This window comes from Equus asinus, chromosome 24, assembly GCF_041296235.1.
Source record: "Equus asinus isolate D_3611 breed Donkey chromosome 24, EquAss-T2T_v2, whole genome shotgun sequence".
Classification (NCBI taxonomy): domain Eukaryota; kingdom Metazoa; phylum Chordata; class Mammalia; order Perissodactyla; family Equidae; genus Equus; species Equus asinus.
In genome coordinates, this window is record NC_091813.1 from 47,122,921 (window position 1) to 47,190,982 (window position 68,062).

General features: G+C 44.3%; 1 long non-coding RNA gene across 1 annotated transcript; it reads right to left on the bottom strand.

Moving 5' to 3' along the window:
* Window positions 1–29,540: 29,540 nt before the first annotated feature.
* LOC139041789 (uncharacterized) lies at window positions 29,541–34,611 on the bottom strand. The gene is made up of 3 exons (XR_011497718.1): window positions 34,456–34,611; window positions 33,926–34,035; window positions 29,541–30,557 (listed from the first exon to the last, which is right to left on the bottom strand). It is a non-coding gene; the product is annotated as an uncharacterized lncRNA (long non-coding RNA).
* Window positions 34,612–68,062: the final 33,451 nt, after the last annotated feature.

Consider the following 68,062-nt stretch of genomic DNA (forward strand, 5'->3'; position numbering starts at 1 on the left):
AAATAAATTTTAGGTGTGTTGTTGTATTAGATGTATATTTAAAAGATTTTTTTTGACAACTTCTAGAGGATACTTTGGAGTAAATAAAGATTTTTAAAAACCTTTGATAGTTTTTCTGTGTGTGTGTATGAGGAAGATTGCCCTGAACTAACATCTATTGCCAATCTTCCCCTTTTAGTCGTGGAAGATTGGCCCTGAGCTAACATCTGTGCCAATCTTCTTCTATTTTTTGTGGGATGCCACCACAGTGTGGCCTGATGAGCAGTGGTAGGTCCGTGCCTGGGATCCGAACCTGCAAACCTTGGTCTGCCGAAGCAGAGCACATGAAGTTAACCACTATGCCACCAGACGGCCCCAAACATTTGATAGTTTGTAATAACGGAAATATTGTAAGAATCTGAATCATAAAACAGTATTTTGAATATTTAATGTATACTTATACATTTAAGATTTTAATAACAAAAATAAAACAAAATGACAATTTGTTTTGCTTAACCATTTTTACTCAAAAGTGTAGTTATTCTGTATTCTTTATTCTCTGCTTATTCCAGGAAGTTTAGATTTGGTTGTAAAAATAAATGAGTATAAACCATTGATGTCTAAAGTCTCATCTTCTGAGATTGTCTAGAACACACACTTATTTTTGAGATCATTGGATATACTTTAAATAAGAAATTTTATAATCAATAGTAAACAACTTGGGATATTTATGGATTGAAAAATTTTAAGCAAATAATTTTTTGTTATTTAAAAAAATAGAATGATCATGTGATGTCTGAGAAGTTACTGCAGTTACTGTGGATTTAAAGTTCTATCTCTTAGAGTATGGTGGGCTGGATATTTTTACACACTCATTAAAAGCAATGAGAAAATTCTCATTAAATGTATATAAACATATTTTTGAAATCATAGAAGGATTAAAAATCTTGTAAAAAATGATCTGGGCCAGCCTCAGTGGCCTAGTGGTTAGGTTCAGTGTGCTCCACTTCAGTGGCCCTGGTTCAGTTCCTGGGAGCAGACCTACACCACTCATCTGTCAGTGGCTGTGCTGTGGCAGTGGCTTGCATACAAAAAGAGGAAGATTGGCAATGGGTATTAGCTCAGGTGACTTTTCCTCAGCAAAAAAATAAATAAATAAAATAAAAAAATAAGGCCAATCTTAGTGAAGACAAAAAAATCTGAGAGGAAAACCGTTTTTGCCCTAAAGTCATTTGCTAAACTGCTAATCCCAGAAAACTTGGATTTGCTTTAGTGGTCCAAGGAGCTAAGGGGACAGAAAACAAAGCGTAGGGCCTGAACTAGGTAGGGGTCTAATGGGAGACCCCACTCATAAAACTGGGACCCCCAAAGGGCTAGATCCTCAGGGGAAGTGTCAACCAGAAATTCACATGTCATTCGTACCCCCACCTCCAGTGAACTGGAAGGAAGTGGTTTTGGTCCTGAGTAGAGCCAGTATTAGAGGGACTGGCTCTGACACATCTCAGCCAGAAAAATCTGCTCTTGTGCATTTTTTTTTTTAGCACAAATTTCATATCATTTGAGTAGTTAAAAAACTTCAAGCCTAAATTTAGATTAAAGTGGTCTGGGACTGGCAGCGGCCTCAGGCAACTGGGTAGAAGCAACAGCAAATTCTCTCTGGATGAAAGCATCTTTATAACAGGCCACAAAGAAGTCCCACAAATAAGTTTCCATGAAAGATGAGCAGCTCACAGTAAAAAAAATAACTAAGCACACAAGGAAATGGGCACCGTGAAGGAAAACAGACAGGAGAAACAGCTCCACAAAGGCTTCAAGTAATGGATTATTATTCAAGGAATATAAAATCACCATGCTTACTCTGTTTAAAGAAATAAAAGACAAACTTGAAAATATCTACATAGAATAAGAAATTTTAAAAAATAGCCAAACAAGTTTGAAAAAGAACTAAGTAGAACTTTTAGAAAAACATAATTGAAATTTAAAGCTCATATGTGGGTTAAAAATAATAGATGAAGATAAAGAGAGATTTAGTAAATTGGAAGATATGTCAGAAGAAATTACCCAGGATGACGTTTCTTGGTATTTATAGCATTAGACACAGTGTTCTAGGTCTTGTATGGAAGGAATAAGTGATAACAATAGGCTTCTCTGCATTACAAATTGAATGTGGCACTTATGGGTGCAGTGTCTCCCTCAATATGTGTAATCCTGGTGAATTTGTAGTGTTACATGAAAAGCTTACCTTTATTTGAGATTAGATTAGAATAGTGTTTGTTTTTAAACTTTTACTGATTGTCTTAGAAGACACCACATGTCCAGATTTCACTCATTCTACAAGCCTTTCTCCTTTAAGTTTTCCAGTCACTTTATAACTTTCTTACATTTGGTCCACCTTGCACTATAACTACATATGTTACGTACCTGTTTCTTACTAGACTGAGGTCAGGAACTCTACTCGCACACTGTTTGGCCTAGCAGGTGCTCCAAAACATCTCTCTCATGTGAAAGAAGGAAAAACAGGAGGAGTCGGGGGAGAAAGAGAGAAAAAGGGAGAGAGAGAGGGAGGAAGGAAATTTCCTAACTAAATATAGGGTGGCTATAAATGAATTCCTTGAAAGAAGATGTTTCTGGAAGAGGATAAGGAGACTATGAAATAAACTCAAGACTATAAATTTTGCAATGATATGGAAGAAATACTGTTTAAATGAAGTTTGCAGATACTGCAGATTGGGAGAGGGTGCAAACACCAAGAAGAAAAGTCAATTAGATCAAAAGGATCTAAATTAAAAAAGAGGGTAGAAAGAGCAAAATGACTTTTCACTTTGGAGAAACACAAAATTATGCATCTGTAAAAAATAATTTAGGAGATGAAAATTATCTAAGGATGGGTAAAACCTGCAACGAAATGTAAGCATGAAAAAAAATGACATTAATAATGCTAATAATGATTACCAGTTAGTTGAGCACTTCCTATATGCCAGGTAGTGAGCCGGTCATTTTACAGATATCATTCCTTGAATACACACAGCCACCCTATATGTCAGGGATCAGAATACTTTTTTTTTAAATTGAGGAAATCAAGGCTCAGAGAGGTAGGATAACTTGCCCAAGCTTGCACAGCTGTTAAGCAAGGCCAGGATTCAGTCTAAATCTGTGTGGCTTTCAAGCCTGCACTTTCCCGTTCAGCACATACTTCCGTCACATATAACTACAGACAATCACAAATGGGTGACAGTCAAGAACAGTTTCCCATTAAAAGTTAATTCAATTTGGGGAAATGACTTAGGATGCTTAAAAAAGAGAAAGTCCAGATCAAATACAAAGACTAAAAAGCTCACTTCTATGACCGATTCTGGAACTACCTCTCAGGAGCTATAGATTCAGATTCGACACAGCAGACAATACACATTGTGCAAGGAAAGCGCGCTGACATTAGAAAGGCAAGAATGGTTAAAAAAACCCCACCACTTTTAATGTGGAAAGAATTATAAAATAACAGCAGAAATAAATTACATCAATTTAAATAGAATCTATGAGTTCTTACCGACTAAAAAGTTTTTACACAGTGGGGAGGTAAAGCCCTTTAGAGAAGAATGCCAGCTGGTAACTGTGGAGGCAATGACAGAAACAGAAAAGCACCACTTCTTGGCCACCATAATTTTAATGGATTCAAGCAAGAATCATCAATGGATGATAAAATAATTGAGTGAAAGACTGTTGGGAAACAGAACACTTCACAGTCTCGAAGGACCCTGCATAGATTTCTTGTTAATTACGAAGAGAAATGGATACATTTACAATAGAGAAGTCCAGTGGACACCACCTTCACCACATGACCAAACTTAATATCCCCAACAAAAGGGCCAAGAAGCCTCACGTGTTCCTGATTTGGTGTAATAGAAGGACACAACATTCCTCATGGATTAAGTTGAACCATATGAAATTGCTGATTTTTGACTGATTGTGATGTATAAAAATGACAATGTCCTATGATTCAACCTAACAGTATTTCTGTTGTTTAACATGAATTTAATCACAAATACACAACAAGAGAAATCCAAGTTGAGGGCATTCTGCAAAACGACTGGCCTGGATTCTTAAAGCAATGTCAATAGCATGAAAGAATGAAAAAAAAAAAGCCGAGGAACGCTTCCAGATTTAAGCAGACTAAAGAGATGTGACAACCACATACAATGATTGCTCCTTGTTAAGATCCTGGATTTGGGGGTATAATGAATCCTGTTGGGATAAGTGGAGACATTTGAATGTAGACTGTATGTTAGATAATAGTATTATCTTAATTGTGACATTTTATGAGTATGATCATTGTACTGTGGTTATGGAAGAGGGTGTCTTTGTTGTTAGGAGATGCATGCTGAAGTATTTGGAGTGAAGGGTTATAATGTCTGCAAATAACTCTAAAATGTCAAAGATTTGGCAAAAAAGGAATGCGTGTGTGTGTGTACGTATAGGTATCACACACAGAGAAGGGACAAAATATTAACAATTGGCCAATCTAGGTGAATGGTAGATGGATATTCATTGCACATTTCCTGCAACCTTCCTGTAGGTTTGAAGTTTTCAAAATAAAACATTGGCAGGAAGAAAAAAGAACTGTCATTATTTTCATTCAGGGTAAGAATGCCAGGCTTTTGGGTGCTTTCCTGAATGGAATCTTTTGACTGTGTGACCAGCTGTGTAGTGACTGGGATAATTTTAAAAAAGACCCAGTTGAAATAGAGATTATGTCCCTACCCAAAGGAAAACGATGAGCTTTCTCTTTCCTGCTGCTGTTTGCTGCTACGCGACAGGCTCCGCTTCGGTGCATTGTGAATAGAGTCTGGCTTTGCACAGCGCAGCTGTCCATTGGCACCTGAGGGTTCATAAATCCATCTTCATCTGTGCGTTAGTGTAAAGCTCCCTCAGGGATTTAGAGATTTTTAAAAAAATATTGAGTTTTACTTGGATTTTAAAGCTATTGGGAAATTAAAATTCTGTAGAACAACCACATAATTGGAGATGAGGAAAAAATTCTCTTTACTAAAAATAGAAACAGTGTTGGATCTCCAATTTTTTAACTATAAGAGTTGGGTGTTGATTGGGGTGCCGAGGCTCAGGGCAGGCACTGTGTGCCTTACTGCGCTGTGGCCATACCCGCCCAGGGCCGTGGACCCAGAGGGAGAGGGGAGGGAGTGAAGGCCTTCTTGCTTTCTCTCCTTAGAATGTCATCTTTTCCTGAGCATCTCGTGGTGATTTTAGCTCTAGTTTGCCACTTCTCATGCAAGGCTTCTTGCCAAGATGGTCTTTGTTTTCTCCCTGGCCTTCAGTCAGCTTTCCAGTTCTTTGCAAGCGCCTCTTCCCGTCTGCTCTCCCATCCTTCGCTCTTTTCCTTCTGTCTTGTCAGCTTTCCTTTTGTCCTTTTGGCTTCCTGCTTGCTCTTCCTGCCAGCAAGTCTGTACTCTGCGCCCCCCCCCCCCCCAATTCCTGATCTCATTTTCAATGTAATTACATTTCTAGGGGAGATGAAAATAGACGGATAAAGAGGAAAGTCATCCTTTATAACACACACATACACACACACACGCACCCCCCCAAGATGAAGATAAAGTAAAGGATTGTTAATATAAGGAGATGTCTCTCAGCTGGAGTTTTGATTTCTTTAAAAGATTTTAATGGTCTACTTTTAAAGAATCATATTAACTTTAAATTATTGGCTGTGGTGTACAGCAAAGAGATCTGGATTGAAAACCAGTTTCACCACTCATGGTGTGAACTTGGGTAAGTTCCTTCATCTCTCTATATCTCTGGGGTTTTGTTTTTTCAAATCTGAGAAATGAGTATGAGGATAGTGCCTTCCTTAAAGGGCTGCTATGAAGATTAAATGAGATGAAGCAGTTGAAGGACCTGGCAGAGGACCCCACAGAGGTTAGGCTCTCTGGGAGAGCTTGCTGCTATCATTAACCTCTTCAGGCCTTTGCTGACCAGCCCAATCAGACACAAGGTGATCCCTTGCTCCCTAGGACCCCTGTGGCAGCTTTGACATCATTTGTTAGGCTGCTCTTTATTGTCTTTCTGCCTGCCTTCTTCTTTCCCTCCCATCCTTCTCTTTCTCTCTCTTCTGTCTGTTATATTTTCTTTATTTTCCCTTTCTTGTTTTCTTTTTCCCCTTCCACTCTCCCACAAAGACTTAAAAGATGTATCCAACACAAAAGTCAACATTAATAGTTGAAGAGAAAATAGGTGAAGGGAAAATGAGGATAGAGATATCATAAAGCCAGAGTTAAGAGGAAATGCATGCTGTGGTTGGGCATAATTTCTTGTTGGGACTACCATTTTACTGAGCTTCCTAGCAGTCAAAGGAAAGATGGAGACAAATAATTAAGGATAGTGAGGTCTATGAGATTAAGGAACTATATAAAAATTGTGATTCTTTTCCCAAGCACTTTTGTGGATTCTCGTAAGAGGAATACTGTGTGATGTAAGTAAATGATGTCTAACATAATAATATCTACTTTCATAATAGATATGATAACCTTCAGAGAACTGTTTTTTATAATGTTCTTCAATATAGGCTGATGATATACAGCTGAAGTCAACCCAGTAAAAGCATTTTTACAAAGAACTAAAATAGTGTGCTGCATGTGTATAATCCTCCAAGGTCTGGCATGCTGCAAGGGTAAATTTTAGAATGCATAGAGGCATAAATAGACTCATGTCCTTCAGGCAATCCTCTAGATATTAGCTCTGGCAGCCAGGCTTTTGAAAAGGACATGAAAGCAGAGTTCAAGGCAAGTTCCTGAGGACAGACATCCTCTGTTGTTGATGAAGGACAGAGATGTGATTGGATAATCAGTCGGGTAGAGAATAAGAGCAAGGTCCTTTTTATGAAAATCGAGAGCCAAGCAAACATACCTGCCTGAACAGAACTATCCCGTCTCTGCACGTGGAGGGCTGAAAGAATACCCACAGGCAAGGGCAGGAGAGTCCTCAGTTCCGACACTGGATCGTTCTTTCCTGTACATCATTAAATGGCAAGAAAAGTTGGATACCATTTTGGGGAGAAAGAACACAAACGTATGCACAAAAAGAAAATACACCGAAATGTTGATGTAAGAAATCTCTGGGAAGTGGGATTTTGCGTGACGTTTCTTCTTTTTAAGTATTATTCTATAATAAGCAGATGTTACTTTGGTTATAAGAAAAAAAATAAAGCCATGAAAGTTATTTTCAGAGGAAAAGAGCTACCCTGGGCTTCTTTGATACACTGATGAGCAGCAAAATGTAGCCATGAAGTTCTTCAGCACAGGTGCTCAGCCCTAGCTGCAATTTAGAATCCCTGAGGGACCTTTCAAAAGATACCGATGCTCTGGTCCCACCCCAGATTAATTAAGCTAGGATCACTGAGGGTAGGACCCAGGCATTGGCATTTAAAAAAAATCTCCTAGGTAGTTATAATGTGCAACTGGGTTGAGAGCCACCACTCCACACCATAGAACACGTTTGGAATAATTTAACCCTAGACAATGTTCCCGGCAGGCATACTCTTTTCAATGGCCTACATGGCCCTCCATGATCTGGCCTCTGCTGTCCTCTCCAGCATCAGCTCATTGCACAGTCTTATTCATTCAGCTCCCAGGACAGTGCATGACACATAGTAGGCTCTGCATTTAAAACAAAGTAGGACCGAAGGAATCCATAGGTACAGTTTGCTGACTGAGGCCACAGAGAAAATAAACATCCATGTTTAATCTATGTAGTTTTCTATGAATTATTTAAGAATTGTATTGTCATTGATTGGTTTTGATGTCTCAACAGACTTTTTGGCTATGATTGAGAATAGAAATGGTGATAACTTTAGTCTTCCAATAGCTGAACTTCATCGTTCTTTTTGTAATCATTGCATGTGAGGACCATTTATTTGTTAGACCAATTTTTTAATGCATGACAAGAATGTATGCCCCATGAGGACAGGATCTGCCTTTCTTACCACTATATCTCCCTGACCTAGGAAAGTGTCTGGCTCAGAATAGGCGCCCAATATATACTTGTTGAATGCGTATTCAAGAAGTGGATAATAATGAAAGCATAACATTAATATAAAGGAAAGTATTTATCTTGCTATTCCCCATATGATGGGTTAGAGTGTTTGGGGTGAGGGAGGTATACACACATTCATGCAAAAGTCGTATCAAATTATCTAGACAATTGTTGAACAGAGAGGTGACTGAAGAGTTATAAAATCATAGTGAGTGTGTTTTGGGAATCCACCTTGTGGTATATGAAAGGATTGAATGAAGCACAGCTGGTAGCGATTTGGTCCCAGCACAGCCGCCAGAATGATCTTTTAAAAATGCAAGTCAGATCATGTTTCTCCTCTATTCAAAACCCTCCAATGACCTTACCTCACACCATATACAAAAACTAACTCAAAATGGATCAAAGACCTAAACATAAGAGCTAAAACTATAAAACTCTTAGAAGAAAACATAGGGGAAAAGCTTCATGGCATTGAATTTGGCAGTGATATTTTGGATATGACACCAGAGACATAGGAACCAAAAGAAAAAATAGATTCGACTTCACAAATATTAAAAGCTTTTGTCCTTCAAAGGACACTATCAAAGAGTGAAAAGGCAGCTTACAGAATTCCGATTTGCAAATCATATATCTGATAAGGTATTGATATCTAGAACATATAAAGAACTGTTACAATTCAACAACAAAAAAAATCAAACAACCCAATTAAAAAATGGGCAAGGGACTTGAATAGCCATTTCTCCAAAGAAGATAGACAAGTGGCCGATAAACACATGAAAAGATATTCAACAGCTCTAATCCTTAGGGAAATGCAAATCAAAACCACAGTAAGATACCACTTCACACCCATTAGGATGGCTATTATCAAAAAACCCAGAAAATAACAAGTGGCGAGGATGTGGAGAAGTTGGAAATCTTGTGCATTGCTGGTGAGAAGGTAAAATGATGCAGTCACTATGGAAAAGAGTTTGGCACTTCCTCAAAAAAAATTAAACATAGCATTACATGTGATCCAGCAATTCCATTTCTGGGTATACAACCAGAAAAACTGAAAACAGGAACTCAAAGAGATATTTGTACAGCTATAATCATAGTAGAATTATTCACAATAACCTAAAGACGGAAGCAACCCAAGTGTCCATCAGTAGGTGAATGGATAAATGAAATGTAGCATATACACACGATGGAATATTATTCAGCCTTAAAAAGGAAAGAAATTCTGACACATGCTACAACATAGATGACCCTTGAGAATATCATGCTAAGTGAAATAAGCCTGTCACAAAAGGACAAAGATTGTATGATTCCACTAACATGAGGTGCCTAGGATAGTCAAAATCATAAAGGCAGAAAGTAGAACTGCAGTTGCCAGGGGCTGGACGGGCAGAAAGGAATGGAGAGTTATTGTTTAACGAGTAAAGAGTTTTAGTTTGTGATGATGAAGAAGTTCTGGAGATGGGTGGTGGTGCAGGTAAACAGCAGTGTGAAGGCACTTAATGCCACTGAGCTGTATACTTAAATGGTTCAAATGGCAAACATTATGTAATGTATCTTGTACCACGATAAAAAAAAAGTCTTTATAACCATGCTCGGAATAGGTACTATTATCCTATTACTGTCCTCATTTAACAGGTGAGGAACCTGCGGCTCAGAGTGGTTCATTGACCTGCCCAAGGTTTCCCAGCTAGTGAGTGACAAACAGAGCAAAACAAACTCTCCACTGACTCTTCATTTCAGAATGAAGGTCAGAAATCCTTACAACAGATCTTTTAAATGACCCTTCATAATCTGCCTCATGCCCTGCCCAACCCCTTACCTCTCTGATGTCTCCTCTTATACTTTCCCTGTGCTTTGCTTTGCTCCAGTCACACATGACAGGGACACTTCTGTCACAGGACATTTGCACTTGCTATTCCCTCAGCCTGGAATGCTCTTCTCCTCTCCTCTTTTCCCAGAGCTCCCTGCTGCTTTCAGGTTTTTGCTCAACTGTCACCTTCTCAGCAAGGCTTCCCCAACCACTCTATTTAAATTTCAATCCCCTCCTCCACCACACACATATGTGGCACTCTCCACTGCTCTTCCTGCTTCCTTTTGCTCCCTATCACTTATCTCTATCTGATGTAATTTATCCATCTATATTTTACTTACTTTTTACTGTCTGACTTGCTCCGTTATAATCTAATAACCAGGAGGACTGGGTTTTTTTCTTCTTCTTCTCCTCAGAGCCCCCCAGTACATAGTTGTATATTCTAGTTGTAAGTCCGTCTGGTTCTGCCATGTGGGACGCCACCTCAGCATGGCTTGATGAGCGGTGCTAGGTCCGTGCCCAGGATCTGAACTGGTGAAACCCTGGGCTGCTGAAACAGAGTGCACAAACCCAACCACTCAGCTATGGGGCTGGCCCCAAGACAGGGATTTTTGTTTATGTTCTCTACTTTATTCCCACACCTCGAACAGTGCCTGACACATAATAGGTGCCAAATTAATACTTGTTGAATGAATGAATAAATAAAAAGTGAAAATATTATATGCTTACACCATGATGAGTTACGACACCTCACTCTGGTGACCTCTGCATTCTCAGTTATCTATTCACATGTGTATCAATTCTAAGCTCTGCTCGCTTCTCAGTATGAAGAGTCTTGTATGTTTTTGTCTCCCTAAAGCGTCTACATGATTCAAAACACAGAGAAGTTGCAATATGTGTGTGTTCACCGAGGACTTGTGGAAATCGAGGCTCGGATGCTGAAGGGAACCAGCAGGTCTCTCATTGCATCCCCGTCAAAAAGTTTCCCAAATAAACTCGTTTCCTGCTCTTGGGACAAAATGAAGATGCTCATTACCTACAAATGTAGTCTTACTCTTGTGTTTTCTGTTCAGATTTAGAAAGTGCAGTTAATCAAATGAGAAGTTTAATTACAAACAACTTCTCTGAATTCCTGCCTCTTGAGGCTCAGAGCAAGCACAGGCTGAGGGAGGCGCAGTGCCGTTTTGTATGGGGCTCAGCCTCAGTGACTGCCTATCTGGGTAAAGAACACCCCCCCACCTTAACCTTTGGGCAAACAAGCTAGATGTCTCTGTTTATGGATTTCCTGGAACAGTCCAGATTTCTCTTCATTTCACTGACCCTCAGTGGTGCTATTGGGAAACTCCTGGCATTTGTTTCCCTACTGGTGAATAGATCCAACACCGAGAAAAGGCAAATAGGGAAGGACGTGGGGTCTGGAAGAGATGTGCTCCATCTGCCAAGGCATTTTCCTCACATGGCTGGGTTTTTTCCCCCCTACTTTTGTGTTAAACACTTGGCCAGCAAACTGCTCAGCAGATCATTTGTGCCAATGAAATGACAGTCTTCGTCAAGGCCACAGACTAAGAATATGAATTATCTGCTAGAAATTGGCTCTAGGATAAATACATATTTTTCTTCTCCTACTCCTTCCCAAAGTCACACACACACACACACACACACCCGTACACACTTGCACACTCATAAAAATTGGATTTTCCAAAATTTCCCACTTGCCTAAGAAGCAACCCACAAAGTTCGATGAGGAAAAGTGACTCAACTCCCAGGTTTGGCCTTTACTGCCAAAGAACAGATTTTCAGGAAGAAAAATCATATTTCCCAAACCATCACCAAAGTCAAAGGAATCGGGTCCCCAGAGTCTGCCTCAGAATCTCCATGAGGATGTGGTCAAGTGAGGGGCAGTGGCTAGTGGTTGTGTAAGCCCCAGAATGCTTTGCTTCCTCTCATGAGACAACATTTTCTGACAGCTATTGACAATTTTTATTTCCACGTGACAGACAGAGTCCATATGGTCAAAAGAACTTGACCCAAGTCTTATAAAAGCAACAGCGTGATGGTTTTACTTGAAAGCATGTTCTGTGCAGGGCAATCTGAGTGGAACCAAGATGTTAGTGGGCTGTGGTACAAATAACCACACTTACTTGCTGTTTTAGAGGCAATGCAGCCTTCTCTGAAGGATGACCTGATTTAGTGGTGAGAGAAGAGTCTGGGCTCCAGGAAGTCCAGTCTGAATAAGGACTCTGAGATGTGCATTTCTATGACTCTCTTTGGGTGTTGGTTTTTTTACCTGTGGAATCAGATGTCAATACTCAGCAAACAGAAGTGTTGAAATGATTAACATTTTTGCAACGGGACATGCTGTTTCTTTAGCCCCAGCAACAACTGTTCCCCATGACTTTCTGCTGGCTTTTGAAGAATGTTGGTATGATAATCGGAGGAAAGAACCTCTGCCTCTGGAAACCATATGTTACTGCACATTCATGGAGCTTCACTCATGCCAAATCCAGAAGGACTAGCATGTAACTGAAGGGGACATTTAAAACAGTTCCTACATCTTCACTGCTCATATTTGAGGTGAAAAATATGAATACCTGAATTAATAAACGCAATGCTCTGTGGAAGTCAGTCTTGAGTTTTGCATGGTGTGGATTTATAAATACTCTATTTCTCTCAGCACTAGATAGACTACTCAGTGTACGGGGAGAGACAGGGAAAGAGGGGAGAGAGAGAGAAAGAATAAGAAGGAGAAGAAGAAGAGAGGAGAAGGATGAGGAAGAGGAGAGAGGGAATTTATAATTTTATTTTTGAAGATGTTACACTTTTAATTATGTTTACAGAGAGGTTTGCTCCTGGGGGCACCACGGCACGATGCCGTTTGTCGTCCAAGGATTAAAAACATTAATAGGGCTGTCCTCTGGTCTCTTCTCCAAACCACTGTCTGTGTGTTCAAGGGAAGGAATTTCAGCTTATTCACAAGTGGCACTATCTTTCCACAGGATGTTCAGTGTTTTGAAAATAGGAGAAAACCTCAACAGCTCTGAAGCGTATAATTATGCTTTCTTATTACCCAACAAGAATGTTCTCCAGAGTGTTGTTGTGATGATACTCTTGCAAGTGACTTGGCGGAGGGAAGGGTAGCTGAGGAGGAGGGTGGAAGGCCAGGGAGCAGAGTGGCTCGCCTTCTGTTCTACTCATCCCGCCTTTGTCGCCCAACAGCTTTCACAGATCTGTGGCTTTTCCTCCAATAAACTAGGTAGATTTTAGGTTGTGGTTTCCCAGGCTCTGGTTATCAGTGTAATAAGTGATTTCAGAGTATCAGGGCAGATTCCACTACCACTGAATCATACACAGACCCAAGGCCAGAGGATGACATCAGAAGCATATGTGTTAGTCTGGAGGCAGAACTTGGCCTAGGAAACACAGCCACATCTCCAGGGGGAGAATCAGGCTTTCACTCGCCTGGGAAGGACCCCAGGAGATGAGCCTCTTTATCTTTCGCCCCTAGGCAAGAAGTCACCTAAAAAAATCCCCCTTAAGGGTTGATGTGCTGTTCTCAAATATTTCTAGAAAAGCTCTCTTAGAAAGCTAGGGCTTAAGCGCTTTGCAAACAAGGCAAAGCTTCGCATGTGAGGGATGCACTCTGCATGCTATAACTCATAATTACTGTGATTTTAGGAACCTGGAATTTCCTAACCAAGCTTTATTTCATTCAGAACAGCATCTGTGAGGTATTTCTTCATTAATCACATTTGCCCACCCAAATGCTCACCCCTGTTCTTTTAAAAAAGCATATTCCCAGATACATGTTTTATATAGGTACATCACTGTATTGGGGTGTGGTAATTCCTCCAAATGCTTTTTATCAAGCCATGGGACAAATTTCAAACCACTTTACATCATAGTTGAGCTTTATGCAGACCCTGTGGTTTCCATAGTAACAAAATCACTTCACAGTATAAGAAACATGTGGAAGATTATAGAAAAAAACCAGAGGGAATCTGAATGGAACAAAAGGCAGGAATTAAAGTCAAAATTTCTTGGGATGCTGGAAGATTTTTATTACTATTTTATTTATCTCAAAAGACTAGTACAAATCCTCTCGATGTTACTAGGTGTAAGTTGTGTCAGTGTTCTCATAATCTTTCAGGATCCCAGATCATCTGACTCCAAGCTATGGTCTTACAGATGCCTACACTCCTCATTGTGTGTGTGTGTGTGTGTGTTTGTGTATCTATGTATATCTCTCTCTCTATATATACAAACATACACACAGTATTGAAGATCTGCGGTCTTTTTTTAAGACTAGTTTCGCCATCTTAGATCAGGAACTCGTTGTAAGATAACTTTCCAAAGGACCTACCTCATTTTCTCTGTTATGCCCACACAAGCACTAAAACAAGTTGAACTCTTATTTGCATAAATAGTATGGTTGCTTGGCAACACTGTTCATTCATTCACTTGCCCGTTTGTTAGAGACAGATTTGTTGAGCATCTCTTATGACAGACAAGGTCCTTGTACCAGAGACAGAGCCGTAAGTTGACAATTATGACCTGTAAGTGCAATGTGGGTAATGTATGAGGGGCTTAAGTGGAACCATCCTGGTCTCTAACCCAGTTCCTCTGTGACCAACAGCTCACATCCCCCAAGCTCCCAGGTCTATGGGGAGCTCAGCTGGCAACTTGGGTCCCTTACCTAATACCTGGGTTGCAGGCTCTTTTGTTAGAGGGTTGGGCTGTTAGGTCTTTTACTTATGAACTTCCATGGTTCAGAAGACTTGTGTTTTAATCCTGTTTTTCCTATTATTCTGATTAGATAAATACACTATGATCCTAGCACTTGGGCCTCAATGCGATGAGAACTAGGACAGGATTAGCTGGGAATTTTAAGACAGCATCTAAGTTTGTGATGCATCATTAGGCAAATACCAACTCTCCTGGGCAATGAATTTCTCCTTTTGGTTATTTTAGAAGCTGGAACCAAAGGGAGGCCCTTTGCTCCAACTCTTCGCATGGTAAGAGTTGGGACCGTTAGTTCCGTGGCCAGGAGAAATGTCCAAACATTTCCTCGGAGACTGACCGCCAGAGTGAATTCTGACACCCTCCTTAGTTCTCAAAAAGCAACCTGATTGTTTTTGAGGTCTTTCCAAGGAGATGGCTCTTGTGAGGGCGCGCCCTCGGCAGCCAGTGGAGAGGGCTTAGTGGTTGATGCTGCAGCCTGGGAAGTAGGTGTGCTGAAGAAAACATCAAAGGCATTAGGACTGATCTGGAAAGAAGTTCTGGTAATTAAAATCTCTGCCCTCTTTCTCTTTGAGAAAGATTTTTGTCCCATGACTACATAATAGCACTAACGCACTAATAAATGTGGTCTGTCTGAGTGTGTGGCCAGAAATGCACATGACGGTTAGAGACATAAACTGCCCTGAGTGAGCCACCGCTGTCCCTGTCTGGGGCAAACCTCGCCTCCTGTGCGTTCGAGTCTATCCCTCTGCCCCCTCCAGGACCTGGTTTCTCAAGCATTCCTTCTCTCTTGTATCTTCAATTACTTCCTTTTCTCTGGCTTCTTCCTTTTAGGCACAAATATGTGCAAATCTCCCCGAAGCTTAAAAAACAAAACACATAAACACGTAAAACCCTGCTGTCAGCGCTCTCTTTTTGACCTCTTACAGTTGGGTTCTTGTCTCATCATTCAGCTGAAATTCCTGCTGAGATTACAGTCACCTCCTGACTGCCGGATTCGGAGTTCTGTTTTCTGTCCCCCTACTTGCAGCCTCTGCGGCACCCGAGCCTCTTGAACGCCCACTCCTTTTTGATAAATGCTCCTCCTCTGGCTCCATTACTCCTTCTAGAATTTCCCCTATATCTCTGTCTTCTACCAAGTCTTTGCAATTTTTTTTTTGCGATTTCTCCTTCTCTGCCCATCCTTAGAAGTCAGTGTTTCCCAGATAACATCCTATCCTTGATACTCGACCCTTCTCTCTCATTCTGTATAGTTTCCTGTATGAAATTGCCATTTTTGTAGGTAAAATATGATCAAATGTTGGCAATTTCATGTGGTTCAATCCATAATAATTTCCATATCTCTATTTCTAGCCCTGACCTTTCTTCTAAGCTTAGACAATTATTTTGAATGACCAACTCAAAACTTCCAATTGGATTGTCTTAAGTCACCTCAAAATTAATACATCCCAAATAGAACTGTTTTATCCCTAACCTCCTCTGCCTCAGGTATTTTTGATCCTGGTTCATATTGTCACCCCCTCCTCAGTTTCCCAGGTTAGAAACTTCAGAGTAATTCTTGAACTCTCCCTCTCTTTCACTTCCATAGACAATCAGTTGCAAAGCCAGATGATTCTACTTCATAAATACCCCTATGTGTTAGGTTAGGCCATCACCATTGTTCACCTGGGGTGTTGCAATAGTCTTATCTATGGAATCCCTGCTTCATCTTGCCCTGCATTCCGGTTCATCCTTTATGCTGCCACCAGAAACATCTTTCTAAAAAGGAAACCTGACCATGTGACTCTAAGACTCATCTCAATCCTGTTTCAACCAACAGCAGTGGCTCACTCTGACCCTCAAACCCTTTACCACCATCATTCTGATGGAATGGCTTGTTTTCTGAAATATCAGACTCTTTCACAACCTCGTGCTTTCTTCCATCTTAAATGCTCCCCACATTCTTGAAGAAACTCCTCCTCAGCCTCTGAGTGCCAGCTCAAAAGCTTCCTCTTATATCAAGACTTCCCCCACTCTCCAGGTCAAACTGGTCCTTCTCTGATTTCCATGTGGTTTGCCCATATTTCTGTTGTAGTGCTTTATGGGGCATCCAGAAGTTTCATTTATCCATTTATGTATTGGTCTTCTCTAATAGATTAGAAACTCAGATCGTGTCTCTTTTATGACCCACACTAGGTACTTAATAAAGAGCTATTGAATAATTAAGTGAGGTGATTGAGAGATACTTGCACCAAGACTCAAATTCTAGGTTGAGATGGATTAAAGAGTTCTTAGGCCTAGGGTCATATTTTGTGTATAAACTCATATTGCTTCCTGGGAAATCTATCCACTCTACTTTCCAAGATCACAAAATGAGGAAATGAATATTCACTAAGTCTGTGGCATTTGATAAATAAGACACTAAATACAAGTAGGATCTCCAAAGCAAAGTTACAATTGAGAATGTCCACATTACCATGAAATGTACGTTTTACTTTCGGTGGAGTTGCAACACGTGAGAAATGTACAAGGTTATGGCAGTATTATTTCTATATGTACAGTGTATCCATTTCTTCTTTTGTTGAGTGATTTGAGTGAGGCTCCCCCTGGCATTTCAGAGGAAGTTGTAGACCAGAGAAGGTAGAAATAATTCAACCTTTCATTTAGTGTTCTTTGACAAATTAGAAAGACCCCCTCTTGATACAAGGTCCCAGTCTAATCTTGATGACCAGAAGTGCTGGGAGCCCAAAGCTGTTTGATCACTGGTCCTCAGGGTACCAGCTGTTTGCAACACCCACTAAAACCCTGAAGTAGAACAGAGAAGGAAAGAAGAAACCACGTTGAAGTCAGTAACTCAGAGTCAGTATAAAGAAGTGACCTGTGGCCATCTTCTCTCAGACATGGTGGGCTGTTGTTGACATGGTGGGCTGTTGTTAACATGGTGGACACGCCCTCACATTACTTGACCCCTGCCTAACACACTGACTTCCATTCCCTGCCCCATGGTTGTACCAAATTACTTGTATTTTCCTGCATATAATGTACTCTTTCATGCCTCTTTGCTTTTGTTTGTGCTGTTCTCTCTGTCAAAATACCACTTCAGATTTCCCTATCCATTTTGAGGAATGAGCCCCTAATCAGGATAAATTCAGCCATCACTTCTCCAAACCCATCTCTGCCCCATTCCTTTTCCTTCTCAGGGTGGGTTAGATGCTGTTGCACAGTGCCACCATGTACAGTTGTGCAGGTTTTTCACTGCACAATGTCACCCAGCTAAGGAAATAAATTCTTGAATTCCAGCCCAAGTTCCACTGCCTAGCATGTGTCTTTGGAGCTAGAATTGTTTCTTAATTCACACAAAGGCAGACTCATAATGTCCTGTGCACATTCCCATCACCACATGACCACAGTGTACTATGAATATCTGCTAATCTATTTCCCCCACTAGCGCCCTGGAGGGCCAGTTCCTGTACCTAGTACAGAGCTTGGCACTGAGTAATTGTTTGTTGAAACAAATGTTGGAGTCTAATAATTCTTAGGAAGTAGACACTGTCCTAGGAATTTTAGATGCCTTAAGTCATTTATTTCTTACAACAATTGAGGGGAGGAGGTATGATTTTAGCCAATTTACAGAAGAGTGAACTGAAGCACTGGGTGATGAAGAAAGCTGCATAGCTCACACAGCTGGCGAGTGTGGAGCCAGGATGTGCTCTCAGGCAGCCGGGCGCCATAGACCCTTCTCTTAGCCACTGTACCACGCTGCCTCTGGGTGAATGAAAACCTGTCAGGACTCTACTTCCTTGTGTTTCTCTCCTTCAGGAAAAAAAAATCTTTGTTTGCAACATCAGGAGCCCCACTCCCAATCAAGACACTTTCCCAGGCATCCTTGTGCCTCCTCTACATGGTGTAAGCTCCCATGCCCTGAAAGCCGGCCTCTGAGGCAGTCCATTCCTGACTTCCTTTTCTAGAGAGCGCTGGAGAGATTCCCTATACAGAAGGTGAGCTGGAGGGCCAGGCTTCTAGGCAACGGTATGTGGGTCTGGGGCTTTGTAGAAGGAGGCAAGGCATGGATTATGTAAGGAAGAAAGGAAAGAGAAGGGACTGATCGCAAGCAGGGTGACAGGACGGAAAGGATGAAGGCTGAATCCATTCCACTGAGTCACTCAGAACAATTAAATATAAAGGGGTCGTCTTGAAGAGGATTGGCTGGATAGGGTTAGTAAGAGAACAGCACTGTGGATGTCTGTGGGAGAAGGGGTTGGGGGAGAAAGAAGTCAACGGCCTTGCCATGTTAGCGGGGTTACCCTCCTCTAACATCTGTTGCTGAGAATGAAGATGGATAGTGTGAGAACTTTCTCTAGGTTCAGGGCAGGACATGGCTGGAAGTCCTGCTCAGAGCAAGGACTGCCAGGAGGAGAGGGCATGCTGGGGGTGGAGATGTTTCCAGAAGGGGTGATACAGGATTGAGGTAATGACGTAAGAATTGAGGCTTTAGGGAGGCATGGACTAAGCGTGCTCTGAGAATGGTGAGAGCCATCCAGATGGCTCAGGGAATGTGATGGGGCCTTGGGGTCTAATGTTCATGAGAGAAAACTCCCAGGTCAGGCCCACATTCTTGACCATATCTAACGTCCTCTGATGTAAGTTCAACCATCCTTCTCTCCTGTTCTCCACCTGTCCTGGGCCGCAACATCCTTGTCAGCTGTGGAATGAGAACAAGACCTGAGAGGAGGTGTCCGTCTGGCTCTGGGCTGGAGTGAGCAGCTTCAAATCAAAAATGCCCGCAGTCAGTGTGAGGCCAGGCAGCTGGCAGTCAGGAATTGCGACTCTCCCTCTCACACTGACTCAGCCTGGGGCCTGTGGGTCACAGCCTAGGGGTGACTCGGTTTCTCAAACCTTGACACAAGGATAATGATACTTGCTACTTTGTGAGGGGGTATTAATTAAAGTTTGCAAACTGCGTGGCAATGCAGGGATGAAAGGGTTAAAAACAAGGTGTAATTGTGACGCATGGTAGGTCATGTCACTTGCAGGGAAACATGCCATGTCTGTTGTAAATAGAATTGAAGTAGACAGAGAATTCATCGAGAACACGGGCCCCGTGGAGAACGGGTCTTGTAGAATGGGTACCGGAGCCACATCAGCCCCCAAACTAAAGTCAAGAGGAAAATGTCCATGGGACGTGTGCTCATGGGCTGATGCTTCTCCCTATAGTCTTGTAAACAGTGAAGGGAGCCGATTCTCAAGTGTCACACCTTTCAGGTTTTGCTTCTGAGGCTTTGCTCCTCTACCATTGGAACTCCGCAGAAGCCTTGGTGAGAGAAAACACGGCCAGGTGAGCAGAGCCGGGTGGCGGGCAGGGGACAAGAGATGCCTGGTGAGCGAAACCTGGCCCTTTCCTGCTCTCCAGAGTGGCCTTTCTCCAGAGGCCAGAGAACATGCACTTGCTGACTCCAGGTCCAAAGGCCTGCTGCCAGTGCCACTTCCTCCTGGCCCCTCACCCCATTCCATTCCGCTACCCTGGAGCACCTTGGGACAGGAAGCCACAGACAACCTGGCTGTGACAGAGCTGTGATTGCCATGTGCTGCTCCCGCCTCTTTGTTTCCCCTGTGCTGGCTGACATCCTGGAGTGGCTTCTGCTGAATTGGTCAAAATGATGTCATGTGTGAAGCTAATTTTCTGGAAACGAAAAGCAAAGTCTCTTGGAGAAACTAGAATGCCTTACAGATCACAGAGGAATGCTCCTCCAAACATCGCATCCCTGTGTATGTGGCGACTTCAGCAGCGGCGTGCGTGATGGAGGTGCTTGCCTCTGTGCCTTGATGTGTGAAGAGACCAAATAATTAAGAAAAAATGTCCCAGCCAAGAAGTCCTGAAAAACTTGAGATTATTCTAGGTTTGTCATGTTAGGCAGCAACTGGGCCAGCAGCTCAGAGAGTTCATGCCTTCCTTGGAGAGTTGCATTGATTTATGGAGCACTTCCTGTGTGTCAAGTGCTGTTTTGGGTGCTGGAAGACAGCTGTGCACAAAGCAGGAGAAAATTCGTGTCCTCGTGGATATCAGTCAGGTGGAGAGATGTCCAAAGTGGAGGGAAATACCTAGAGCATCACCACTTGAATGATTAATTCTGTTTCCCGCTGTCCTGCCTCTGTACGGGATTAGGACCTTGGTCCAACCCCAATCCCACTGCGCCCTTCTCTATAAATTAGCAAGGATGAAGGTGTCTAAAATGAGGGGTGGTGGTTGCTGTTTTTAACTTAGAGGTGGGGGTGATATTCAAAATATTTAACAACTGGTATAGTATAGGTGCTGACCCATTGCCATGGAAACCTGTATTAGCCCTGTAATTTCTGGGTTATGCCAAGGTCTCAGGGTCTCGGAGGAGGGGCTGAGGTAGCTGAGATGGTGGGGTACTTCCAAGTGGGAGTGCTTACGGCATTTTGAACCAAGTGGCACAAAAGTATTTCAGTACTTTAACTGCAGGATGGCTGCATCAGACCGCACCAGATAAATAACAATCCTACTCTTGAAAGAATCTAGAAAAGGATACACCCATGTGGTGTCAGTCAATATTCACTGCTAAAAAATCCAACAGCCGATGAAGGAAATACCGTTAATTTAAAATTTTGATCTTTTACTTTTGAATCTGAATTGGGACTCATAGCTCCTGAGTCTCCACAACCTTATAAGATGACTTTGAAAATAAGGTGGCCTTAAAAAGCATCATAAGTGGCAGCTGGATGGAGCAGAGCTGTCAGGGGCACCAAACCCTATTGAAAATAAACAGTCTTTACTAAAAAGAATGCGCCAGCCGTGGGATATGCTTTGATGTGGTGACGTTTTCTTCTGGATCTGTCCTTGCCTGGTCAGTGCATGGTTTATACAGGACTTGGCCAAAGAGGAAGCCACACCTCTTTGGCAGGTAGTCTGAAAACGTTGTTGGCACAGAGCATCTGCCAAGCAATGCTAGTTGTGGTTGCCAAGGTGCTAGCATGTCACCGGTCCTTCAGGTTCCTAACTTGTCATCACGGCTGGCACCTGGCTTTTATTGAAGGCCTAATTGGAGAGTGTCTGATGCCCCCAGAGTTTTGCTGGCTGACAACCTTGCAAGGGGTGGAAGAAAGATATCGAACTGAGCCTAGCTGTTCCCTGTGCATTCTTTCTTCCCTCACAGGTGGAGCCTGGCTAGCAATATCTTCTCTATGGGATGCGCAACAACTCCAAGGACAGCTGGAACAATGAGAAAAGCTGCCCGGGAGAGTTACCCACCCCCTTGAAAAGAAACATAGCCTAATCTTATCAAATTTGCTGACAAATTGTTTGCATAGCAAAAGAGGGATGTCAATCACTTACACCCTTTCCTAAGGGGAATGACCTATCGATGGCCCGCTTTTGTACAACATGACCAGCGGGGACCAGAGGACCCCAGGGAGGTTAATTCATAGACTTTCCAGAATACTGACATGGCACACAAACAGAGAGCTGGGCCAATCTGGTTTTGCCTCTTGGGAACGTGACCCAGGAACAGTTGCGAGTCGGGGAGGAGACCAGTGGGTGCTGTGGCTGACAACCATTGGGTGGAGTCAGAGGAGGGTGCTTGAGGCATTCATGGATGTGCAGGTCAGGTGGCGGGGGAGGTAACAGGGAGGAAAACAGGCAGCATTGTGGTGGAACTGCTTCCTTGCCTCATTCAGCCATTATTAATGAGCACCTGCTACGCATCAGGCACTCTGTAGGTCCTGGTGATACAGCAGGGAAGAAGCAGACAAAGATCCCAGCCCTCATCGGGCTGACATTCTAGTGGGAGAGACATAAAACAACCAAGGAAAATAAGAAATAGATCTTAGACAGTGATAAGTGCTGGAGAGGTTTAGAAATAATGTAGGAAAAAAATGGAGGGGAATAGATGAAACAAGATGGGTGAAATTTAGACATGTGATCACTGATGGATAGAAGGGGTTTCATTATATTATTTTTGAGTAGGTTTAGAATTTTCATAACAAAAATGTTGTAAAGAATGGAGGTAAGTTGGATAGGAAGTGTTGGGCTGGGACAGGCTTACAGTTTTAGACAAGGGGAAGGCCTCACTGATTGACATTTGAGATGACATTTGAGCAAAGACCTAGAGGTGATAAGCAGATATCTGGGCATGTGCATTCCAGGCAGAGGGAATAGCCAGTGCAAAATCCCTGAGGCAGGAGTGTTCCTGGAGCTTTAAAGGACCACAAGGTGGACAGCATGGCCAATACAGAGTGACTGAGGGGGAGGTACCAGGTGAAGGAGGGGGTGAAAATCATATAGGGTCTGTGGGTCATCGTAAGAATTTTGTCTTTTACTCTGAGTAAGATGGGGAGCCACTGGAGCATTCTGAGCAGAAGAGTGACATGATCTGACATGAATTTTAGCAGATCCTGGAGCTTTTGAAATGCAGATCTGTTAATTTCTACCTCTGGGCCCACTGAGTGTCCTTGAAGCCAAAACAACCCCTCAGTGCTTCAAGACCTAGCTGTATTATAGCTCCTGTTCTTGGATGTCCTTGGAACTCCAGTTCTTTTTCATTTCCCATGTATTCCCACAATAAATCTCCTTATCTCACCTCAGCTCAGGCGGTGAGGGGACAACAGTGCAGCTCAGGAGGTGAGAGGAGGATACCACAGTGCAGGAGGCAAGAAGAGAACTCCACATCTCAGGAGGTGAGGGGAGAACTCCACAGCTCAGGAGGTGAGAAGAGAATGCCACATCTCAGGAGGTGAGAGGAGAACACCACAGCTCAGGAGGTGAGAAGAGAATGCCACATCTCAGGAGGTGAGAGGAGAACGCCACAGCTCAGGAGGTGAGAAGAGAATGCCACATCTCAGGAGGTGAGAGGAGAACGCCACAGCTCAGGAGGTGAGAAGAGAATGCCACATCTCAGGAGGTGAGAGGAGAACGCCACAGCTCAGGAGGTGAGAAGAGAATGCCACATCTCAGGAGGTGAGAGGAGAACACCACAGCTCAGGAGGTGAGGGGAGAACGCCATAGCTCAGGAGGTGAGGGGACCCTACCACAAAATCAAATTGAGGTGATGCTTCCCTCTGATTTCATAAGCCCTCAGGTCATCTAAATTTCGACGGTATTTTTATTTGGAAACTTTAAAACAAAAAGTACACTTGAACCCAAAACAAATTTAGATATATCTATTTTAAAATCTCATGAGAAATAATAAAATCCAAAGACATTCCCTATGCTCCTCAAGTACTGAAATGTGAACCACTACCCGGAAGTTAAGAGGTAAAACTAGCTGAGTAAAGGTGGCCAGGAAGAAGAGATGTAATAATTATTCTCTACTGCATTTGATGGTTGAATCAGGCTCCTTCCTTTAGGGTCTTATTTTACTTGACATTGTCAAGAAGGTTGAAGAACTACCATCTAAAAATAGCACCTTGTGCTGAGTCTGTTAGGTCTCCAAGCCTTCCAGCCCCCAAAGCCAACTTCTCTCCTCGCTCCCATCTAAACCTCAAAAAACCAATCCTTCCTTTGCTTTCATGTGAGCCTTGCCCACAAGTAACTCCACCCAAGCCAGGACTCACACGTGTAAACGTGCCAAGGGTGCCCACGTGACTTCCTCAAAGAGAATGTCACAAAACCAGTTTGCTAGGGAGCTCGCACATTCTTACTAACGAGTGAGCAGGTATGAGCTGGACAGCTTCTGTAAATGACATTATTTGCCTGTGGAATCCTTTTGTACTCCGGGCAGATGAGCCAAATGCTACATTTTTTTTTTCCATTGAAAAAGTTTTACTGAGAAAGGAAAATTAAAAACACAATGTTTTCTTTTTTAATCCACTGGATTCTTTTCGCCTTGTGGTAGGAAGAATTGTCCCAGCATCGAGGCTAATTAGCATGGATGTTGCGTTTATATATAGTGCTCTGTATTTCTCTCATATTTACATCTGTAATCATTTAATATCTATTAACTACCTCTCCCCAATGAAACTGGCCGATGTTATCACTCGTATTCTACAGAAGATGGGGGCCAGGTGGAGAAGGTGGTCTGGTGCCTTGCTGGGATCATAAGGTTGCAGAGATAGAGTTGGGATTAGAACATACTGCTCAGCGTTGGTGCACGCACAGCAGCGAAGTTCTTGGTCTGGGGCTCCCTGCAAATCAACATGACTGAGCCCTCTTAGAGTGGTTGGCCCAGCAACCTAGCGTGGATTTCGTACCTCGATCAACACGTTTTCCTCTGTAACACGATAGGAACATAGGGAGCAGAGGGCTCTCACCTAGCCTTGTGGGCATCTTCTATTTTTTTCCTTTGACTTAGGCTGAACACCTACACTTAGGAAGGCAAAATTGCAGGACGGTCCTTGAAAGTGAGGGCTCCTTTGTCACAGGGCATTCGTTCTTCCAGGCCACAGGGGTATTTAATAGAAGGGCACTGGGAGAGGTTATTCTCCTGATTCTGCAGCAAACTCAGCTCCAGGAAGGATGGCCTGGGCATTGAGAGAACTCTGGCTCAAATGTGACTTTGTTCCTATCTTTCTTTCCATCCGAAGTACATAAATTAGCATCATCTCAGTTTATTACTATAAGCAGGGAAACAATGGGTACTAACCGCCTATTCACAGCTGCCAAAACCTTTCCCAAAAAGCAAACTGGTTCTCAAAGGATGATCAGCTAATGATATATTCTATAAATACCTGCCACTTTATTAATATGCCAAAAGCCAAGTTAATTTGTTCTGGTTTTCCATCAAGGTCACCCAAAGCTTGGACTCCCTGTTCTTCACCGTGGTGTGGTTTTTCAGTTCAAAACAATGACGGGGATCATTTTCTTCTGACTCCCCATGGGAGTATTATTATCATTTTACTTCCTAGTATTAGCTAGTATTTACTACAGTATTAGCTGCTGTAATAGATTGACCAAACACTTTTTCGTGGTTAACATAATAGGAGTTTATTTCTCCCTCATTTCCTGCATGGCTGGTGGCTCTCCCCTATTTGATGATCCTGAGACCCAGACTTCTTCTGTCTTGCCTGATATTCTCTGGGCCTTACCATCATCTGCATCAAGCTAGCAGAAGGGTAAGGAGAATATGAAGAAGGTACACCTACTTCTTAAAAGCCCTGACCTAGGGGGCTGGCCTGGTGGTGTAGTGGTTAGGTTCACGTGCTCCGCTTTGGTGGCCTAGGGTTTGCCAGTTCAGATCCTGGGCACGGACCTACACACTGCTTTATCAAGCCATGCTGAGGCAGTGTCCCACATAAAAGAACTAGGCAGTGTACAACTAGGAATATACAACTATGTAGGGGGCTTCCGGGAGAAAAAAAAGAGGAAGATTGACAACAGATGTTAGCTCAAAGGAATCCTCCTCACCAAAAAAGCATGCTTCAAAAAAAAAAAAAATGCCCAGACCTAGAAGGTCAGATATCATTTCTGCTTCTCTCCTCTTAGTGAGAACCAGCCACATGGCCGCACTCAGAGGCAAGCAAACTGGGAGTGGTCCCTGGCTGGACTGCCAGTTTTCAGCGATAACTGTACTATGTAAGGGAGAGTAAAAATGTTGGTGGACATCTAGCCATCGCTGCCTATTTCCTTTGGTAATAAAAGTAATGAATGAGAGTTATTTTCTGTGGTACTTTGAAACTTGGTGCCACTTTAGAACATGCCCAAATTTCACATTTTGCTTCTTATACAAAATCTTCAACGGTCTGTGCAAGTTGTAGAGCTGCACACCTACTGTGTGTAAGTGCAGGCCTGTCAGGGCCTGTCCAGAAGGCTGGAGGGAATTCTGTTTGCGTGAGATCTGGATGAGCTTCAAGGAGACAGAGCGCGTGGCTGAGCTGGGCATGAAAATAGGGGTCCATTACCTTGCAGACAGTGAACTGGAGGAGGAAGGAACCACCACGAGAGAAGGAAATGGGTTGAACCTTCTAGGTCTGCAGATTCTGTACAGGAAGGGTGGGGCTGACTGTATGAGATCAGAGTAGAGGGAGATAATTAAGATAGCATTATTGGAATTATTGGGTCTTATTACTACTGAGACTCAAGACTCCTACACAGCTTACTGTTTACACCTGACTTTACTAGTCTATTGTCTTCATCCATAACTGTATTATCCTGGGAAACTCTTGCCCAAGGAGATGAAAGTTACAGATAACTTTACTGATCATTGCAGGAGCTTCCTGAAAGACCTATCAACTCTTTAATTAAAAAAAAATCAAAAAACAGTCTACGCACGAAGACACTTTGAAACTCTTGCTTCAAAATCCTTGCCTTGTTTCTCCACCAATCCTAAATTATAATATCATGAACCTTTCTCAGTCCTCACCATGCCCCCACATTAAAACACTTGTCTTAAGCCAGACGTCAAAATCTCTGTAAATACGTCTCCTTAGCCCTTCCCGCTCTGAGATGCTACTAAGACTCTGAGGAGAAGTGCTCTCCTTTACAGCTGTGAACAATAAACTCAGCTTTGACTTGTCAACAAGTTGTTTGGCTGATATTTTGCACTGCCAGCATTCCACAGTATCTCCTGGTCCAGAGGATTTATGCCAACTTCCGAAGGGAAGAGAAATTGTAATAAAATTAAAATTGTACTCAAATGAAAAAGTGGTTCCATTGGCGGCTCCAAGTCACCAAGTAGGCCCAACTGGTCATTTGTTGTTGTTAGTGCTATGGAGTCAATTCCAACTCCTAGCGACCCTGTGCACAGCAGAGTTGAACCCTGCCTGGTCTTTTTACCCCATCCTCTCACCTTCCTGCACTATATTAGACCATGCTCTGCTGCTATTCATAAAGTTATCACGGCCAATGTTTTGGGAAGTGAGTGGCCAGGTCCTTCTTCCTAGTCTGTCTGAGTCTGGAAGCTTTGAGAAAACTGTCCACCGTGGGTGATGCTGCTGGTATTGGAAATCCTGGTGGCATAGCTTTCAGCATCACAGCAAAACAAAGCTGCCACAGTATGACAACCAATAGATGGGTGTTGTGGTTCCCTGACCGGGAAATGAACCCAGGCCACTGCAGTGAGAGTGCCTGATCTTAACCACTAGACCGCTAGGGCTGGCAACTGTCTCATACTTTGACTTAATAAAGGTCTTTTTAACAATGGTGGGAGAAAGACCCACCTCTAGACTGTGATTCAGAGAAAGACTGTGATTCAGAGGAACACAACAAAGTAACTAGAGTTGCTGCTGGACAGCCAGGAGGCAGAGGTCCTTGCAGGGGGAATCTTGAGGGTAGAGAGTGGCAGAAGGCAGGAGGAAAGTTAACACTGCTTAAGAGCACACTCAGTACATCTCAGGGGCGCTGGACCAGGCAGCAATCAGGATTTCATGGGTGGAGTTCTTAGCCCAAATCCTAGCTACTTTTCTCTCCATGGTCCTCCCCAAGCCTGGGGATGCACGGTTCTGCACGGAAGACTGGCCCCTGGGAGACCTGTGGTCATAAGAGTAGAGCCCCTCTGTGATCTGCCTCCAGATATCTGAGTGGCCACTAGAAAGAGAAAATATGGGAAGTGGCTTGATACCAAGCAGAAGAACGCCTATGAGATGCCCAAAAAATGAAAAGAGAGAGAATAAAGGCCTATGGGCTCTGGGCTACAGGAGAAGAAAAGGAGGCAGGAAAGTGAAGAATATGTGATTCCCAAAGTAGGAAGGGGTTGGAATCACAGGTGAACAGCCCACCAGGAAAGAAGCTGCTCTTTTTCTTGATGAGCTGAAATCCAATCAGCCTGGAGGACACCTCCCATAATAGGATGGTGGACCAACATCGAATTCTGGGCTGGGTTAGGGATGGAGGGAAGAAACTGTGGAGAATTATAATCTCAGCAAGATCAAGATTTGCATTAAATGCCTCTGATAAAGTCTTTACTTTCCCTGAGAAAATTATCAGGCCATCAGTCATGCACACTATAAACTAAATTAGTGAATCAGCTTTACTTTCCTCTCGAAGTTTACATGAGGAGGGAGAAAATTCAAGTCTGTATGAGAGTAGGGGAGTTTGAGGGGGATAGGGGTATTGGGGGAAGGAGAGGGAAAGGTTGTGCAGAGCTTGGCACACTTCAGAAGAAATGAGGTATGGCAGGATGTCATATGGGGCCCTGAAGCCAGAGGAAGCAGTATGACATTCGACGTGTGTGTGGGATGTTCACAGGTGAGAAGGGGACCAAACAACCCTACTTACAAATTTATTTCCTAGGCCAGAAATCCTGCATCTTTGGACTAGTATTGGCCAGAGTGTTTAATCTGAATAATGAAAATATTTGGTTAGCATTGACTGGCATGCCTGAAAAATGAATATTTTATTTTAAAGGTAGTTACAAAAAGAAATCTTAAGAACGAGATAGAGAAACCTCAAAGATCTGAGCTTTATGGATAAGGACAGCAGCCCCGTGTTCTGTAAGTGGAACAGATTATCTGCTTGGGGAATAGAGCCTCTTCGCCCTCAAACCCAACTGCTGAGAAATCTACATTGAAAACCGCAAAGTTGGGTTCATGTCCTCAGAGAACCCTGGTGATGTTCAGCTGAGCATTTGGTTAAACGTTCCGAGACCTGGGGAGAATTGTAAACTCTCCTTTCTCCTAGTTTCTCTGCTGTAAAACAGAGAAAAATCAAAACAAGGGTCAGAGAGTTATTTCACTTGGAGGGGATCCCAGGAAGGACCAAGTAATTCATCAAGTGGAGCAGATGTGGTCAGAAAAAAAGAGTGGCCAGAGGAAATCCATCTGAAGAGCCCGGGCCTTGTTGACAGCTGGCCTGGGAGACATCCTGAGACTCCTACACCCTCTGAAGGTGACCCACTCTCGCCAGCACCATCAGCCTCATCGCAGTAAATATTTCTTTAACAAATATGTATAGAACATGGAATGTTTGCATTAAAAATAACGTTTGTTGAATTTACCTTTTATATAGAGATGTATGAAGAGGTAAGGAAACAAAAGGAGAGGTTATAATCTAATTTTTGATAAGACAGATCAGTAAACAAACCTATCCATGGTCACAAAATACAAACGTGCAGAAAGCCATAATCCACGATTTATTCATTCAATGAGTTCCTGATTGATGGACACATTCTATTTGCTCCCTTCCCCCTCTTTTTGTTGGTATTACAAATCTTGCCATTATAAATATCCTTGTATGAATATCTTGGTGAACTTGCACTCAAATACCCATAGGTTAAATTCCCACCACCAGGACAGCTGAGTTAGGGTAAAGCATGAAAATCATGGTAGGTCATAGGTACCCTTTACTGAACTACTTCGGGCTGAGAAAAGTTCTATGCATTATTTTTAATCATCACAACCACTTTGCAAGGTCGTTAATATGATCAGTGATTACAGGTGAAGGTGAAATTCGAGCAGGAGAAGGCTCCTTCCTAGGTCACAGAGCTGCGAGGGGCAGAGCTGGAATTTAGTCCCACATCTTTCTGACCCGGAACCGACAGCCATCTAAAGGTTACAAATAACATTCAAGAGGGGATCATCGAACTGGAAGGGCCTTGGCCCTCTCCTAGTCCAAGCCTCTCAGTTTGAGATGTGGCAGGGAGACCCCAAAAAGCTCACTGTCTTGCCAAAGGCCATGGAGTTATGTTGGAACCCAGGACCTGCCTCCCAGGACAGTGACCCTTTGAGTACACTAGTGGGTTTGTGTGTTTGGGGCCAGAGAAGCCCTTCTTCCAAGGAAAAGCCTGTATAAAACATATAAACTCAGCTGCTCTGCTTGGATCGAGGGAGGAGCCCCAGAGCCTGCTTCTTTCTAGTTCTCTACTGTTCTCTCTCTCTCTCTCTCTCTCTCTCGACACCTCTGGGGAGCAGACTTTGAAAACCACAGATTTACACCACAGCTCACAGCTGCCTTCTGCGTGTGGCATCAATCAACCTTGTTGTGCTGGGCAAACCCGAAAACTCTGTCTTCTTCCTCCAAATGGCCGAATAGGGCCTCGGGGGCCGCCCTTCTTGCTGCGGGTTCCCTGGCCTCATCCTCCTGCCTACAGAAGGCCTTGCTGATGGAGCCCATCAGAGCTTCTCGTGCTCGCTGGACATGCTATTAAGGAAAATGTATTAGGACCTCGGGGCTATAAAAGCTCACTATCATTGGAAATAGAAGAAAAGAGGGAAAGTAGAGGGAAGAAGAAATAATCAAAACATTTTTAAGATGTGCGAACCGTCTTCTCCCACCCGGGCGGTGAGGGTAAAGTACAGCTGCTAAACTGACAAGTCCGATAAGCGTTCTTGGGCCGGATGCCCCACGAGAAGATGGGTAAAAACATCAGAGGCCATGCATCGAGAAAGGAAACCAAACAGGAAATTTGATATGAATCATCAGAAAACAGACCGTACAGAGGGGGCACGTGGCTTCGGCAGAGATGAAGGCAGGCTGTGTAGTTCAGGGGCGGTGGGCGGGAGAAGTCACCGGAGCTGCACCTCGGAGAGATGCCTGCATCTGGGTTTGCACAAGGCTGAACCTAATGGAGTCTGCTGCCGGGGATAGGACACTTTGGGAAATTGGAAATGAATTCAGCTTCAGGCCTTAGGAGAAGAGGTCGTATCAATTCACCAGAGACACCAGGTGTTCTGTTTCTGAGGTGCTGTAAAAAACTTTCAGCACACCTCAGCTTATTTTCTGGCCATTTATCCACTTATTTCTATGGCACCTGCTACTGTCGGGGCTGGGAGGCAGTTAGCATTTTAATTCCTGCTGGCAGGCACAGAATAATCAGAGTTACACAAAGGTAAGCAGGGTTCCTTTCATTAAGAACATCGTGTGAAGTGAGTGAGGCCTGCACTCCCAGGCCCTTTTGTGGGGGTCCCCAGAGTCATCTCTCTAGGAGAGAGGGACCCGTGGTCCCTAGTCTTCTGCTCTAACTGGTCTCTCCCACATGTGGAGGAGGTAGGAGAGAAAGGAGGGAGCAGGTCATCAAGAACTGTGATGCTGACTGAAAGCTGGAGAGCCCAGGACACGGAGGGGAGCCCTGGACACTGAGGACAGCTCCAGACACCGAGGGGAGCCCGGGACACAGACGGGAGCCCCAGACATGGAGGAGAGCCTGGGGCTCCTTTTCTCCAAAAGAGAATTTTGGAGGCAACACTGCCTCGTGCTCATACCAGCGCCCCCTCTGATCCTCAGAACTGACAACTTTTGCAGGCCCCTTGATACAAGCTTGCGATGCCAATAAGAGGATGTCAAGGTGGTTTTGAAGATGTTCAAGTCATATCCCATGAGGACATTATCAAACGCTGCAGGCTGAAACGCTAGTCTGAGAGAGACAGTGTGGGAGAAAGTCCTGGACTTGGACTCTGGAGAGGTGGCTTCAGGGGTCCCTCTTGTCACTGGGCTCTTGGGTTAGCTCTTTCTCTCTCTCCTTTCCTGCTATCTAAATGGGTTGGACTAGAGGATCTCTGAGGCCATTCTCACCAACACTGGTGGCAGGACACTGTCTGCCATCTGCTCCCCCTATCCTCTGCCATTCTTCTCTCTAAGTCACCTCGTGAAGCAATAACTCTAACTGGGTGTCTGCTACGGTGCTGTTCAAAGTGCTTTACAGATAGGAATTCACTTAATCCTCATACAATCCTATGAGGGAGATAATATTATTTCTATCTTACAGATGAAGGAACGGAGGCACAGAGAAATTATGTAACCAGCTCAGGGTCACACAGCTGGGAAGTGGCCAAGGCAGGACAGAAACATCATACTGCCTCAAAAGTGTACGGTCATTCAGAAATGGGCAAAAGACTTGAATAGACATTTCTCCAAAGATAGACAAATGGCCAATAAGCATGTGGAAAGATGTTCAACATCACTAATCATTAGGGAAATGCAAATCAAAATCACCATGAGATACCACTTCACATCCACTAGGACGGCTACTAAAACAATAAATAAATGACAGTAAGTGTTGGCGAGGATGTGGAGAAACTGGAATCCTTGTGCTTTGCTGGTGGGAATATAAAGTGGTGCACCTACGGTGGAAAACAATATAATGATTCGTCATAAGTTAAACACAGAATTACCATACAGATCCAGCAATTCCACTCCTAGGGATATACCCCAAAGAACTTAACAGCAAGGGCTCAAAAAGAGACTTGTATACCAATGTTCATAGCAACATGATTCATGATAGTCAAAAGGTAGAAAGGACCTCATTCTCCAATAGAGGAATAGATAAAATGTAGTGTACACAGACAATGGATTATTAGTCAGCCTTACAAAGGAATGAAGTTCTGACACATGCTACAACATGGATGAACCCTGAAGACATTCTGCTACGTGAAATAAGCCAGACACAAAAGGACAAATATCGCATGGTTCCACTTCATGCAGTACCTAGAAGAGGCAAATTCAGAGAGACAGAAAATAGACTGGAGGGTATCAGGGCTGGGGGAGGAGGCAATGGGGAGCTATTGTTCAATGGGGACAGAGTTTCCATTTGAGATGATGAAAAAGTTTTGGAGATGGAGAGCGGTGAGAGCTGCACAACAATGTGGGTATACTAAGTGAATTGCACACTGAAAAATGATGGAAATGTTACATTTTATGCTATGTATATTTTACCACAATAAAAAAGGTGTACAGCAAGACTCCTCCCCAACAGCACTGGCATCACGTCCCTCCTGCTCTAACGCCACTTGTGGTGCCCTCTTCCTCTCCATGTCAGCAAAAGCATCTCAGCCTGGGACCAGACCAGCATCTTGGCTGCAGGTGGGCCAGTCGCCTCACAACAGCCACGCTCATGTCCGCTTCCCTGGCCCTGCTATGCTGCTCCTCCGCCCCACGCTCTCCCAGCCCCCGCTTGCTGGTGGAATGCAGACCAGCGTAAGCCTTGCTCTTCCCCAAGAAACCTTTGCCAGTCTACATCAGAGTTTTGGGTTCTATCTTTTAGGAATTTCCCTAAGACTTGGAGTCCATGCCATGATCCTTGCACTGAATTATACCTTGTCTTGTAACAGTGTCTTCATGTGTAACGACTCTGCATCTCCATCTAGATTCTGCTTTGGATCCAGAGTCAAGGACAGAAGTGGAAAGGCAGCAAATGATAGATAAATGTTTTGTGACTTGCCGTGAAAGGATAATACTGCTGACTTTTATGCCAGTTCTGGCCTCCATATCGCCTTTGGGATTGGTCTGTGTTGAAGGAATTGCAAATTTCCAAAGTTAGAACTAAAGAAGGGACAGGTGGACAGAATTAGGAGAATTAGGAAAGGAATAATAGAAGTCAGCCAGGTGAGCTCTGGTTCATTAATATTGGCCTTCGATTGGAATCCTGCTCTTGGAGTAGCATCTTTCGAAATCTCAGCATCAAGAGAGGGTGTATTGCTTACAGTGTCATCAGCTGTGTTGTTTTGTCATCTTATTTCTTAGCTGTTTTATATTCTGGGCACAGACCCAGCTGGGAAGGATACCAACCCTGTGGCGTCAGTGGTAGTGGCTAGCTACAGGTATGGTCTGTATTCAAACCTTGGCTTTTATTCAAGTCCTTCTTGTACGTTCCTCAAATCGCTTGATGGGTCACCTGGAAAGAAGTGATACTGCTGGGTAGTCGGGAGGGGAAGATAGTGATATGGGCAGTGTTTAAAAGTCACAAATTATGCAGTATTTAACAAATTGTAATTAATTCCAAGCACCTTTGACGATTTGCTTTTTCTCCCCCTTATACTTCTGTCTGTGTAATGAAGGGCAACGGACATGCAGGCCAATGCACCCTGACATACCTGGCCTGGGTGTGACCGAGCAGATTTTCCTTCCTCCAAAGCCTGCAGGTTGCTCCCCGGTCGGGGAAGACGCGAGCCGCCCGGCCTTCCCCGCCCGGCCTTCCCCGCCCGGATTGGGAGGTGAGATCGGACTGTGATAAACAGCGACCTCTAGCGCGTGGTTTAGGATTTGCCTTTGGCTCAGAGCACAGAAAGAAAATAACAGGGATGGGAATTCTTACCAGTTCCCAACAAACAAAGGCGAGACAGACATTTCCTTGTTGTTTGCTCCAGTAGAGAAGCTCAGGACTGAGGGCTGAAGATTTCGTTTCATTTGCACCGCTCACCACCATCAGTGCTGAGGATGCTATTCAAAACGTTGCCCTTTTTTCCCCTCCAAACAGATCACTGGGATTTGCTTTTTTATAAGCCTTCTCGGTTGCCTTTAGGGCTTTCACCCGAGAGTTCACCCAGGATACCATCAGGTTCTCTGAGGGTGGGGTGTGTGCGCGCTGGAGAGACGGTTGAGGCCAAGAGGATGGGAGAGGGGAGGAGCTCAGAAAGTGCCAGAAGGCAGTGCCCCCCGGGAGCTGCGGGGAAGGTCAGGGCTTCCGCTCGCCCTTCCTCAGTGACAGCGACTCTCAGAGGGTGGGCTGCTCTCCATTTCTACTCGAGGCGTCAGCTGTCGAAGACTTCCTTCCCGACCTGGTACTTCCACGCGCCGCAATCAGCTGCGGAGGGTTCTCGCCCTGTCTCCCTTCTCTCGTCTCCCGCCCCTGCGCTCCTCTGCAGCGGATTCTGAGTCTCAAGGGTGGTGTTCAGGCCAAGTTAGCTCACAGGCTGATGTGTTCATTCCCTCTGAAGAACGGAGCCAGAGGGTGACTGCCAAGCTCTGTCAGGAGCCAGGAGGAGATTCTTCAGAGAAAGGCTAAAATCACAGGTCCTGGCCTATGACTTTGCTGTTTTGCGATGGGAATTGGGGTTTGGGAGTTGAGAAGGGAACAGATTTTCCTGTAACTTCAGCGCATGGGAGGCTGATCGACTCACAGTACATGTTTGCTGTAATGACTGGGTTTGCCATGCTGCTGCCTTTAACGAAGCTTTAAAGTAGAAATGCATTTTTTGCTGTTTTTTTTTTTTTTAAAGATATGAGCACATCATTGTGCTAGGCTTTTCCTGGTTTCATTAGTGCTTTCATCTCCCTGTGTTATTAGATCAAGGCCCTAAGCAGTAGCTTACGGCAGTAGCCATCCTTAGAGTCCACAAACCAAAGCCATAGACTCACTCCCTACGTAGCCACATGTCCCCTAATGTCACATTTATATGCCAGAGCGGGGAGTGACTGGTGAGGGTGAACACATGAATGCACTGACAAGAAGCTGCAGGGAGTGGTGGAAGTTACACGACCAGATAGAGCCGGGGAGGCCTGTGGCCTGTACTGGATCAATTCAGCTGGTTTTCCCAGATGGTGTGGCTGAGCATGTGGCACAGCTTGAGAACAGGTTTGGGGCAAGGAGGGTGACAAGTTCGGAAAGCCAGAGAGGAGGGACACAATGTAGCGGCTAAGATAGGCAGAGCTCCCTGGTCTTTGATACAAAGGATCCACAGTGGGGATGTCTTTAGTGATGTGGAAAGTTGTTTGAATCCCAGCCCAAGAAGGATAAGAAAAATAAAATGGAAATGATGGTTCGATAAAAACAATACCAATAGGGAAAGATAATTCTGGCTGGGGTGGTGAGGGTCAGTGCAGAAGTTTAGGTAGATTTAGAATGAGGAAGTCTGAGGAGGATTAAGGTTCCCACAGGAAGTGATGAGTGTCTGTCATCAGGCTGTGACAGTTCAAAGAGAAAAACGCGTAGAAAGGCTAAATATCAAGAGAGGAAAGGGCAGCAGGATTTGCTAATGAACTGTATGAATAAAAGACTGAAAATGAATTGAAGATTACTCAGAAGCTCTCTGTCGTGGAGTGGGCAAAATGGTGGCAGTCAAAAATTGGTTGACCAATTGGGCACTCAGGAAGAGCCAGCTCTTTCTGGAGGTAGGTGGTGACCCAGGAAAGGATTGCTCCCTGGAAGCAGGGTTCCTGCTGGAGAAAGACCTGTCTCCCTTCTGATTCTCACTGGCCCCCTTCTGCAGCCCCTCTGCCTCTTCCTGGCATGGTTTCTGTTCACCCGTCACGGGCTTCCACCCAGCAGATGCCAGTGGCTGTTTCAGGCTTTCTCTCCCTCCTCAGATCTCCACACTGCCTCTCCTTCGTCATCTCATGCTCTTACCACTCACCTGCCAGAGCAGGTTAAGGCACCAAGAAGGAAGCCACCATGCTCTCCCCGTCTGGATATTTCTGGACACTTTCCCAGATGTGTGCATGCCTTGCTCCCTCACTTCATCCAGCATTCTGCTCAAATGTCCCCTCCATGATGGCCTTTCCTAGCCATCCTAAGACAACACTCCTGTCTTCATCTACCACTTACCCCATTTGATCTTTTCTTTGTAGCACTTGGTCACCACCTGATATATTTTGTTTTTGTCTGGGCATTGTGTTCTTTCGCACCGGACTGTAGCTCTTCAGGGACTCTGTTGTGCTTAACACTGAATCTCAGCACATCCAGCAGAGCCGGCCACACAGTAGGTGTTCAGTGAACATTCATTCAGTGAGTGACTTAGGCTCCATATTTCACGCTGTTGGCATCTCCTGCCTCCTGGAAATGCCAGTCTCTTTACAATGTTAGTTCTTGTCTCTTACTCTTTGATCGCAGATTCTTTGTTTTCTGTCCTATTTCTTAAGGCTCAGGTTCTTAAGAAGTTTTCTCTTTCTCCACTTCATTCATTGGGGATTATACATAGTCTCAGAGCTTTGTCTCTTACATCTATGCTCCCGTGTTGACATTTCACCTGAGTTCCAGTCTCATATTTCTAGTTACCTGGTGGCCATTTCCATTTAGATGTCTTATTGTCACCTAAAACTCTCCAGTCACCTTTCACTGTCAGAGTCACCATCCCTGCCAATGTCACTATTTTCCTTCCACTTGGCGGGCCTGAAACCTGTCAAGTTCTTTTTATTCCTTTCTTTTTAAATTTTTTTCCCAATCTGCACCAAGTTCTACAGTTTCTTCCTTCAGAATTAATCAAAGAAATATTTATTTATTTCCTAATATGTGCTACACGCTTTGGTGTCGGTGTTATAAAGATTCATATTCTACCCTCCAGGAGTTTGTAGTCTAGGCTGAGAGGTAAAATGTGTTCAGGAATTGTAATTTTATTTTATTTTTCTTTAAAGATTTTATTTTTTTTCCTTTTTCTCCCCAAAGCCCCCTGGTACATAGTTGTATATTCTTCGTTGTGGGTCCTTCTAGTTGTGGCATGTGGGACGCTGCCTCAGCGTGGTTTGATGAGCAGTGCCATGTCCGTGCCCAGGATTTGAACCAACGAAACACTGGGCTGCTTGCAGCGGAGCGCACGAACTTACCCACCCGGCCACGGGGCCAGCCCCTTAAGAATTGTAATTTAAGGTGAAAAATAGTGAGTTACAAATTAGGGTTATGAGAGTACAGAAAAGGGAAAAATTACTTCCACTTGGCTTAGGGAAGACTTTAGGGAAGAGGAATATGTGAGGTGAGCCTTGAGAATTAGGTGGTGTTTGGATGTGCTGGCCCTGGGGAAGCCCTTTTGGGTGGAAGGAGCTGTATGAGTAGAACCAGAAGCAAGACAGCCATGAGCGAGGGTGGGGGAAGTGAGGGCTCAGTTGGGATGGAGTCTCGAGTGTGTGAGGGGGAAGGAAGACTGGGGACTTTTTATTTCATTTTGAAGGCATTGAAAAGAGATTTAGGAAAATCGAGCGGATAAATCATGCCTCGGAGGTGTGTTTCAGGAATGTTAATCTAGTTATAGCCTCGAAAATAGGTTGGAGATGAGAAGTGCAAAGCAGAGCGCAGCCATCTAGGCTAGAGATCACAGCAGCCTAAACGTGGGGCAGTAGGAGGAGAAGTAAATATGGAAACGCAGAGAGATGAAGGGGATCTTGGTGGGGTAGAATGAACAGGATGTAGCACCCAACAGAACATGCAGGGCAAAGAAGAGGGAGCTGAAGCAAAAATGGTGCTGAGATGTCGAGCCCAAGTGTCTGATCCCCAAGTCAGAAATAGGGAAGACCAGAGGATCAGATGTGAGAAGGGAGGTGATGAGTTTAGTTGCTGTCGCAGTGAGTTAGAGGTGCCATTGGGGCATCCAGGTGAAGCTTTCTAGTAGGTAGTTAAACACGTGAGCTTGAAACTCATGACAACGGTCAGACCTAGAAATAGCAGTTTGGAGGCCATTACCAAGGTGAGCGTTAAGGTCAAGAGACTGATCACAATTGCCAAGGAATTGTCAAAAAGAGAAGATGAGCTGGCCACAGATGGTTCCTTGTGAAACACCTACATTTATGAGACAGAAAGAGGAAGGGTCCAGAGAAGGAGCCTAAAGAGAGGAGGGAGGGGAGAGAAGCGTCACGGAAGACCAGGCCACAGTTTCAGGAAGGAGTCACTGACACTGTAAAATGCCACTAAGACACGGAAAAGGTGAAAGTTGGGAAGAAACTGTTGGGTTTATGTGATCCCATGTCTTCCCCTCACCTGCACTCCCCTAGGGAGGCCCTCATCTCACACCCCTGGGATCTCCCCTTCTAACCTCTTCCCCCTGCTCCTATAGCCCACCACCAAGACAATCCCTCTATGACACCATGTTCATGATATCATCTCTCTATTCTGTAAGGAGGCAGAGTGCTATAGTGGGAACAAAGTTAGATAGAAGGGTCAAGAAACCCGGTTTCTGGCTCTGCCACTAACTAGCCATGGGTGCTTGGGCCGGCTACCTGAATTTAAGTCAATCTGTAAATTCTCTTCCTCTCTAAGTTCTGGGGTCTCTTTCTACCACATCAAGGCCTAAACCATCCTCCCAGGGTATATGGGGGTCATTCCAAAATCCGTCTCTGTCTGCCTCTCCAGCCTTGCCTTCCAAGTTCTCTGAATGCTCCTGCTCTGGTCAAACTGGTCTCCTCCTGACCCTGTAACCAGACTGTGCTGATTCCTGCCTCTGTGCTTTCGTCTACCTGGCTTTTCTCGCCTGGGTGCCTTCTGATCTCTCCTGTGCCTGTGCAAATCCTCACTTCCCTCCCAGCCAGCTGAGCACTCACTTCTTCCCTGGAATGTTCCGACCACTCCAGTTCCTGCTGATCTTTCTTTCTGCCGAACTCTTGGGCATCTACGTGGAACATCTAAATCCTATTTTTATTATTTTTAACAATTTGCTGTTGTTTCAGGCACAGTTAGTCTTGGTCCTCCCATGGGTCTTGAGCTCTTTGGGAGAAATGGACAATGTCTTATGTGTCCCGTGTATTGCTCACAGTATAATCCTTAGCATGTCACTGAACACCTAGTGTGTTATTTATGTGCATGTATCAGTTAGGGGTTCTCTGAGAAATGGAATACCCACACAAACACACACACACACATTTATCATAAGGATTGGCTAATGCGATTGTAGGGTTCTGGAAAGTCCTAACTCTGTAGGGCAAGCAGCAGGCTTGAAACTCAGGGGGAAGTTGATGTTACAGTCTTGAGGCAGAATTTCTTCTTTGAGAAACCTGTTTTTGCTCTTCAGGCCTTCAACTGATTGGATGAGGCCCACCCACATTATTGAGGGTCGTCACCTTTACTTAAAGTCAGCTATTGTGGATGTCAGCCACATCTACCAAATGCCTTCACAGGAAAACCTAGATTAGTGATTGATTAAATAACTAGGTACTCTAGTCTACCCAAATTGACACATAAAACTGATCATCACAGAGCACCTGCGAATGGAATCATATTGAGGAGTAATTCATTGTACTGGATTCAGTAAGGTGGAGTCTTCAGAATAAGAATGTAGAAGGATCACTGAGAGAACTTGATAAAAAGCAGTGACTCTCCAGGGTGTGCAGAGAGTGGAAGCTGTGTTGCTCCTGGGTGAGTGGTTGGAGGGAGTTTACGAATCAGCAGGAACTCACAGATTCTAGGTATTTGAGGGTTAAAAGGAAGAGAGGAAGAGATCACTCTTAGGAGGTACTGGAAATAATCTCTATGCAAAGAAAGGAGTGGGGTGGGGATGGGGAGTGATGGAGAGAGAGGAAGGGAGAGAGGAGAGAGACACAGAGTTTTAAAATCCCAAATAATTGTTTTATATAGTTAAATGAAACTGAGGTGAATTTAAGTGGCTTCAAAATTAGAAAGAAATTTTGCTTTCTTCTCAGGCAATAGACAGAAACTAATGATAGACTCTAGAAATATGCGAATAAAATCAATAGGAAACTAAGAAAGACAAAGCAGATGCCTTTAGTGAAGAGAGAGTTCTTGACAGATTTTCAGATGACAAAAGGCCACATTTATCTGGAAATTGGTTTATTTCAAAGAAATTTGTATAGATAAAACCTTGAGGGATCAAAAACCAAAAACAACACAATCCAAACAAATAGAAAAAATGAAACGAAACCGCTAACGGCAGAAATCTGGATATTTGCTGCAAAACAATTAGTATTAGCATTGCTGAAGCATTCCCGAAATGGATCAACTTCACCATTAGCCTTCTGCGAATTCAAGCAAAGAGGCTCATTATATAAATTATATGCCAGAAGAAGGGGCTTCTGCACCGGGCTGAACTTTAAAAAGAACGTTTAAACCAAAGGCAATTTTGCCTATCTGTGTTTTGCTCTATTCCCTTTGCTATCATTGAAGATATTTATGCTTCAGCAAATTTCTCACTCCCAATCTGATTTCTCCTTTTTCTTAATCCAGCCATGAAGTCATAAAATCCCCTGTTTGGGACAATATGATTTGCTGCCATGGTAACAATTACGATATCATAAATTTATCTTGCCCCGTGAGATCAAAGAGGAAAAGCAATAATACTAATATTTTGCAGTTCAATAGTGCCATTCATCCAGCAGTCACTGACTAGTAAATATCATCGATTTGCTGGTGGGGAAAACTGAAGCAGGCTCTCAGGCCTGGGTCTCAAGCTCTTGGATTTTAGATGGTGGCAAGAATGTCCAGATACTTCTAATTCCTACCCAGAGCAGCAGCTAAGGAGCCAAACTCGTGGTCTCCTTGGCTCTGTTTTTGGATGAGGATGGAGAGTCGGCTCTTCTCCCAGCGCCTGTACTTCTCCAACTGTTCCTAATTATAAGAGTATTTGATGGAACTTTGTTTGATAAAATAAACAAACAAAAAGCTGTTGGCAATTGTCACAGTGGTGAACACATATATGTACATAGGAATAGAAAAGAGGTTCTGGAAAGTGCATTAAAACTTAAGCACTCATATCCAGCCTTGCCCTGATACCCCCTCACGCCCCAGTCCCACCTAGATGCTCATGCTCTTGGCTTTCGGATGTTGTTGAATTTACCTAGAAGCCAATGGCATTTAAACTCCAGGACCCCTCACAGGTGAAGACCCGTTTCAAGCTTTGGGAGGAGCCCTAGCAATGTGTTCACTTGGACAGACTTTTAAAACAATCTACACTCTAACGTCTTCTTGTGTTGGGTGGCGTTGGAGGAGCTTTTTGTGATCCTGGTAAGGGGGAGTGAGTTGGGGATGCATTTGGATCAAGAAGTTTGCAGTCGCTTCTGTTGATAGTGAAATTATTGCCAGTCATTTCTGAGTGGCAGTTGCTTCCAGGAGTACTCTGACTGCCCCTTTCCCTGTCTACCATGCGTGGTGAGAGGTAGGAATGTGTCTCAGGTACCCATTACTGGAACCAGGCATTGCTGGCCTATTTTCTTTATGGAGGGATGTGCAAGATGCAATAATTAATAATAATCCTTTATTGTAGAGGGGATGCCCTGGCATCCCAAAGATCACTGGATACCTAAAATTTTTACTGGTGTAGTGAGTTCCTGAATCTTCATAGAGTTTATCTCCCACCCTCCAGAGTGTGTGTGGCTTGGCTAGGCCGGCAATGTTCTACTCACCTCTTGCTCATGCAATCCAATTAGCATAATGTCTTGAGTAAAAAGGCCCAGTGTGGTATTCTGTGGATGTCTAAATAGTCCAGGTTTTTATTTTGGGCTACGTTATGACAGAAGGTGGGAGAGTTAATATAGCCTTCAGACCAGAGTATAAATATACACCATTATCTGTTTCTGATCTCATTTTTTTGATAGGGATGGAAAATAATGCATTTACTAGATCACTGGGTGCATCCCATGTATCCAAGGCCATGTTTGTGTTCATCTGCTCGAGGAAAAATACCACATCTGGTACAGCAGCTTCATTGGGGCTGGGTTGAGTGGCAGTCATTACTGTCATTCTTCAGGGTCCGTCTTGTTTTTTCAGGGGCCAGACTGGTCAATGAAATGAAGGTAGGATGGAGTTCACCAACCCTGCATCCTTTAGCAGTTTTTTTCTGCCATTCCCCCAGGAGGCTCTATTGCTTTGATTGACAATTTTGGACAGGGTTTGGGAGGAGTGCAATTTCAGAGGTTTGCACTTGGCATTTCCCACAGATCAAGGAATTAATGTGGGTGTGTGGGTATATGTGCCTCCAGCTGTACATCTGGGGACTGTGGAAGTGACCATCAGATAGGTCTATGGATCCAGTGGGCCCAGCACAAGCCAGACTTGGGCCAGGTTACCTCCATTTATGACCTGGAAACCGCATGTCTTCACTCTAAAAGGAGGGTAACATGGATGCTTTGAGTCTCCAGTTATCAATGTCGAGTGAGATCCTATTTTTAATAGAACTTAAAATGTCTGAGTAGCTCCCTTTCTTCGGTATACCCATGGCAGATGACCATGCCTCTCTTTGGGGAAAGACTGGAGGAGTCATTACTGGGTACACTTGCTGTGGTTTTGCAGCGTCCTTCCTCCCAGGGACCGAGCCTCTCCTTCAATTATTAGGTTCCAGGTCCACAAAACTTGTTCATATCTGGAAACTGGGCAAGGAATCATAGCTTTTTATTGGGGCGACAACCCTCAGCCTCCTCATCATTCATCCTTGATTTCTGCTTGAGTAGCATCCTTTCTGAGTGCCCATTAATTTTGTCCTAGGGGCATTAACCCTTAGAGAAGAGCGGGATGCTTCTGTAGTCCCAGAGGATTCGCAAGAATCGGAGAATTCAAGATTTTTGAGGGCAGTAGCCTAACTATCCCCATCTCATATTTTCCTTGGACTAGAGGAACTCCAAGGTCCATGTTAACCCTGAAACATCTTTCAAGAGTGACCTTTTAAATCTAATTCTAACCTTCCCTTAAGAGGCAGCAAGGCATAGGCTTTTGGGGCAGACCCCAAAGGTTTGAACTGTGGCGCTGCCACTCACTAGCTCTGGGACCTTGCACAAGTTACTTAATGTCTCTGAGCCTCAGTTTCTTCATCTATAAAATGATAATAACAAAATGCCTCCCTCAGAGGATGAAATGAGTTAATGTGTGTAAAGCATTTATAATAATGCCTGGCACATATTAGGTACTTTTTTTTTTTTAAGATTTTATTTTTTTCCTTTTTCTCCCCAAAGCCCCTCGGCACATAGTTGTACATTCTTCGTTGTGGGTCCTTCTAGTTGTGGTATGTGGGACCCTGCCTCAGTGTGGTTTGATGAGCAGTGCCATGTCTGCGCCCAGGATTCGAACTGACGAAACACTGGTCCGCCTGCAGCGGAGTGCGAGAACTTAACCACTCGGCCACGGGGCCAGCCCCTTAGGTACTTTTATATGAGTATTTGTTGTCCCTGCACCTTCATTCCACAAACTCACACTCATTTTCAGATAGGAGCATTAGTTTCGGCTGCCTCCTGCTCCCACCACATGCTGTGTTTCCCTTTGGCCCAGCGCTCAGCACAGGCGTTATGGCAATTCACGCCTGTCTGATTTTCCTGCCTCACTTGAGCTCCTCAAGTGCCCAGGTGTGTTTGGTTACCTCTCCACTCCGCACACAGTGCTGCTGTTTAGTAAATACTCTTGTGGATGAATAAGTGAGCTTGCAATCCGGGAACTGGCCTGTCTTTGGCTGGGTCCTAAAACCACTTTAGGACCCAGAGAAAACCCTGAATCCACCCCTCTATCTCTGAGGACGATAGTGCTGATGCGGGTCAGTGACATGCTTTAGCCCTGGCGCTGGGGGTGGAGCCTGTGATCTGAAAGGTAAAATCTCTCAATACTCTGACTTCCACAGAGTCGTTCATTCAGTCTCCCCTTTTCTCTTTGGGCTCCTTGTCACCAGGTACCATCTTCTGTCCTGGAAAGGCCAAGCAGAATCAGGTTGGGGCCCGGGTCAGGATGCTACACCCCAGAGAGCCCCGGCTGTAGGGAGAAATGCACTCTTTCCCTTTCTACTCTTTGCTGGGGTTGATCTCACCACGGCAGGGCCAAGATCAGCGTGGCACTGGAGAAGGGGCCCCCGGGGCTGGCCAGGCTGCTTTGGTAGCCACTGCTTAGGTTGCCTAATCTCAAGAACCTCAAGGGGTCAATCTCAGCTGTGGGCTTTCAAGGGAGGCCATATGCCTAACTGAAGAGGGCACAGATTGGCTGCCCAGGGGCACCCACAGCCCACATGATAATTTTAAGAAATAAAAATTAGTTGTTCACATGTGAAAATTGAGGATTTCATGTGAAATTTTAGATTTCTGTTTTCTCCTGAGAAATAAGGTGTCCTGTCAGGGTTGGACCTGTATTATTATGGCACACATTGGGAGAAGTCACGTAATGGCTCCTCCTTTAGACGGTGTCACGGGCTAACTTGTGTCCCACAAAATACGTAGGTTGAAGTCCTAACCCCTCGGACGTCAGAATTTGACTATATTGGGAGATAGAGTCTTTAAAGAGGTGATTAAAATACACTGAGGCCATGAGAGTGGGCCTTAATCCAATTCACTGGTGTCCTTACAAAAAGAGGAGGTTAGGACACAGGCAGACACAGAGGGAAGACCACATGAGGACACAGTGAACAGGCAGCCATCTACACAGCAAGGAGAGAGGCATCAGAAGAAACTGAACTTGCGAACTCCTTGATCTTGGACTTCTAGCCTCCAGAACTGTGAGAGAATACATTTCTGTTGCCACCCAGTCTGTAGTACTTGGATATGGGAGCCCTGGCAAACTAATACAGATGGCCGTGCTCTCCAGTGGGCCAGGGTTCCCACTGCTCCTTGCCCCACTTCAGGCATTTCCATCACCTCTCTGACCCCTGGAGGCATACTGTTTATGATCCATGCCTCATAGGAACAGAGAGGGTGCTTTTTCCTGGTTGAGGGGATGGGACCTCCATCTACTTCCCTCACAATCTTACAGAGCGGCAGGTTGAGAGATTCTGAATCTTAGACAAATATCTATACATTTTTCCTGGATACTTAGAATTCATGTATATTCACAGTGACCTTGGGTACCATGGTCAAGTTTATCCTTCCTGCATTGGTGGTTCTGTGACTTTTGACCAGGGCTGGGATTTGGGACCCTGAACTGGTACAGGGGGAGACAAAGGTGGCTCTCAAAAGGCAGAGCATGAAATCAAAGGAGATCCAGAAGAAGGACCTGAGGCAGTCTGAAATGAGGGCCAAGCAGAGACTATACATGGAGCGTTAATCTGAAGAGTCAGGGAAGAGTGCTCAGAAACTAGGTATGAGGCAACAGGACAGAGAACAGAGATACAGGACAGAACAGAGATGCTCAGGGCGAGGGAGGAGGGCAGGGTCTGGAGAGCTGGCCGGAGCTGGAGAAAGCCATTGGGTCATTTGTAGAGTGCCTATGGCTTTGTCCCTGGAATGGATAGGAGCTGTCAAAGGTCTAGAAGAGGATCATATTGCCCTGCATTCAAAGAGGAGGAGCAGTGACTCTCCTCTTTGCTTCTCAGTACAACTTATATAGGTTCCAGGCCTATATTTGGGAGGCATAAACCAAATTAAAGCGTACAAAGTTCACAGAAGGTGGACATTGCCCCTTAGCCCAGCACTCTAAGACCTCACCAATGCACATGCATGGAATAGCAGGGAGCTGGCAGTGGCACTAATAACACATGCCCTCTCTCCCTACCATACCACCATATTGCTTCTTTCCAGAATATAATATTTTTATTTTGATACCTTCTATATGAGGGGATGGAAAATTGTTTTCCCCTTATGAGGTTTCTGTGAGGATAGTTTTGTTTATGCTAGTCTAGGAAAAGCAGATCTTTTGAGTAATATGTTGAGTAAAGGCCAGCCTTTGCCCAAGGTGGAGCAGACCATGCCAATGACTGTTCTCATTGCCAGTTTTGTAGATTTATCGGTGTGTGTGAATCAGTGCCGGCACCATGCCTTTGTTATTCCAACTGTCCACTGTGTATGGAGAGAATAAATCATTTCTGTCCTCTATGCACCATAACTTTATACACTTAATCTCTTTCCTTACAAACCAACATAGGCCATCTCGTTTGTATTTTCTCATAAGACTTGTTTTTCAAACATTTTATCGTTCTCATTTTCCTCAGAAACTTCTTTGATTGGCCTACAGCGATTTTGAAATTTGGAAGTTGAAGAAGAGTATACTTAGTATCCCCACTGGGTTTGTACTCAGTGAAGGCCGAGTCAGGAGAAATAAACACATAACTATTTGACCTTGGAGTCAAATCCATGCGTCCCAGCCCGACATGCTGCAGTCTGGTGTTGCAGTGGGCCCTCTGTGGACTTCCAGACCATTTATGACTCATACTCGGCCAGACCAACAGTCCCAATTCTCAGCTTGCTCCATATTTTTTCATATGTGAGGCACTTTGTTTTTCTTTACTGAGTCTCACTTTATTGATCTGAGCCCAATCTCTAATTTTGACATTGTCCTTGTTTTATTGTCCTCTCTTACGTCATAGGCCATCATTTTCACTGCCCTGGAACTTCATCATAAATGGTTTGGTGTGACAAGAAGCACACCTTTTGAAAATTCACATAGAATTCCAAACTACACAATAAATGTACCTGTTGTCTCATATCCCCTGAGCCATGTCTATTTTATGAAATGCAACATTTACTTCATTAAATAAATATTAAGATATATTCTAAAACTCCAAAAAAGAATCACACCTTTCAAGTACATATTACGTTGGCTGAAGAGAACTTTTCACCAACTTATTCATACTTTCAGCAATTATTTAGATTCCATTCTGTGCAAAGATATGGAGGATGTAATAAAGAGTGAGACACGACCTCCTCAGCCTTAAGGAGCAGACTCCCCCTTTCAACTGGCCATGAATGGGAATAGGGATTGAGTCTATATTTTCTCCCCTTCTTAGACATAATTCAAGTTCAGAGTACTCAATAAAGATTTATTCCATAACTGAACATAGTGAACTGACTGCTTCCAATAACTGCCGCCCCCCCATCCTTCCCCTTGATACATACCAACACCATGTTTGCCTCTAATCTAAAGCATGGAAATTTTTATTTTGTAACTGGGAGCAGGGAAAGAAGACAAGGTAGGGTGGAGCAGATACTGTGACATCTGTGTGTTGTTGTCCTGTGCCCCCCACCTCCGCCCAAGGAGCAGGTAAGTGCTGAGGTTGGGGAACCATTCAAACTGTGGACATGAGCTTGGGTGCAAAATATGACCGTAGGAGAGGGAGAGGGCCATTCTCTTAGCCACAATGGGAGTCTCATGTTGTTCTGGGGTTTTGAAGACTGGACACGCTGGGACCAGTAGAAGATAACACCCTTGACATGGGGCTTTAGGTTCTTATGAAAAGTGTGGCCATTTGGAGTATATGGGAGAGGCTAATTATTGCTAACTTGGCTCCCTCCCGAGAATTCCTAATAAATGTAGGAAATGGGGGAGTTACAACTAGCTTGGAGACCTAATGGGTAGTATTTGAGAAAAAAGTTGATGATTCCTAGCCATACTGGGCAATGCAGGTAGAGAGAAGTAGGGAGCAGGAAAAAGAGAAAATTAAATATCTTGAGTTTATATTATGTATCAGCATATGGGGTGCTTGATATATTTTGTCTTACTTTATCCTCACAATAACCCTATGAGATAGATATCATTATCTTTATTTTCAGATAAGTAAAGTGAGATTAAGAGAGGTTAAGTAACTTGACCAAACCAGGATTTGACTATAAGTCTGCTTGGCTCAAAGACTATCTTCTTTCCATGACATCACTGTATCTTTATTATAAATGGGATTCCTTTTTATACTCATCTGTTGTCATGTCCTATGACCTAATCACGTAAACTTGGTCTACTCTGGGAGGGAGACCTCACTCCCATTATTTTGATGATAACATGACTCATCATCACTCTCTCCTTATATAAAACTTCCAAGAAAACAGTGAGTAAGTGGATAATATTTTAGTGTACTTCTCTCCCATAATAGAAAGCTTGTGCTAAATTTGGTCTGGGGCAGAACTTTTCTACGTGACAAAAATCCATAACCTCTTAGAAAAAAAAATGCGTATGCAATTTTCCGCCGAATTTTAATGGGATGAAGATTTTGTCTAAGAAATTAGTTACCTCCCCACCCAGTTGACTCTCAGCTGATTGTTAGAAAAGGGTTCAGGGACCTTTAACTCGCATTCTTTTTATTTCATATCTAGCAATGGTATTTCACTCTTCTCTTTTCCTGTAAAATGTCTCTGACTTGGCCAACTATGGGCCGTTTTCCCTTGCAAACGTGATTGTAGTAATATTTTGATACTTGCTCATAACCAAATTATCTGAAATTTTTTCTTTTACACAAATAATAACTATTACTCGTTAATATTTATTTGAACTCCTACAATTTGTTAGGCAAGGTGCTAAGCTCATTACATATATTGTTTTATCCTCGTAACAACCTGATAAAGTGGGTAGTATTAGCATCACTGTTCACAGATGAGAAAACCGAGACCAAAAGAAGTGAAGTAATCTGCCTGGCATCTCACAGCTAGTTTTTTTTTTTTTTAGATAATTTCTTTTTTTCCACAGGTTTTTTTTTAAAGATTAGCACCTGAGCTAACACCCGTTGCCAATCTTTCTCCCTCTTCTGGTTCTTCTTCTTCTCTTTCTCCTTCTTCTCCCCAAGGCCCCCAGCACATAGCTGTATATTCTAGCTGTAGGTCCTTCTACCTGTGCTGTGCGGGACACCGCCTCAGCATGTCTTGATGAGCGGTGCCATGTGTGCACCCAGGATCTGAACCAGCAAAACCCTCGGCTGCTGAAGCAGAGTGTGCGAACTTAACCACTGGCCATGGAGTGGTTCCTTCCCAGTTTTAGTGAGATATAATTGACATATGTCACTGTATAAGTTTAAGGTGTATGGCATCATGGTTTGACTTAAATTTATTGTGAAATGATTATCACAGATTAGTTAGCATCTGTCTTCTCATATAGATGCAATAAAAAAAGACAACAAAGAAAGGATAAAATTCTTTTTCCTCGTTTGCTTGCTGTTAGTTGAGTGGTGGAGCTTGGCTATGAACCCAGACAGTCTGACTCTGGTCCTGTGCTTCTTACTTCTTCCCCATAATGCTTCAAGTATCTTCTCCTTTAGTTTTAAAGGTTTGATTACTTTTGCCTTCATGAAACCTTGAGTATTGATGTACTTATTTTCTCTGTTGGGTTTTGTGCTGGCCTTTCAATTAGAGAGAAAGAGGTAAGATATTACCTTTTGCTTTCATTTCTTTATCTGGTTGAAAGGTGCCATAATCATTCTATCTTCTTTCTTCTGACCCTTTGAACTTCAGCTTTTACTGGGGAAGAGGGAGAGGTTTTGAGCTGAGGAGTGACGTGATCTGAGGTGTTTTTACAGGCTCACTCTGTGGTCTCTAGAAGAGACTAGAGGACAACAGGGTGGAAGTGGGGAGACCAATCAGGAGACACTCACAATAATCCACGTGAGGGCTCACAGTGTCCAGCACCAAAGTGTGAGAATGATCTAGAGTCCATATACATCTTGAAGGTAAAATGAGAAGACTTAGGTGGATTGGCTATGGGGTAAGGAGGCTGTGTATGTGGACAGAAGGGAGAAGATGGCTCATCCTCTGAGCGTGGCTTCTGGACCACCTGCATGAGGACAAGAGCAATCTATGCCAGCTCCTCCCCACAGACCAGAATTTTGCCTCTCCGCTGTGGGAATTTTCTTGAACCCCGAGTTAAAGGACAGTAAGTTTTTTTTTTTTTTTTTGAGGGAGATTAGCCCTGAGCTAACACCTATTGACAATCCTCCTCTTTTTTTGCTAAGGAAGACTGGCCCTGAGCTAACATCCGTGCCCATCTTCCTCTACTCTATATGTGGGATGCCTACCACAGCATGGCTTACCAAGCCGTGCCACGTCTGCACCCAAGATCCGAACTGACAAACCCCAGGCCGCCAAAGCAGAACGAGCGCACTTAATGGCTGTGCCACCGGGCCGGCCCCAAGGACAATAAGTTTTTTATGGTTGAAGTTACTCATGGTTGCCTCTTCTTTGTGGACAGTCATCTCTTTTGCTTGGAGCAGTTTATAAGAACACCTTTCTCATTCACCAATTTCCAGCACTGTGTGTTCTCATAAAGTTCATGGTTTTGATTTGATTTGATTTTTTTAAATTGCATTTTCCATATTGTGTTAAACATCTTTTGAGGTGTCTTCCCAGGCCTTGATCCCCTCCTTCTGAGAATTGTTTTCCCCAATCTCAGGTGAGGGCCTTGTCTACCATGTAATTCTTTATAGACATCATTGTATGTAATCTTTAACAAATAAAGAACTACTCCCTAATTTATCAATTGATAAACCTGGATTTTTTAACGTAGGTTTTGCCTATCAGTGGGATAAACGTTCTTACTAACACCCACAAGAAGATTGCCTTCATATTAGTAAATATTTATGTGTATATGTTTATGCATATTGCACATGTTTATGCACATTTACTTATGTAAGCTGTTGAAATTTAAGATAGGGGTACCACAAGTAATTCTCAGGTGGGGTCCCAAACCCTCCCAGGTTTATCAATACAAGCTCTCACTCGAGTACCCTGGGGTGCTGTATTGTTGTAAAGTGAGGCTAGAATCATACCAGAGAGATGAGGGGTTGCCTAACCTGGGCTCTGTGATTGCTCAGGCACAGGGTGATAATCTCCGCATCTCCTTTCCCCTTAAATTCAAACTCAGATTTGTTTCTACTACACAGCGATGTCTCCTAAGCTATCTGAGCAGGGACCACCAGTCCACCTTACTGAGTGCTTGACTGAAACCGACAGAAATCCAGGTGAAACTGACTTAAGCACAAAAGTGAATTCATTGGCTCATGTAACTGAAATGCTGAGGGCAGCCTAGCTTCAGGAACGGCTGAATTCAGGCACTCACACTGTCTCATTAGGAATCTGTAGCCCTCCATTTCTCAGCTCAATTTTCCTCCGGGTTCTCAGGCAGGCTCTCCTGACCTCATGAGTCTCAGCAGTTGCAGGCTAACATCCCACTGGCTGGAAACTTCAGTGAAAGGAGGGCCAAGTCTAGTCTCTCCTGGGGTGACTTAGTTCATTTTTCCAGCCCTGCTCCCAGCGCCAAGGATGGTGGGACATAATACCCTTTGGCTCTATGGAATGGGAGTGGAAAAGGGAGAGTTTTCCAATAGAAAATTGCCAGAAGAAGGGAGATGGAAGCCAGGTCACCCCACCAGCAGGTGCCCTATCTTAGATTTAAGTTCCTTTTCTGCTCCCCTGGGCTCTATCCTCAGTGAATGAGCATCTCCCTCCGGGGCCTGAGTTACCAGTGCCCACTGCATTCCCAGCTCAAGACAGAAAGTGCCTCTTTGAAAGTGAAACAATAAAGTTGTTTCTTAAGGGGCTTTTAAAAAAATAGGTCCTCTCCCACTCCCTGCTTAAATTTAATCTTTTATATTTCCGTCAGAAATAGTTTCTAGTGTCCTTTCATCTGCAAATAAGCACTGGTGTTGTCTTTGTCTGCATGTATTATTTATCATTCAATTCATGGTGTATGTCTGTTGATCAGCCTGTGGGTGTGTGTGCCTGAATTTAAATGAGAATGTATCTGTGTGGTCAAAGAAGTCCTTTAGGAAATTAACTCCCAGAAAGAGGAGGAAGGCAGCGGCTTGGCCTTGGAGGCAGGAAGCCCTCACTGGAGCAGTTCCATCTACAGGGCGAGGTTGGGGGGGTGCCCTCTCAGCTCTAAGATCTCCAGGCAAGTGGATGTAGAGGCCTCGAGGGCATTTCACAGATCTAATGCAGCCTCTATTCAGCCCAATGAAGAGTTTCTAGATTACAGGATGGCAACGATACAGAGTAGATGGTTAGCTTGCTTTTCACAACTGGTGAGAACTCACTGCCCGTTCTCCTGCTTTATAATTTCCCTCAAAAGAGACAACCACCAGGAAAAGAAGCTGAAATGCAATTCGTTCATTCCCTTCTACTCTTAAGTGGTTATAAGTTTTCAGAGTTTGTTGGCAGAAATTACAGGTGCTATTTGCAAAAAGAAATAACACTTTCCTGCATGTAGCGAGCTGCTAAAAATAATAGTTCTCCCCCTACTGAAGGGCGTCTGTCCCCATGGCAACTCGGGGATATAAGCCAGAGTGACACACACCTTGGAGACCTTTTGCTCACTCTGTGGACCTGGGTTTGGTTTTGTTCGTCGTGGCCGGGAGCCATCCGCTGGGTCAGCAGCTGGTCCTTGGAGCTGCAGGCTAAATGTGGAGCAGCCCAGACTATCTTGATAAATCCCTGAGTGCAGATCGCCCCTTTTGATGCATCTTTAAAGAGATTTTATTTAAAAACTAGATGCTTTTTACAAGAATCGCAAGTTGTAAAATTTCCTTTGGAGTCATTGAAAAGAAACTTTTAGGCAAATCTCCACAAAGTGTTTTCTCTTTCTTTCCCCTCCTTCTTTCCTTCCCCAAGTATTAAAGGAGTGACTTAAATAGGAGGCGTATTGGCAACCAAACCACAAAGACGAGACTTCTGCGTGAATAAATACAACATGTGACAGTGTGCGCTGAGCGCTGCCCCGTGGCACACACGGCGATTCACACGGGTCATTGTGGCCTAATAAACTTGAAGGAAAGTCAAACAGCAATAATTCTCTTTGTGAATCTCATTCAAGAAAACATTTCAACATCAAACAAGTCCTTAGAGTATTGTGTATTGCGTGTGTTATTGGACAGGCTGTCCCCATGAACACGCCAGACCCTGTGCTGCCCGTGAAACATCACTCCCTTCTCTTCTCCCATTTGGTTCCTTCTTCCCTCCTGTCCCTCCCCTCTCTCATTAGCACTTTTCATAGTGTATCTCTTTAGTCCCTAACTTCATGGTGACTTATGTTCATTCCTGATGGGGAACATCCTCCCCTTAAATCTCACAACATTATAGAAATATGGACCCTAACTTGCAGATTTCAGAACCACTCTCTCCCAGCTGAGTGTGTGGAGTTTCTATTCCCCCAGCGGAAGCCCTCTCTAGACATTTGAATTGCTTACTCTGTTTTTTCATTTTTGGGACAGAGTTCACATACAACCTTCTGCTTGCCCCAGAAACACAACTTCTCTTTGCTATGAGATGGGGTCCAACTTGATGTGCCTTCCAGAGCCCCCAGCAGATGCCATAGAGCTTGGTGATTGTGGTGAAGAGTGCCAGACTACTGGCGGTTGAGTTGTGGCTCTGCCACTTATACACTGTGTTACTTTGGCAAATTTCTCTGTGCCTTCATTTGCTCCTCTTTCAAATGGGAAGAACGGTACCCACATCATAGGGTTGCTGTGAAAATTAATCGAGTCAACCTACGTAAAGACTTAGAACAGTGCTTGGCACTGGATCAACCACACATTGAGTGTAGTTCTTATTGCTCAGGGGGTGATAAGCCTGAGGCTAACATCTTTTGAGTGTTTCCTAGGAGCCTAGTATTATACTAAGGGTTTCACATGGGTTATCACATCTAATCCGCACGAGGCCCTGGGGGGTACTATTATTACCTTGGTCTTGTAGACGAGGAAGCTTGTTGCCCAACATCACTCAGTTAACAAGTAACAGAGACAGGTTATTAACCTGGTTACTAGCTAGGTTATGAAACAAGTTACTAACCTGGTTATTAACCAGTATGAGGTTTTTTTGGTTTGGGGCTTCTTTATTTTTGGTGCAGGGGAAGGTTTGGGTAGGAAAAAGCAACCTTTTCAGAGAGTAATTTTTGTCTCATTAGTACCTCATTTAGATTTGAGAAACTAATTCCTATTCAATAATTATTAGGTCTGTGAAGAACATTTTAAATGAATAAGGATGCAAGTGGCTCCTCCCCATGAACGTCTGGGTGAGCTCACACCTCTCAGATTCTCCATGGAGGATAGGTGGCCTGGGAAAAGATTGGCCAGTTTCGGAGATGGATCCAAAGCTGGATAAAGGATGAGGAGCTGGCGATGGCCGGAATGGCAGCTAAGAGTGCATCTCCTCCCTGTTCTAAAGATCACTTTGGTTGTCACCTCAGAGGCAGTTGCAAAAACTTGAGTCCAGGACAGAAATTCTGATGAGAGTAAGCAGGGGTAGGAATAGGGGCCCTCCTTGGGGAGAGGCCTGGGCAGCTGGATTACTTGAGCGTAGCAGACACCTGAGGTCGTCTGTGAGCTCCTAGAGGAAGAAGGGGCCAATCAAAAGAACTATTGAGGGTAACTTTTATTTTACACCTTTGCCTAGATCTGGCCTTGGGTAACCCAATAAGGTTCTGGAAACCAATAGCTATTGCCCTTATATGCCAAATCTTAGCCTCACATGCACCATTTATTCTTTGGGGGTTTAAGTACTGGTGGAGTGTTCAATTTCACCTTGTTAAAATAACTGCCATAATAAAACAATCTTAGTGAGCACATGGGCTGTGGGGAAATTGAAGCTGCCTTTTGTTCTTTCCCTCTTTACCATGCAGATTCCAGCTGAGCTGATAACCAAATCCCAGGCTCCTTTAATACACTCGGTGTACTGCTCTGTGCAGAGATGAATGTCTCCGAATTTACAAGGTTTCTTTTATATAAGGAGCAACCCCCCTACTCCACACCTTCTATGCCATTTGTGGCTCTGTCTCTATTCACAAAGGAAGCATTTCATTTTCTTTGTCTAACGGAGAATTTTAAAAGATGGCTATTGCCGAAGCATTTTCAGATGCAGAGCAATGCAGCAGGCTGGTTTCTGGATGCCACACCCCTTCCTGAGGCCCTGGCTCCCTCTTCCCTGGTGAACTGCAGGCATCTCCCCTCCACGGAGGAGGCTCTGTCATGCTTCTGCATTCACCTGCGATTCCCGTGAGAACAGCATAGACCTGTGTGACTTCACTGAGCCTTGTTTTTCCCAACTGTAAAATGAGTCTAACAGAAGTACCCACTTCCCAGGACTCTTGTGAGAATGAAATAATAATGCACACACAGCATCTGGTGCACTGCTTGTCACAAAGTAAGCATTTGACAAACAACGGCCGGGACTATCCCTCCAGTCTTGTTGGAGGATGGTCTTCTGTCCTCTTAAGTGTCACAGTTATGAAGAGGTAAGTGTACCACGGAATTTTCTAGAAACCCATGAGAGAACCATGTGATTTTCCTTGCAAGCTGGTGCTAATTTACTTATGCCTCTTTTCATTAGCATTAAAGTAATGGCTCACACTTTCTTAAACATAGAATTAAAATCAGAGGCTGCAGTCATTGCCCTGAGTTATACGAGGCATAAATAAACTTCTCTGAGAGACTTGGAAACTTGCCTAGTTCAAGGTTAATTAGCTCCACATCTCCTGAGTGTGTGCATAATGGTGCGTTGCTCCTACCAACTTAGAAACCTTGTTATTTAAAGACCTTTCAGGGCTTGGGAGGGGCTGCATGGCACATCTCTAAGGGTCGAGGCATTCCTGCTCGTGTTCAGGGCTTGGGCGAGGGTGTGGTCCATCTGAACACAGTAGTCAAGGGTTTCAACTTCAGGGACAAGCCTTCCATGGGGAGTTTTCAGAATGTAGTCAGCCTTAGCAGTAGTAAGAAGGACTCAGAAGGTAGACTTTGGATGAAACAGTCAGGTAAACTCTTGGGCATCCATCCCTTCTTTTTTGGATCTTAGAATTTCAGCTAGAGCACTTCCAATGGCCATTCTTTCTGCGCTTCTGGAAGCTGGGGCAAGTTAAGGGATTCTTTTTGGCATTTCCTCCCAAGGCAAAGCATCTTGAAAAGTCAGTGCACGCTGTCTCCGGTTCTTCCCTCCCACTCTCTCCCGAGACCTCTCCCATCAGACTTTTGTCCCCACCTCTGCATTCAGACTGCTCCTGTTGAGATTGACAGTGACTTCCACGTTGCTAAACCCAAAGCTCTAAGATCTCATTTGACTGGACCTGTCAGTGCACCTGACACAGTCCATCACTCTCTGTTTCAGAAATGTTCTTTCCTTGCCTCTCAGAAGCCTCCCGGTTTTCCTCCGGCCTCTCCAGCTGCTCCTTCTTCATTTCCTTTGCTGATTTCTGCTGATATCCCAGAGGTCTGAACACTGGAGGGTCCAGGCCCAGGTTTTGGACGTCTTCTTTTTCTACACGCACTCCCTGGATGGTCCAGTCTTGTGATGGTAAATACCACCATGTGCTTATGACTCATAGATTTGTCCTTCCAGCTTGTACCTCTTCCCTGAAGTCCAGACTCATATAGAGAATCGCTTATGTGACATCTCCACTCGGATGTCCCTGGTGGGCTGAGTAACGGCCCTCCGAAACATATCCACGTCCTGGTCCCTGACACCTGTGGATGTTACCTTAAAAGGCAAGGGGGACTTCACAGACGGGATTGTGTTAGGGATCTTGAGTGGGAGAGAGGATCCTGGTTTATCTGGGTGGGCCCTAAATGTAATCACAGGTAACCCTACAAGAGGAAGGCGCAGGAAGATTTGACAGAGAGCAGGAGAAGGCAAGGTGACTAGGGGGGCAGAGGTGGAAGTGATGCAGCCACAAGCCAAGAAATGCCAGCAGCCCCAGGAGCTGGAAGAGGCAAGGAACAGATTCCCCCCTAAAGCCCCTGGAGGGGATGAGGCCCTTCTGACACCTTGATCGCCGCCCAGTGAAACGGATTTTGAACTTCCGGCCTCTAGAACTGTGAGGAAATACATTTTTGTTGTTTTAAGCCACCAGGTTTGTGGTAATTTGTTACAGCAAGCATGGAAAACTCACACCGTATCTAATAGATGTGTTGAAGCCTATGCTTCCAGAACCACGCTCCTGAGATGCTCTGTACACCTGCTCTCCTCATAGCCCCCCCTCTCTTAGAAAAGTGAAAAGTCTATTCTTCCAGGTGCTCAGGCCAGAAACCCTAGAATCGTCCATAACTCCTCTCTTTATCTCATATTTCACATTCCATTTAGGGAACCCTGATTGCTCTACCTTCAACATATATCCAGAATCACCATCGCTGGCACTGTCATCCAGGCCAAGCCACCATCACCTCTTGTCTGAATCATTGCAAAAGCCTCTAACTTGTCTTCCTGAGTCCTCCCTTGTGCCTGACACATTCGGGAAGAGACCACACATGAGCCAAAGGTCCTTCCTATGGCACGGAAAGCAGAAGTCAAGGTTCTTATTATGACTTCAAGGCCCTCTATGACTTGGCCTCTCTGACCGCCCTCACTTCATCTCCAACTCATACTCCTTACTCTCTCTCATTCTGCTCGAGCCATACTGGCCTTCTTCCTGTTCTTTGAATATCCTGCCTCAGGACCTTTGCACTTGCTGTTTTGTCTGCCTGGAATGCTCTTCTCCCAGATATCCCTGGGCTCTTTCAGATCATTCAAATATCACCTTCTCCATGAGGCCTCCCTGGCCATCCTATCTAGAATTGCACCCCCTAATGTAACTCTTCCTCCCCACACATCTCTCTGCTTTCATTTTCTCTTTGGCATCTATATTTATCTGAAATACTATATATTTTACTTATTTATTGTGTTGATTGTCTTTTTCCCTCACCAGAATATGAATTTCATGAAGACATGGATTTTTAAAAGTTTTATCCATTGCCATACTCCTAATACGTAAATCAGCATCTGACACACAGTAAGTGCTCAATAAATACTTGTTGAATGACTGATTGAATGGATTTCCCAGTGGTCATTTTGGCCAGAAGAATAGAGATATTCACACCCCTTTCCCGAAGAACACGTGCCGCCCACACACATTTTAGTTAAGGTTCACTAATGACCCAGAGCTAAGAGAATCTTTGGTCAGTGAAGGATCCTTTGTTTAAAGTGATAAGAGAATGAGAATTCCTGACTTTTCTTTGGTCTCAACCACTCTCCCATTAGCCATTTCAATCCTTCATTCCTAGGTATTTTATTTCTCTTAAAGTTCTCCTGCTCTTTCGAGTTTCCAGGGTTGTGTAGGTCGTGAGAAAGCTAGAAATGTTCAGCGGAAACTGATGAAAATCTAGGATCATTTTGCTTTCAATGGTTCAGTTTGGGAAACAATAAAATAATATGAAACCTTCTTCCCTATAAGGTTACACCGGGCCCTGTGAGATCCTTAGCTCTGCCCCTGGCATGGGGAAGGCACTCAGTTAGGATCTAGTGAATAAAAGTGATGTAGGGCACCCCAGCGCTCCTCATTCTCTTGACGAACTCACTCCTGAGTCCTTTCATCCAACCGTGCTCCACACTGTAGCCAAATGAGTAAACGTCCCAACACAGTGAGCTGTAATTTAGGGCTCACGATGTCAGAATTTGTGATATCTCCTCCTGTCACTGCCACGTGGAATAGGAGAGCATCTGGACCATTATAGACCTCATTGGTCTTCTGTGCCAGGTACCATTCTAAGCACTCTACACATATTAACTAATTTAATCCTCATACAACTCCATGAGGTAGGGACCATTACTAACCTCATTTTAAAAAAATGAAACTCAGGGGGCTGGCCCTGTGGCCGAGTGGTTAAGTTTGTGCGCTCTGCTGCAGGCAGCCCAGCGTTTCGTTGGTTCGAATCCTGGGCGCGGACATGGCACTGCTCATCGATCCACGCTGAAGCAGCATCCCACATGCCACAACTAGAAGGACCCACAACGAAGAATATACAACTCTGTGCTGGGGGGCTTTGGGGAGAAAAAGGGAAAAAATAAAATCTTTAAAAGAAAAATGAAACTGAGGCACAAAGAGATTAATTTGCAAAGGCCACTGTATTGATTTTCCCAGCACTACTGTGACAAAATACTGCAAACTGGCTTGCTTAAATAACAGAAGTTTACTGTCTCACAGTGCTGGAACCTGGAAGTCTGAAAACAGGGTGTCGATAGGGCCACTCTCTGAAGACGCCAGAGAAAGAGCTGTTCCAGGCCTCTCTCCCAGCTTTTGGTAGTTCCTTAGCTTGTAACGGCGTAACTCCAGTCTTCACACGGCATTCAGCCTGTGTGCGTCTGTGTCCAAATTTCCCCTTCTTATAAGGACACCAGTCATTTTAGATTTTTATAAAGACACCCTATTCCAGTATGACCTCATTTTAACAAATTACATCTGCCAACAGCTCTGTTTCCAAATAAGGTCGCATTTTGAGGTCTGGGGAGGTAAGACTTCAATATATGAATTTTGGGAGGATGTCACAACAATCACCCACCGGTTAGTAAGTGACAGAGCCAGGGCGTGAACCCAATTCCGTGCTGTTGACACCACAACACGCTACATCCTAGGCCTGGAGAGAGGACAGTAAAAATGGTGGTTTTGCAGGGTGGGGGTGGAGTACGAAATACTTGACTATGATAGTTGCAGTTTTTGTCATTATATGGTGCTCTGGGTATTTATTTGCTCTCGTTTTCTACCTTCATGAAATAAAAATAGAATAGAACTGTTAGCAGATGTTTCACAATTTTTATAATGGATTTTATGTGCTTTTGACTGTTCTATCGCCTTTCTGACAGCTTTGATGGTTTTCCTCTGGGATTCTAGGATGTTGCATTGAGACGTCATGGAGTCACGGAGGGGTGGGTGGGCATGTTACCCCTACCCTGGGACAGCCTGAATGCTAATGACTTATTTTTGCATTAATTAGTCAGTAAATAATGATTGAGCCCTGCTATTGTGCTTGGCAGCACGCAGGGCACAGGAATAACCTGTGACCATGTCAGGCATAAGGCTGCCCTCTCAGTGCTCACAGTCTTCAGGGGATGGGTGACTGTGACAGACGCTGTGGGGCAGGGAGTGCAGCCAGTGGCCGAGGTCCAAGAGCAAAACCACGCAGGGGAGGTGGTGGTGAAGAACCAGCTTTTATGATTGGTGAACGCCAAGTACAATTCATGAAAAGTCTTGAATATATTTTCATATCATAAAAGAAACAATACTGTGGATACATGTGTATAGTATTTAGATGGCTTTCCTGTTACTGGGCCTCAAAGAGAATTGAAAGGGGTGGAGTGAGGTAAAATCAAAATGGTTGCTTCTCTATGCCCCTTTGACTGTGATTTTCTATGTAAAGCCTTTCATACCTCCACCCCACCCAACCTGCATGAGAGTCGGTGTCAAAGAGCAAGCTGGAAAACAAGCCACTGGACAGTGAACAGTCCATGTCAGGAGTCTTGTTTCTGCTCAAGACAGGATCCATTTTTGTCTCAGGCCCCAAACACCAAAAGTTACTCTTTCCATCACATCCCTCCGTTCCACCATTTTATAAAGGGCACGGTGGTACAGAGTACTGGTGGGGCCAGAGGACACACCAGGACACCTCTCAGGGCAGAGAGAGGGTGTGAGAAAAGCCAGTCCCTAAGAGACAGGGAAAGAGCCAGCTGGCAGCCAGCGTGGTGCAAAGTGTGTAGGAGGCAAGAAGCAGCCACTCAGCCTGGTGAGAGTCCAAAACAGGCACCAACCAACAGAGGGAGGGAGCCAAGACAGGCAACGCTGAGAGAAGAGAAACATGAACACATCAGAACTCGGACCCATAGTTCCTGAATGAGGAAGAGATGGAACCATGCCTCAGATCCCAATCTGAAGCTGTGTGTTGAGAGACTCCTAAGTGAGCTGTATGGTAACATGCGTCTAGGCCTCCTTCCAGTATATCGGTCCAGTCTTTTCCGAATGAATGCTGCTGGTATGTTTGTGAAGTCCTTGATTAAAGAACCCTCTCAATGTCTGGGTGGAGTTGACCCTACCTAATTCAAATGTATTCAATGACCAGAGCAGGGAAAACTCAGACAGCCACATTCCTTCCAGAATGGAGCTTAAACAAGGCTTATTTCAGTCTCAGTCTGTTATAGTTACACCGCCCGCCCCCCCCCCCCACCTTACATAGCAGGGACTGTGTCTTGATTTTTACTTCCCATAGCACCAAGCACTGTTCATGGTAGGCATTAAATAAATATATATAAAAATACATGTTGAATTAAACTACATGTCCTGACATGGGCAGTAAACCCTGCACATTTTTGGCAGGGTTTTCAGGCACTCTGTTCTATCTAGCCCCATAGGACTACTAAGACCTATGAGTTTTGACCGTCTAACCACATCCTGTTGTGCACAGGTACTTGCAGCCAAAGCACTTGCAAAGCAGTTGACTCTACTGAAGTCTAAAGTGATAAAAGACTTCCCACGATAGTGTTGGAAAATCGCCTCCAGAGCGCAGACCTGCTGCTGCTGCTGTTTGCTCATCAGCGTGAGCGATGCTTCCTCAGAGGAGCAGAGGGCGGGCTCCGAAAGTGGCTCTCACTGAAGAAGTCTCAGTGTTCCAACCAGTCTTTAAACAGGATCTATCATCTTTAGAGGCCAGACAATTGATACACAAAGTAAGCATCCCCAGGAAAGGACACCGCTATAGGTCAAGGAGTAGAGTTTAATTCTTGTGAAAAGGTCAGAGGACCACCCCTCTCCTGGTGGGAGCTTTTAGCATCACATGTCTGCATTGTGAATGGCCAAGTGGTGGGCGATTATTGTCCTCCAAAAGGCAAAACCAGGAGAACTTGGCTTTTGTCTGCCTTTGCTTCTCCCTCGCTCTTCCTCATGCCCTGCTCTGTTCCACCCAGCCCTCAGACTCACTTTGCCAAAGTGTGGCTTCTGAGGTCAGTGACCTCTGGGATACCTGCCTAGGTCCCGAAGTCAATGAAACGTGGACAGAGTAATGGGTTTTGGATTTGAACTCAATGAGTAGATCTGGAAGTCTCCACTGGTAACTCCTTCCTTTATGTTGGCCAAATGAAATGCAAACTGACCAATACAGCTAAGAAGCACGGGATCCAGAGGAGCCACAGGCTTCCACCAGTTGGAAAGGATGGCTCAGTTAAGTGGCACAAAGAAAACACAAAAGCATAGGGCCTTCATGGAAAGCATAGGGCCAACTGTGGGAAGGGAAGGGTTGGTGAAGAAATGCCTTGCCCTTCGTGACTGCTCTGAGATTGAGAACGGTTCAGACAAATTTAAGGGAACTATGATAAGAATCATTATACCCATTGTGGGCAGCCAGCTCAGCTCACCACATCCCTCACAGATGATTCCCTTTGCTGGTACTCATTGCAGACTAATTTGTTCAGTAAGACGATGACCTTGGCCCAAGTGGTTTTCTCTTGTTATTATGTTTGAATTATCAAGGTTGGGCTAGTTTACAAAGTGACAGTTGCCCTGGGACCCGTCTGAGGGTCAGATAAATGTGTCATGGTTTGTGTACAGATAGAAGGCAGGAGGAGTGATGGGAGAGAGCTACAAGATGCCCACAGTTCTTCCCTCCCAGAAGGATTCCAATGAGACCTCCTCTGCTGAAGGCTGTTGATAACATTCTCCCTGGACTGGTACACTCTCATCTGGAAGACTTTTCTGTTTAGGATTCATAAACCATCTAATTCACTCCTCACTATATGGATATTCTATACATTCTATGTCTTTGACACTGTCAAGATAAGCAAGATGTACCAGGAAGGCTATTAGAGTAAGGAGGGCACAAGGAATCATGGCACTTAAGTCTTAGTGGTCAGTATGGACCGTCCTTTACAGAAGTGTCCCATTCAGCAGGGATGCAGCAGGCGTGTCAGTGAATCTGCTCCCCAGTCTCTATGTGCTGGGAGGCTGCCGTCCCTGGGGCCATTCTTGGGTGGGAGGAGAATTTGGCAACAGCAGTGGCCTTTTTCCTCTTTCATGCATCATTTCTCTGTTATCCAGCAATTAGTAGGGTGTGCCCATTGTGTACTAAGCACTCTTCTGTCTCAGCTTCTCCTCCTCTTTTTCCAAGTGATGGCATAGAGTCAGGGAATAAAAGTCACCATCTTCAAGAAAAGGCTAGACCTCTATCTGTCCCTAATCTCAGAATAATTCTACAAAGATATGTATATCATACTTGTGTTTTGGCACAGTTTGACACCCAGGACCCAGTGATTTAGAGAAGATGACTGTCTCCTGGGTTGGGGACAATATGCTCACTTTAAACCATTCATGCATGCATGCATTTAACAGATTAGGACACCTACTATGCCGTCAGACTTTAACGAAAGCTTCTAACCTAACCTCCTCCCTCTTTAGGCCTTTCATGATATGGCCCGCTCTACCTAGCTGATCCTACTTCCCACTCAGGGGTAACCTCTTTTACTGTGTATCAGACAATGTGTATCACAAGCATGCTGCTGCAGATCAGCATGCGGTGCGTGCTGTCGGCCAGGCCTGCTATCTGTGACACTTGCTGTTCATCCCCATCACACCAAACCTCACCATGGTAAGCACGCAGCAGATCTCCAATAAATATTTGGCTCATTGATCTACCTGTGAAGCCACAATCTTTGAGCATCCACGAGATCGGCAATAAGGAGTATCTTGAGCTGCCCGGCTGCAACAGAAAAGGGAAATTTTGAGAAACAGAGGAATGTAGAGCAATTTCTGCTTTGAATTTGGGACTGAAGCTAATTTAAAAGGCTGCCAGAAATCTGGAACCACTTTGCTGGCTGGAAGTTGTTGGTGAAAGCATGAAGAAGAGTGTTTCCTTTTTCTGGAGGCCAGTTTATAACATCCTGGAAACAGTTCTTGGACCATAGGTCTCTGTTCTCTGGGCTCTGACGCCTTCACTGGGCTCCATGTCCTTCTTATTGGGCGCTCTTCTCCCCCAGACTGAACTCAGCCCCATTACTTTCCTTTAAGTCTTGCCTGCCTACTGCCCCCCATATTGAGACCAGCATCTCTAATCTTCTCCTTTTTGCTGGCTTCTGGAATTCATTACATCCTTTCCCGCTTCCCCAGGGATGACCTGAATCACCAACATCACAATTATCTTCCTCCAAAGTGACTCTTTGCATGCAGTGCTGGGCTGGGCAAAGCAGCAAATAAGTTCAGGGAGCCAGGTCCTTGCCCCTCGGGCGTGCCGTCCTTCTGTCAACACCAACATGGATGGGATGGTCAAGACTGTTGGTCAGTTAATAAATACTTCTTTTTCTCCAGCCCCTCTTTTTTTGGTCTGTAAAATGGGAATAAGATGACTCGCCTTCCAGAGCTGTTGAGAGGAAAAAATGAGGTAATTTACCCAAAAGCACTTCGAAAACTATTAAGCCCCATGTTCATGCTTGTTATTATTTCCATTGCTTGGCATAATGCCTGCCACTTTGGGTGCTCAGTTAAGTTTTTGTTGAAAAAAACCAGTGAATGAATGAATGAAATAAAAAAGCAATCTCTGCTCTCTGCTTAGAACCAGGTTGGGAAGCGGCTGCACACACTCATGAAATACCACGGGAACAGTGTGTAACAACACCTCACGAATCGAGATGCCCTTTTTGGGGGAGTAGCAATGATCAGGAACATAGCTGAAAACCAGTGTCCCCAGATCAGCCACAATAAATGTCCTTAAACACATTGACCAAGGTGCCTGCACTTTATTCCTTAAGGAGGTCTTCAAACATGATCTATGTATTCTTATGATTTTGTTCATTCTTCTAACAAACATGCTCCTCTGGCTTCCAAACTCACAGCAACATTTTGGAGCAAATGGAGGGTGGAAGCATCTTGCTAAAGGGGATTTATCCTGGGCCCTAGATGTATTGCTGTAACACAGCCTAGAGTCATAACTGGTGTTTTCGATGATGGCCATTCGTGATCAAGTAAAGTCTAAAGCAGATTTAGTGTCTTCGGAAATCATTTAAGTTAAATAATACATTTTAGAAATATTAAAAAGCAAAGAAATTTGTACACTTAAAATGTTAATGCCAGTGGTCAGAAAAATGCAGGATAAGTGTAGTATGATTGTGCCAACAGGTGTGCAAGGACGCTGTCTAGGTTCAGCACACAAGTGCTGAGAGGGAAAAGCAGAGGCTGTTTATTGCTAGCAGGCACCTCTTGGTGCAGGACCAGCAGGTGCCTCATTCTGTGCTCGGTGATGTTCTAAGTGCTTTGTCTGTACCAACACATTAAATCCACGCAACAGCTCTAGGACATAGCCTTGTTATTATCATCCTTTTACAGATGAGCGAACTGAGACACAGAGAGGTTAAGTAACTTGCCTGAGGTCACACCGGGGTGGAGGAGAGTCTGGCTCCAGAATCTGTGCTGCTCATTGCTGTGCTAATCACTCGTCCAGATTTTGAAAGAGGACACTAAAATTCATTGATAAGGAGAAGGACAATAGGAACAATGCACTGAGTGGGGATGATGAAGGTAAAAGGAATTATTAAAATGGTACTTTAAAATATTGTGAAATCAGAAAAAAGCTGCCATGTAGTTTTTTCACTAAAAAAAAAAACCATGGAAAAAAGTGTGGTTCAGGGAATTGTCTGAATGATGCATTTTAAGAGACCAACAGTCAAACACAGGGCACCTGATATATAGCAGGGGGCACTATGATTTTGTAAAGCTCTTGCTTCAGTTGTGTGTGTGTGTGTGTGTGTGTGTGTGCGCATGGACTGGGATGTGATGTAAAATATTTTTCTTACTCAGACTCATAGTCAAGAGACTTTGCAAGCCCTATAGAGTTTGATGCTCCACCAGGACAAAGCTGGCTGGAGTGGCCAGTGATTAGGGACAGAGTTGCTATCTCAATGCCCCCTATCTCCATTTGCTCCAGAGACATCTTGTGACCTAATAGCGCCATCCGTGTTACACACTGATATTTCTAAAGGAAAGGACCACACATCGGACTGACTTGCGTGGGAAGCATCCAGAGTGTGGGTACGTTCACAGGGGGCTCACGCTGTGGCTGTTTCCTGAGGGCCATTGTGAGGGACATGAAAGACCACTCGGGTACTCAACAAACGTGGATCAGGCACCCACGATGTGAAGGACCTTGTGTTAGACTACTTGGGCTCTGGCAATTTTGGTTGAACAAATACATGTCTGATATGAATTTTAAAAATGGCAGAGAGAAAATTTGTTTTGAAAAGGGAGAAGGAAAACGTCCTTCCCCTGCGTAGCCCTGTAGCTTAACAAGCTTCAGTGTGGGGCTGGCTTGAACTCTGTTTTCATTTCCAGTGGGTATGCTGAGTTGGCACACAAAGTCAATGTGTGAATGGCGTGGGAGCTGAGAAAGTTGCATTGCTGTTTTCCTTCTTAAAATTAACAGTGGAATCCTTATGAGAGCAGTGTAGGCTCCGGAATGTGCCACACACGGTTCTCTGGCTGCATAATTAGGGAGCTCTCCATAATAAAGTAGTCCTCATTCTTGCCAAAATTGGTACCCCTCCTCCACGGCCTCCTCTGAGAGGCAGCTGAGTGACAGTTGCGCTGCAGCCTTCTTCAAGCCCTAGGATTTTGCTGTTAATAGAGGATCCACACCACAGTCATTAGGGCTTGTCAGGTGAGGTTGATGTGTCTACCTGCTTGGAAGTCCATTGCCTTTAACTTCTGGCTTTTCTAAATTCTCCATGGACATCTCACTGAACCACCATATGTGTGCACGCACGCCCAGGCCAGGTCAGTCCCTGTGGCTCACTGCTGCCTTCGTGGGGAAGAGCCTTCTACGCAAGTGTGGTCATCATGGGAACTTGTTAGAAATGCCGAATTTCAGGCCCCACCCCAGCCCTACTGGATCAGAATCCGCATTTTAACAAGATCCCCAGGAGACTCGTGTGCACGTCAAAGTTCAGAAGCACTGGGGTAGACGCTTGACAGCAGCTCAGAGGGCCGTGAGATTTCTACATTGAGTCTCAACCAGCCAAGCAACCAACCAGTCAATCAATACCTACATCTCTATAGAACGTCTGCCACATTTACCACGATAACCAGTACTCATGATTACCACTGTGGAAGTCAGAGCAATAAAAATGTGCAGGCCTTGTGTTTCCTAAGTAAAAACTTTCCTCACAATGGTTGCAGGCTCAAAGACAACCACGTGGCCCAGGAAGGTGGTAAAGTGGGAGGCACCTGATAATACTGTGGTCCCTGCAAATGTTCTGAAAGTTGGAATGCAGCTTAGTTCCCGTGGTTACTTATCGTGATGGCATCATATTGGGCGGTCAGTGCTGACAGTAGAAAAAAAATTGGGTTTTGGTTTTTGACAGAAAACCATTGGGACAGGTGAGTGGGCAGGAAGGTAAGCACTGCGTCCTGTTGTGGCTTCGAGGCTTTTCAAGAAATCCATCCATCAACTAGAAGTTTGTAGTTATGAAATAGTTATAAAACCGATCCTCAGGGACACACCAGTTACATATTTAAAGGAGTCCTTTCACATTCTTAAAGCCCTGTTTGACCTTTGACATTCCCACAGCCCAATATCCAGCATGCCTCCAAACTTGTTAGTTCTTTAGAAATACTTGTCCGTTAACTTCATCCCCTCCACTTCCTGTGCCATTGCTGTAGTCCAAGCTATTATAGCTTCTGATTATAACAGTTATTAGATGACTTTCTTGTTTCCAAAATATTTCCCCAAGCACATCTTGAAAATGTCTTTAGCTGTACGGAATTTCCTAACATGATCCTTATCAGGCCACTTCCTTGCTCCATACCACAATGATATTCCATCTAAACTTCTCTTCTTTGTCTTCAAAGCTTCTGTGATGTC